The 56,007-nt window shown below is 41.5% G+C and overlaps 3 protein-coding genes and 1 long non-coding RNA gene across 5 annotated transcripts; 3 read left to right on the top strand and 1 right to left on the bottom strand.

The window, feature by feature from the left end:
* The first annotated feature begins 13,975 nt into the window (after positions 1-13,975).
* On the top strand, positions 13,976-16,918 carry LOC146571579 (uncharacterized). Its single transcript, XR_014893249.1, has 2 exons — positions 13,976-14,164; positions 14,262-16,918. It is a non-coding gene; the product is annotated as an uncharacterized LOC146571579 (long non-coding RNA).
* A 3,417-nt stretch (positions 16,919-20,335) lies between these two features.
* Positions 20,336-28,039, top strand: LOC146571580 (uncharacterized). The gene is made up of 2 exons (XM_085280830.1): positions 20,336-20,942; positions 25,244-28,039. The coding sequence occupies exon 2, from the start codon at positions 25,536-25,538 to the stop codon at positions 27,096-27,098; it is 1,563 nt and encodes a 520-aa protein (XP_085136956.1). The 5' UTR covers positions 20,336-20,942; positions 25,244-25,535; the 3' UTR covers positions 27,099-28,039.
* Positions 28,040-31,707: 3,668 nt separating this feature from the next.
* Positions 31,708-34,129, top strand: myod1 (myogenic differentiation 1). Its single transcript, XM_085280831.1, has 3 exons — positions 31,708-32,424; positions 33,099-33,180; positions 33,876-34,129. The coding sequence occupies exons 1-3, from the start codon at positions 31,837-31,839 to the stop codon at positions 34,103-34,105; spliced, it is 900 nt and encodes a 299-aa protein (XP_085136957.1). The 5' UTR covers positions 31,708-31,836; the 3' UTR covers positions 34,106-34,129.
* Positions 34,130-39,953: 5,824 nt separating this feature from the next.
* Positions 39,954-49,325, bottom strand: LOC146571582 (troponin T, fast skeletal muscle isoforms-like). 2 transcript variants are annotated; one of them, XM_085280834.1, is made up of 10 exons: positions 49,247-49,325; positions 46,092-46,110; positions 45,911-45,956; positions 45,703-45,819; positions 45,164-45,241; positions 44,721-44,834; positions 44,538-44,650; positions 44,250-44,340; positions 41,964-42,004; positions 39,954-40,194 (listed from the first exon to the last, which is right to left on the bottom strand). In XM_085280834.1, the coding sequence occupies exons 1-10, from the start codon at positions 49,308-49,310 to the stop codon at positions 40,161-40,163; spliced, it is 717 nt and encodes a 238-aa protein (XP_085136960.1). In that variant the 5' UTR covers positions 49,311-49,325; the 3' UTR covers positions 39,954-40,160. The 2 variants fall into 2 exon arrangements, with proteins under 2 accessions (XP_085136960.1, XP_085136958.1); XM_085280832.1 differs by lacking the exon at positions 41,964-42,004 and adding an exon at positions 43,218-43,258.
* Between the last annotated feature and the right edge of the window lie 6,682 nt (positions 49,326-56,007).

Below are 56,007 nucleotides of genomic sequence, written 5' to 3' on the forward strand. Positions count from 1 at the left end.
CTACAGGTGGAGGAATCCGTTACATGAGGGTTAACAATGAGGAAGAGTGAAAAAAAGGTGACCTAATGGTCATAAGACAAGTGGCGCCACCATGTGGCGATACACTGTATTGCAACAGCAACAGTAGCAACTGTTACAATATGTATTCGTTGATCTGGGGGCAGGGATAGCTCAGTAGGTAGAGTGGTGGCCCCATGATTGAAAGGTCGGGGGTTCAACTCCACTGAATGGCTACCCCGAGGTACCCCTGAGCAAGGTACCGTCCCTACACACTGCTCCCTGGGCGCTGCATTGGTGGCTGCCCACTGCTTCACTGGGTGAATGGGTTAAATGCAGAAGAACTATTTCCCTATGGGGACTAACACATACACATTATTATTATCTGTCCAATTCAATTTTATTTGTTGATAATATTTTACTACAGCCTTTAGAGCATGTCATAGGCATTAACGATACTGCGCTGCAGTGGTTTGAATCATATCCATCTTATAACTCCAGTTTGTTCATGTAAACGGAGACTCCCCGGAGCATAGATCAAGCTAATTATGGAGTTAATAATAAATAATAATAATGGATTGCATTTATATAGCGTTTTTCGAGACCCTCAAAGCACTTTACAATTCCACTATTCATTCACTCTCACAAGTTCGAGTTCTACAGGGTTCCATGCTAAGAACAATCGTGTTTACATTACGCATACCTCCCCTAGCCAGAATCATTAGAAGAAACATACATACAAAGCACATTTTCAATGCTATGCAGATGATACCCAGCTTTACCTATCCTTTATCTGTAAATGTATCTATAAAGCTCTCTATAACACTGCAGGTATGTCTTAAAGACATAAAGACCTGGATGACCTCTAACTTTCTTTTTTTTTTTTTAAACAAAAAAAACTTTTTTTTAAAATTACAATCAGTTTTCATTTCATTATTGGTTTATTTCAAGTTTCAGTACTCTAACTTTCTGCTTCTTGTAAAACTGAATTTCCAGTCTTACCTTCACCCTCCACATCTTCTCGAGCTCTTCTCGGAGCCCTTGGTATTTCTCCAGCTTCTCGTGTTCCTTCTTCCTGATGTTGCTGACTGCTACATTGATCACTATGGACATTTTCTTCTGTTTGTCTACCACCACTGTATCCGGTTGGTTAGCCACCACCATTTTGTCTGTCTGTATTTGGAAGTCCCACAGGATCTTAGCTCGGTCATTCTCCACCACCATTGGGGGCATCTCCCATTTTGACCTCTGGACTTCCAGGTTATACTTAGCACAGTTGTTCCTGTACACTATGCTGGCCACTTGGTTATGGCTATCCCATGTATGCCTTGCCTGCTAGCATCTAGCACCCTGCTGTTATGTGCTGGATTGTCTCTGGAGCTAGTCTCTGTGATAGACCCAGCCTCTATGGATCGTGCACACAGAGCTTGTTCCTGTGCTGCCATGATTAGTTCCTCCGTGCTGTCTTTCAGTCCAGCTTTGTCGAGCCACTGGTAGGATTTCTGGGTATCAGCCACCTCCGCTATATGCCATCTGCAGGGGCCTGTCCTTCCATGATGGTTCCTCGCCTTCCTCCTCTTTCTTGGGTTTCTGCTGCCTGAGGTATTCACTGAGCACGCTGTCAGTTGGGGCCATCTTCGTGATTCATGGATGTTCGTTGTCTCATCCCGGACTGTGGTGCTGACATTCACCAGTCCCGGCCTCCTTCCTTCCGCTTAGCGTACAGCCTCAGGGTGCTGGACTTGGGGTGAAACCTTCAATACATGGTCAGGAGCTTTCTTGTCTTGATGTCAGTGGCTTCTATCTTGTCCTTTGGCCAGCTTTTATATATATATATATATATATATATATATATATATATATATATATATATATATATATATATATATATATATATATAAAACATTTTTATTACAAACTGTTTAGATATCAAATGGGGGAAAAAAGCAAACAAGTCATGTCATTTGCCTCGGATCACGGCTCGTTGCCGTTGACACAATTTGTCTTCTAGTTAAAATCCATTGGCTGAACAAATCTCGCTAAGTCTAACTTGATAAGAGTAATCTCTGTAGCCCTTTTCAAGTTTAAGAAGTGTAGTCGGATGGTAACAAAGAGAGGGAAGGTAGTCAGAACTGAGGGGATTGAACTACCAGAAGGCAACATTGCAGACATAGAGGACAGTTACAAGTACCTGGGGATCCCGCAGGCAAATGGGAACCATGAAGAGGCCGCTAGAAAGGCTGCAACCACCAAGTACCTGCAGAGGGTCAGGCAAGTCCTGAGGAGTCAGCTGAATGGTAAGAACAAGATCCGGGCCATCAACACGTACGCCCTGCCCGTGATCAGGTACCCTGCTGGGGTAATAGGCTGGCCAAAGGAGGAGATAGAAGCCACTGACATAAAGACAAGAAAGCTCCTTACCATGCATGGAGGATTTCACCCCAAGTCCAGCACCCTGAGGCTGTACGCTAAGCGGAAGGAAGGGGGCCGGGGACTGGTGAGTGTCAGCACCACAGTCCAGGATGAGACAACGAACATCCAAGAATACATTGGGAAGATGGCCCCAACTGACCGAGTGCTCAGTGAATACCTCAGGCAGCAGAAACCCAAGAAAGAGGAGGGAGACGAGGAACCATCATGGAAGGACAGGCCCCTGCACGGTATGTACCACCGGCAGATTGAGGAGGTGGCTGATATCCAGAAATCCTACCAGTGGCTGGACAAAGCTGGACTGAAAGACAGCACAGAGGCACTAATCATGGCAGCACAAGAACAAGCTCTGAGTACAAGATCCATAGAGGCTGGGGTCTATCACACCAGGCAAGACCCCAGGTGCAGGCTGTGTAAAGATGCCCCAGAGACAATCCAGCACATAACAGCAGGGTGCAAGATGCTAGCAGGCAAGGCATACATGGAACGCCATAACCAAGTGGCCGGCATAGTGTACAGGAACATCTGTGCCGAGTATAACCTGGAAGTCCCGAGGTCAAAATGGGAGACGCCCCCAAGGGTGGTGGAGAATGACCGAGCTAAGATCCTGTGGGACTTCCAGATACAGACGGACAAAATGGTGGTGGCTAACCAACCGGACATAGTGGTGGTAGACAAACAGAAGAAGACGGCCGTAGTGATCGATGTAGCGGTTCCGAATGACAGCAATATCAGGAAGAAGGAACACGAGAAGCTGGAGAAATACCAAGGGCTCAGAGAAGAGCTCGAGAGGATGTGGAGGGTGAAGGTAACGGTGGTCCCCGTGGTAATCGGAGCACTAGGTGCGGTGACTCCCAAGCTAGGCGAGTGGCTCCAGCATATCCCGGGAACAACATCGGAGATCTCTGTCCAGAAGAGCGCAGTCCTGGGAACAGCTAAGATACTGCGCAGGACCCTCAAGCTCCCAGGCCTCTGGTAGAGGACCCGAGCTTGAAGGATAAACCGCCCACAGGGGCGTGCTGGGTGTTTATATATATGTACTAGTAATTAATGGATGGATAAAACTTCATTGGCTCCACGTTCCACGTTGGCCTGTCGATATCAATTACTCTCCTTGTCAGGACACATCAGGACACATCAGGACACATGCCAATTTTGGTAGCAATAACATGGATTCCCTGATTAGTAACATGCTTGTTTTGGACTGACACATTATTAGTCAGCTGGATTTAATACTCTGGTGCATTGCTCTATAGTTATACAACTTCTCCTTTTGAATTTGTGAGTCATTTTTTCTCTCTTTGTCGTCAGTTTTTGGTTGTCACATTGTGTCCCAGAGGCCATGCTGTCTCTCTTTGTGGTTATTTTGAATCTCTTAATGCTAATTTTCTTACTTTTATTGGTCATTTTGGACCTTAGTTATCATTTTGTCTTTTATAGTGTTTTTTTTGTTTCTTTGTGGTTTTCTTGCATCTTTTGAGCTCCATGATCTTTTAAAATAAAAAGTAAAGGTTTGATACAGAGGTTCTGACTCGCCCTCAACATTTAGTTTAAAGCACAACTATATTCTCACAAAGCTGCAGTTTTCTGACTGAGTTCTAAATAAAGGCAGTCACATACACCACATACAGGAATACGCACTACATTTATAGAGATGCTACACACACATGTGACATTTCCTGTGTGAAGCATCTTGCAGTAGCTTAAGCGAAGATATTTGCAGTGTCTGCATCCCCGAAGGGACTCAAACCCTCCACCACAGCCGTGCCTTGCTCTCCTCGTGGAGCTGCACAGGACACTTGATCCGAGTCATATCAGAGGGTTTAAATGGCTTTAAATGAGGGCTCTGGGGAGTGGTGAAGGGGTAAGGAGGTGTGTGTGTGTGTGTGTGTGTGTGTGTGTGTGTGTGTGTGTGTGTGTGTGTGTGTGTGTGTGAGGGGGTGGAGGGTGGCTGGCGAGGGGGCATTCTGGGAACTGGTCATGCTGAGGCCTTCCTTATGGCTCTCTATGAGAAATGGAGAGAGTGTGACAAGAGCCAAATGGAAATGACAGCCAACTGGTTTGACTTCCTCTGCCATTCACACACACACACACACACACACACACACACACACACACACACACACACACACACACACACACACACACACACACACACAAACTTCCATCCTCTATTTTTTTGTTTTTGTGTTTTTTTGTCTCTTCCATAATTTTGTTTTGGAAATACACCAGCTCGTGTTTCGTCTCGCTGAGAGCCACCAGCTCTCTCCAGCTTTCATGTGTCCATCCTGCTCCAGCCCTCTGCTACTTAAGGACCTTTGTTTAGCCGCGGCAGAGCTGAGGGCAGATTTTGGCAGACAGGCAAGTGCTGATAGGGACAAACTCCATAATGCAGAGAGAACCGCGTGCCAAGAGGCTAATAGCAGCTTTAAAAAAGTAGAAGCTGGAGGAACAAAGCGTCAGCTTTGGTGGGTCTGCCAGCGGAAAATATCTTCTGCATGCTGTTGTTCTTCAGAAGAGTGATGAGCTCATTATATGTGTACTGAGGGGCGGCTCAATCTCTTAGGACAGGTCACAGTTTAAAACCAGAATCATTACCTTTGATATTACCATCACAGTATTCAGTTCAATTCAATTCAATTTTATTTATATAGTGCAAAATCTCAACAACAGTTGCCTCAAGGTGGTTTATGTTCTAAAATAAAGACCCGACAATAATACAGAGGAACCCCAACAATCTAATGACCCCTTTTGTGCAAGCATTTGGAGAAAGTGGGAAGAAAAAACCTTTTTTAACAGGAAGAAACCTCTGGCAGAACCAGGCCCTGTCTTGATCAGTTGGGGGTGATGGACAGAAAACAGGACAAGAGATAGCACTTCTGTTCTTTCTAGAACAGAACTGTGGCTGTATTAGATTAATCACAACATAATGAAAATCCAGACCTCCTTGGGTTAAACAGATGTGAAGGAGAACATTTTCTACTCATTTGTCAAAATTAAGAATGAACTGAGATGATCCAAACTGCTCAAACTTCAGAGAAGGTACTTTAAATTCACCTGACTAGCTTAACCTGCCTGCTTTAAAGAGAGACATTAAATCTATTCCTTCAAGATACCAAATGCTGACACTGGGCACAGAGTACCAGAAAAGGTTCACTGCACAAGCTGTTCTTGCAGAATAGAATAGAATACCTTTTATTGTCACTATACACATGTACAATGAGATACAGAGCATCTCCTAGGCCAGACCATCCCAAAGTGTGTGTGTGTGTGTGTGTGTGGGGGGGGGGGGGGGGCAGAGCCATTGCAAAGGGGGGGGGGGGGGGGTTGGACACTGCTAGCACGGGGCGCCCACACAAACGCAAAGCAGGAGATGAAGCATCACTGAATAATATATCTGCCCTTTGGTTTCACCTGCACGAGTGCCGAGGTAGGTCTTCCCTGCAGGGTTGGTTTTCCCTTCGTCGGGAGCAGCGCTGGGCTGTTCAGGTCACGGACAAACAGGATCCTATATTCTTGATCTTTAGTTCACAAACACTTCTTGTAATGACTAACTACTCCTGACATTTTGGAGATGTTAGCTCTTTATAAGGAGGTGTGTGTGTAAAGTTACACCGTTCAAATCACAGACAAACAGGATCCCACAGCTGTTTATGTTTTTGAACCCATTTTGCACAGAGAGACATTTTTTGAAAAATGTATTGATAGCAATGTTGAATATTATTACACAGGAAAAAAACATCTACACATAAAATAATCACACCGTGACGCCTCTGCCTTTCTAAATGGAGGGACAGTAACTGCGTGTAAATGTAAGCATGTAAAACCTGCAGACAGTCAGTATTTTGTCTCTATCTGCCATTCTGCAATTCATCTCATGCAAACAATAACGTGGCGCACAGCATGACGTGAAAAAAGGCACATACCTTTGACATTGCGTGACGAACTCTGTATTCCTCGTCCACACGTAAACGCAAAAAAAGGAGTTTTGAAAAATCTCGGTGACTCGAAACGGCGTTTACGTGTGGACGAAACAGCTTCAAAAATACCCGTGTAGGTGTAGACGTAGCGTAAAAGAGTTAGTAGTTTATTTTATTACTACCTGTAACTTATTGCAGATTACTTGTATTTGAGGTGTGAAATAAACCACAATGGAACAAAATAGGGGTGTGCGCGCGGAGGGGGGGGCAACATTTTTCTTGTAAAGCAAAGGGGGGCCTAGCAAAAAACGCTTGGGAACCACTATCCTAGGCAGTTGTGTAGTCTCTGTTCTTGTCCTTGGATTGGGGGGATGGAATGTGTTGTCAGTGCATGTGCGAGTTCAGGGTGGTTATGGCTTTTAGTAAAGACCTTCCTCACTATGTCCTGGAGACACAGTGAGGAAGGTCTGAGGAAGTCACTGGAGGACTGCGGGAGAATCGATAAGCTGGCATTAAGTGCTGAGTACTTGGAGTGTGATAAGCTGCCATTGGCATGTCGGGCTGGAAAATCAAAGCCACAAAGTGAGAGTAAAGTTAGAGCTAACCATAGCACCAAAACAAAAGGAAAAGTTGCCCTTGAGGTTTAATAGCAGAGAGAAAAAAGGAAGGGGAAAAAGACACCAGGCAGTACTTGTATCATACAGATGTTGGAAATTGGAAATGATGTCATTCCAGCCACCTTTTCTCCTTCTGTGCGACCCCGCCTGCGGAGTCCTTGCGTAGCTTGGAGATCATTTGGGGTGTGTGGGTAGTGTAGCTGGTCAGTGCAATGGTAACACATATTTGGAATGATAGCTTGGAGTTTGAAGTTAAGCACACATAAGAACAAGGCATACACAGAGAGGCGTTATATGTAACACATGTAGGAACTATGGGTGGATTAGATCATTATTCAACAGTGAAAGGTGATGCTACAACTTTTCAGCAAGAAAATGATCTTTGTGCCTCCCTAGTCACACTGGGAAGAGAAAAAGCACCGGTGAACAGGAGGTAAGTGGCACTGGACTGATGTTTTGCTGATGGGAAAGTTTCATTAATGCTACTGAAATGCAGACAGCGGTATAATATTAGACAAAGCAGTGCTTAGTGACGTAGGAAGGACCTCTTCCCAGCAAGCGAACACGTGTCTCTGCTATCCAAAACTTACAGCACATATTGGTCAACAGTATATCGTTGTGCTGTCTTGGGAGGGAGACAGGACAAAAGCCACACTGTGTCTCTGAATGCATTCCAAGCAAGAAAAAACAGGAGGTGTTTTGATCCTTAGCAAGGTGGACCAGTACATGCATCATGTTTCTTAGTGTGCATGAAGGAGATTTTTAAAATGCAGCTTCAATCTTAAGCTTAAAATTTGATGTTCTGTATCCCTGCCTGTTCCTTCTGCTGCTGGTTTATTTGCTGTTAACAGCAGGTTGTGTCTCCCTCTCAGACCTCAGGATGTAGAATTCATCATGGTGCACATGCTGAAACCAGATCCCCATTGGTTCCTGGGGCCTCCCTTGTCCTCGCACCGGGCGTTTATGGCAAGCGTGCTACAGTTACAGCACTGCAGTTGAGGCTAGACGGCCTTTTACTGCCAAAGGATGGAGCATTCCTCCATTTTTGTCACAGCTATTTGCTCCTCGCTGCCCCTCTGTCCCAAAGGAGAAACCAGAAGAAAAAGAAGAAGGAGGAGGTAGGAAATTGAGATGATGCAAAGAGCTGGATCACACTCGCTTTGCTTTCCAGGACGAGGGAATTCCGCATCCATGTAAAAGAAACATATGAGCAGCTCTGCTGACTGGCATGTACACAGCACTGCATCATGAGAGAACCACACTGGCATGCAAATGACTCCATTTTACATTTCAGGCTTTACATTTAACCAAGCAGATGCAAGATTATTCCCATCAAACATGCAAATTCTGTGCAGGATGTTAAAAAGTGTATAAAACTAAAAAACTGTCAGAACAACTCACACAGTCTCCACAGGCCTCAGACAGCATGTTAAATATTAAAGTTCATGACAGTAAAGTTATAAAAAGACTGAAAAAGTGTGGCTTTGCTGCAAGTTATTGCTGCTAAAGGTGTTTCTACAAGTAACTGACTGATGATTCAATGATGTATTTAGTTTTTCACTGTAGTGCAGAGAGTCCTCTGAAAGCGTGCTTTTACCTATCACACTTCAACTGAAGTGATGTCAGAGACTCAAACTGTGTCCAACTGTCAAACAGGAAAGAGGTTTGGAGGTGTGATGAGTCCTGATTGCAGCAATTCAGAGGAAGTTAGTTTGTTAGCCACTCAACAGATGAAACAATACTTAACTACTTATTTCCTACCCTTAACCTTTGGATAACAAATGAGAGAAAAGAAAAAAATGGAAAATGATGTAAATGACAAGATAGAGCTCGCTCTGTTTGAGATATGAGGAATGCAGGAAAGAGAGAAACATGATCAAATATAACAAAAGAGCTTTTTTTCTGTCTTTTGTGGAACATTTGAGTCATAAACCTCAGTATGTCTCTTTTTATTGCCTATCTATAACAGCCTGTTTGTAAAAAAAATTAACGTTTTTCTATTCGAGTGTGTAAGCTGATGAAAGAGTGCTGGAAAACTTTGAGTACTGACAATAATTCTTGTTGGTTTTCTCTTTAATTACCAGCTTCATTATTAACAGTCAGGGATTGCGTGTGTTTGGTTATACTGCAGTCCTGTTTTTTATGATAATGTTAAAATAAGAGTCAGTGATAGGGTTAGGATTGTTCCTAAAATAACTCTGCTTATTGACTCTGGTGACACTTGGTGTACAATAAGTTTTTCTAACCATCGAAAGAATGTTTGGATCCAAACTGCCGACTCTCAGCTCATCAGATGATCAAATGGTCCTGGAAGGGTGTTGATGTTTGATGGATACTTCACCATTTGTACAGAACAAGAATGTAACAAAGTGTGTGGACCACCAGGACAGAGATTACAGGACACCTTTGAGCCATCGTTAGGCTCTGACATCCAGAGGACGGTCATTCTTGGCTTGGATCTGTGTCCGTGTTTGGAGTCCCATCAGATCTGTTGGAGACCTCCTCTTGCTGTGAGTCCCCTCTGGCAGCTCAGCTGGAAGTCTGAGAAGACGCAGGGACTCAAACGGTCAGTAAACACAGGTTTCTGTGATCTTAGCTGCAGGTCTGCTGAGCCCCCACAGTGCCAAGCATCCAGGGGAACACCCTGTCTGCAGGGACCAGACCAACTCCAGTAGCACACAGGTCACCTCTGAAACTGCCTGCACATGTTGTGTTTCTTCTTCATTCACCTCTTTCACTCATCATGTTTACACACCTCTCTGCATTTAAATATGAGTTATTATTATTCTTTCTCCCAACCAGTCACGGCAGATGGCCACCCCTCCCTGAGCCTGGTTCTGCTCGAGTTTTCTTCCTTTTAAACTGGAGTTTTTCCTTCCCACTGTTGCCAAGTGTTTTTTCATAGCAGGTCATGTACTTGTATTATTGTAAGATATCTACCTCTACTGTTGTTGTCATTTGGCGCTATATAAATAAAGTTGAACTAAACTAAATTCTCTTGAATTGAATAAAGACTCAAAGTTTCCTCACTTTGAGGAGAAAGGGCAATTTGCACCTACGTCACATATCCATCAGGTCACCCCACCATCATATTCTCCATTCTGGACACATTAGCATACATGAGTGCCCCTTGCTGTAGTATAATCTTCAAGTTATGGTTGTAGCTTTTCCCTAATAAAACCACTATTCTTGCATGATTTCATTGTATAAAGTGGCCCAGAAGGAACACACAGAGATGATGTCAGTCACATAGAAGAAAAGTCACTCTGACATCTGAATCTCCACTCTGCTGCTTTCTGTTGTAAGTGGAAGCTCAAAGGTGAACACGGTTTGGTGTGCTTAAAGTGTGAAGCGAGGCTCTCAGTGTGTTGACTCAAACTGTGGAGCCTCCTCATGCCTGGAGGTTAAAGGGTGACAGACCACACAGACGGAGCCACTTCATGACCCCCCCCCCCCCCCCCCCCACACACACACACACACACTGCAAAACCTCCAAACACTCGGTGTAATCTGAGTCTCATCTGTGATTTGCTCTCTGCTCATCACAACAATAAATGCTGTGTCACACAACAAGACAACAAAGTGTATTTACTGCTACTGGTGTGTTAAACATGCCCAAACACACATAGACAACACACTGACACTGTGAGCTGTAACAGGTGGAGAATTTCGGTGGAGATTTCCAAAGACCTCAAACCATCATGAGAAAAACTGAGTCCTCCTTTACGGTTCTAATAAGAATTAAGAAGGAGGTATCAGCCAGGTGCTGCTTATCAAATGCACTTAATTACCTGATCATCAGGAAACAGATGTTTTAGAGGTTTGCTGGTCTGGAGAATTCATGTGTGCTCCAGTCTTTATCCCAGCCCATTCACCTCAAGGTCAAGGCTTCGCAAAGCTACAGCTGATATAGATACAAGATTCCCACAACAAGTCTGTGCACACAAATGTTTCCCCCACAAATCTGTGATTTATCAATATTTTTGTCCCTGGATTTGTTCGTACTTCAGGAACAAATCAGAAGTCAGTCTGACCAGGCTTACAAACAAATACCAGCTTGGCATCCTTAAGAATTTAAACATGAATTCAACAAACATGTATTCATTTTAAATTTATCAATTTAAAATGAACACTACTTTTAATATTGCAATAATTATTGTTGTTATTTTTATCATTGCCTTTTATTGGTTGTAGGTCATTGTTAATAGTTTTCCAAAACAGTCGCAAAATTCTCAGAATTAAAATTTTTGAAAAGCATGTGAATAAAAAAACCACTAAAGGCCAAAGGTTTATGGTTTAACACTTGAATTTAAACATTTTATTATTTCTTGTCTTAACTTATTGTCAATGTTCTTAAATGTTCTTATTGCTTATTAAAAATGACTTTCATCATTGCTGGACGTCGTCGCTCACAGTACCATTTCTTGGCATTATGTCATCAATGCTGGAGAATCTGGATTTTTTTCTCACTTCTGGCTGACAAACCACCTTTACTCTCTTTTCTTCTTTTTCTTTGAAGTCTGTTTGTCTTTTTCACAACTACTTTGATTGCAGATCTTTTTTTTTTTTACACTAACCAGAGTGAGTGTTTCAGGGGAAATAATTGCCGTTGTTTCAGCTCGTCACTTTTTATTTATTTGCTTTAAATTTCCATCACTCCTGTAGAAACACTTTGGAAAGCTACGCCTCTTCTGGCTTCCTCCTTGGATCTCAGACACAATCCTTCCTGTTTTCTACAATCACAGTATCCAAACTCTATAGAGATTGCACAAGAATGCTGGTTCTAAATGATTCTGATCAAAACAGGCCAGTATGCATTTTTCATACATCAGATGGTATTTTTATGCTTTTGGTTTATTTTTTTTCTTCTAGGCAGGAATGCTTTAATGCAAATATTAACCAATAGAAAGGCTGACTGAAATGCTGTGGTGTGTATATAAAAGAATGCTTGTGAAAGTAAAACTGATCCAGAAGATGCCCAAACTACCAACATAGTCACAATGTCTCCTTCAGTTCAGTAAGTTGACTAAGCAGAGAAGAACTCTTGTAGATAATGATAATAATAATGATCTGCAGCTGCTTTTATCAGCACAACTCTCAATCATCCCTAACTTTAAGCCTTCACTTTAAGCACCAACCAGTAGTAGATAGATATCTATAAGATAACTAATCCTCTGCAAGGTTTTAAAAGGAATAAATTAGCTGAAACCAAAATGGGGTTTTTTGTAGCAGGATTAAACATGTTTACTTCTGCTGTAAAGTTGGGACATTTTAACATGCGTGTCTATGGGGACTGACAAGCTTCTATTCAATTCAATTTTATTCAATTTTATTTCTATAGCGCCAAATCACAACAAAAGTCGCCTCAAGGCGCTTCATAGATACAGAGAAAAACCCAACAATCATATGACCCCCTATGAGCAAGCACTTTGGCGACAGCGGGAAGGAAAAACTCCCTTTTAACAGGAAGAAACCTCCCGCAGAACCAGGCTCAGGGAGGGGCGGGGCCATCTGCTGTGACCAGTTGGAGAGAGAAGGAAGACAGGATAAAGACATGCTGTGGAAGAGAGACAGAGGTTAATAACAGATATAATTCAATGCAGAGAGGTCTGTTAACACATAGTGGGTGAGAAAGGTGACTGGAAAGGGAAAAACTCAATGCATCATGGGAATCCCCCGGCAGCCTACGTCTATTGCAGCATAACTAATGCTGGGCTTACACTGTGCGATTTTTGGCCCATTTTGAGCCGATTTTTGAGTCGTGCGACCGTTTTGGCGATCGGCCCGATTTTGGCCTTCATCGTGCGTCGTGCATCGTGTAGTATACGTGGGGTAACGAGAAGCGATTAACACCTCACGACCAGCTCCCGATCATCAATCGCTTGGTCGTGAGGATTTCAAACCTGTTTGAAATCCTCCCGACCGTCGTGAGGGTGGCACCGCAGTTTGTCACACTGCGCACGCGCAAACACAAATGTCAGTGAAAAAGACGGCGCAGCGCGGCTGTGCAGCGTGTGATCTGGACACAAGCGATGGAGGCACAACTTGTAGAACTTTGGAAAGCTCATCCGAGCCTTTTCGATGTGGCCTCACAAAATTATCACGACCACAACAACCGTGAAAATAGTTGGATCTACACTGCTGCTCAATCACAGCTGCTTGATCAATGTTTTTCATTAGCAATTTGGCAAAGTTGATGGTGGTGGTGGCGTGTCTGTGTGAGTGAAAGACAGAGAGAGAGAGCGAGCGACAGAATTTCTGTTATAACCTTCATTTTATGGACGCACAGTGTGAGCACTCAGGTCGCATCAGAGCATCGGGTCGTATAGTGTGAGACCTGCATCGTGACCTATGAACTTCTAACCCCTGCGAGTCAATCGTACAGTTTGAGCAGGAGCTGAATCGCGCGACTGAAGAAATCGCACAGTGTAAGCCCAGCATTAGGGAGGATTCAGGGTCACCTGGTCCAGCCCTAACTATATGCTTTAGCAAAAAGGAAAGTTTTAAGCCTAATCTTAAAAGTAGAGATAGTGTCTGTCTCCTGAATCCAAACTGGAAGCTGGTTCCACAGAAGAGGGGCCTGAAAACTTCTGCATTCACCTTCAAATGGACATAAAAGTAACTGCAGCTTTTGGCTTTTGGTGGCTCCACTTGGTTCCACTTTGCAGCACTTAATACAAATGTCTGTGAATCTTCTTTTGCGATTTTGAATTTGAGTCAGAAACCTGAAAGCTGAATTTTCCTTCATCATGGTGGTCTAATTTCCCACAGACACCTCACATACGTAACAATGTGTTTCTGCCATCTCTTGAAATAGTTCTGGTTTTAACCTGTCCCTCCTCTGAGCATCATCATTCATCATTGTCTAATTTCTGCTACATAACACCACAGCATCCATTTACCCTCCATCCCTTGCTGGAACACACCACGCTATATTTGTCTCTTCAATGAGGAAGGGGGCATTCCACAGGCTTTCTGGGTAATCACAGCGTCTGGCTCAAAAGGCATTCGAGGAGTCTCGCTGGACCTCAGTGCCAACCTTGGATTTACTTTCCTCCTATTTCAGAGGGCAACAACATCTTTTAAATGGTGGGGTTTATTCATCCACAACAACAACAAACCGAACCAAAGGCTCGTGAAATCAGGGCCAGCACTGAGACGGGGTTACGGTCCCTGTAACGAGGCAGAGTCTGGTGTCAGGTACCAGCAGTGAAACGGGGCACCACTGTGGGCTCGGCTGTCCCTGCTCTCTGATCAGTAATTGTATTTACCTTGTCTCTCTCTTCCCTCCATTAAGGGCAGTAATGAGAGGAGTTGTGAGTTGAGGAGTTTGCTGCTGATGACGGTCCTGAGGATTCTTAACAGACAGCTGCTGGCTCGGTGTCAGGAGAAGTCCTGCTGATCGGTTTGACAGCTGTGACCCGCTGCAGGCTGGGCCAGCACCGGCGCTGCTCGCTGATTTCCAAAACAAGAAACTAAAATTTCTGCAGCTGGCTAACACAACTAATATTGATATTAACTGTACCTAAATATTCTCATTCCATCTCTATATTGTATTATTACTTCTGTCTTCTTGTTATGTGGGACTATTCCCTGTCTGTGCATCCTTGATGAGAGATTTCTCCTTACGTTAATCTTTTGTTATATGTTGTAAAACGAGTCTATGACTCTGTGCTTGATACATAAACTGCACCTAGAATTGAATTGCTATTTTTTAAAACCAATATTGGACTTGTAATATTTCTCCCTGTAATCTACTGATTGATAATGTAACTATAACTACAATTTGCTATGCCTATATGATGGAAAGAGTTTGGGGAAAAATCCAAAATTTAGCCCATCTGCATGTCAAGGTCTTCTGCTCGGGCATGTCCGGACAGCTTCCAGCGCGACTGCGTCGTGTGGATCGCAAACTGGAAACTCAGTTTTCACCACCTGTGTGCACTTCACAGATTCTTTCAAACTGACCTAAATTCACTGTGGACTGTCACTGTTGATGATTAGAGTTGAGTCACTGGTTACATCCAAGCATTTTTCCCCAAGGAAGAGACCAGAGTGTCAGGTTTTGCACCATGTTTTTGTTCCCTGGGGTGAGGCTGTCAGTATAGACTTCTACTGTAATGTCCTGACCAAACCATTTAAACTAAACAGTGGCACTGGCTCAGTGTCATTTGAAAACTTAGCATAATCCTCAGTCACCATCTGGATCCTTCACCAGATCTGCCATCCTGTGACATTGTTAACACGTATAACAGAACTTCTGAGAAATCTGAAAATAGCAGCCATGTTGAAAATAGTACAGAGACGCACACGAGAATGAATGTGAAATTTAATATTTTTTTTGATTTTCTTGGATATGTTCTCAGAACATTTTGATCATATCTCATACATCTTTGATAAAAACGATGGAGATTTTGCCAACATTCAGCAGGAAACTTACAGATTTACTTCAGAAACAGCCCCCTGGGACAGAGTCCTGTAAGATTATCAGCATGTTTCCAGCTCAAAAATTGAGCTTATTGAATCAAAATCTTGCTCAGCCTCAGCAACAGCTCATAAAAAGTTATTGAAAGCAGAGGATTTCTGGTGGTTTGCTGTTATTCTTTGCTGTGGTTTGCTGTTAACACAACAGTTTCAGTTTCACTACTGTCTTCCTTTGCTGTAGTCTCCTGCATTGCTGCCACCTACTACACTGGAGTGGAGCAACCTGTTGCATCGTGCATGTATAACTAAAGTGTAAAAAACAGTTGCTAATTTTTCAGATGTAAACAGACTCTGATGTCTCGCCTTCTAGAGTCTTTAGACTGTGATAGGAAAAGTTAAGTGTCAGAGTGTTTAGATGAGGTCAAAGATGTGCCATCACATCTGGTTTCTCTGGTTTCTTCTTTTAATATATTACAGGAGCTTGCTGTCATAGATGGGCTTTGTTCAGAATGAGATGTTCAGAATCTTTCAGTAATTCAGCCCCAAAGGGTTGCTTGATGCAACCGTAAAGAAAACTGATGGCATTTCAAGGTCAGACTTGTTCCAGGAGACTGAATCCTCTTCATGACTTTTGTTGTGTTGGGTGAACATTGAACACAAATGTTCACCCAACACAGCAAAAGTCAGAATGTAGTTTGGGGGAGTTTTTGTTTCCCTGCAGGAGTCAGATGATCTGTTTTTGTTGTGTTTAGTGGCCCAGCTGTTCGGTCTAAAGCATGAAAACATGATGCCTGACATGAGTCCAGAGCTGGGACGTATTTATAAGCTGGGTCATGTGATGAGAGACAGGAATTCAAAGTGAGGGCCGGCGTTCCTACACAGCCACGAGTCCACTGGGATCCTCTGAACAAAGCTGGATCCCAGATTTCTAAGGAAGCTGCGGGAATCCGGAGAGGCCGGCATTAATAATCTGCCATGGTCAACATGATAAAACTACAGAACAAGTTGATCTGCAGAGGTTAAGTGAAAGAAAGAAGTATGCTTTCTTTATCACACCCACAGGATTGATATCACTTTCAGTCTTTGGCTGGAAAACGTGCTGAGCCAACCAGAGCTTTGTTAGCAGCATTAGCAACAAAGCTCCGGCTCCCCACACTAAGGTGTCTGTTGGCTTTATATTTAACTCCAAAGATTGTGCAGAGTGTGTGAAAACAAAAACAGCGGTTTAATTGCATATATAACACAATATAAAGCACGGCGCTGGTATGTCAATGCTTTGAGTGGTCAGTAAGACCAGAGAAGCAGTATGAAATTACTACCGATGTTTGCGACTAGGCGTCGCTATTTTTACTAGTCGGGAGCAGAAGTACTAGTCCTTTAATCTAATTGTTTTACATTTAATTGATTCCCAATGATGGTAAATTGCTGTGTCCTAATGTTATACAACCATTCATTAATGAAGAATGTGATTAATGGTTAAAAATGCCTTTGTTTAATGACTATTTGACATTAAACAGTTCTCAAATATAACTTGATATCTGTTTCTTAGTTTTAGACTTTTTTCCCTCATTTAGCTGACTAAGAAATTAGTCACCAGGAACATCTCTAGTAAAAACCATCTTATTTAGTATTTAGACTCCTCCCTGTGGCAGAGACAGAACACAGTGACAGGAAAAGGCATCACAAATGTCTCGATGCATGGATAGGTTCATCGTGAGCTGTTGTAAGTAGAAAAGTACAAATAAAATCTCTCATCTGTACAGTTCAGACTTTCCCCAACCTGATCTGTTACCACGTATTATGGCTATTCAAGCTCCATCATACTAACTCTGCATTTTCCACCTTTGCCACAGAGATTCAGGAACTATAACTATAAAAATAGCTTCCACAAAACTTGATTTTTACACAAATCAATTTCTTTTCTCGAGTCTGCCTTCATCCTTTGAGTCCCCTCTTCTGTCTAATGTAGTTCCCTCTCTGTGAACTCCAGTTGCAGGAAAGTCAATCATATTTCGAAGGTGCTGGTGCCACCCCATGTACCCCCTTTGGACATGTCCCTGCTGTCTTCACAAAAGAAACTTTATACATAATGTAAACTATGTAACTATATGAAATAAACCAAACTTGCATTTCAATATATGTCAACTGAATAAATAAATTGTGCTCTTCCTAAATGTTCTTCATAAACGTCTGGACAAACTGAGTGTATGTTTATGTTTTTCACATCATGTTTCAGGCTAGACCATAATGACTCACATTCTGAAGTATAATTAATGCAGTGTCATTTTAGGAAATAAATACAATGCTTAAAATACAACGAAACAGCAATAAAACCATTGGTGGGCGTGTCTAATATGAAACGCATAACTCAGAAAAACTCTCCAGACATACCTGTTTATTTTATTGTGTCTCGTGACGTCTTTTTCTCGGCTATTATGGCATGTACTTTTTTATTTACTTCACTCTTTTGTGTTGAACAACATTTTGTGACAGTTTTTCTGTTAAAAGCGCTCAATAAATAAACGTTACATGAAGTCAACCTGGGCTTTAGAGTAGAAAAGGACGTTCAGTCTAAAGTCTCAGGCTTCAGTCCACAAACACAACAAACCCAACAACTGTAGAGCAGTAAATCTGTAGCTCCGACCTAATCCTGCTCTGTGTGTGTGTGTGTGTGTGTGTGTGTGTGTGTGTGTAAAGCAATCTGCCAGCAGTGGGGGACAATGCAGTAGTTGTAGTGTTGGTGGTTTACAGCAGGCAGCAGGTGTGGAGGCTGACACCTCTGCTGTCAGTCTGCAGGTCTGGCCCTTTTTATTTTTGTTAGAATTAGAAGTCCATTATTGTCATTAATAAAAATATAAAGTAGAATTTGGTAAGACAAAGCAGTACTTGTTCATTTTTTTATTTGTCGTGTTTAAGACTTTGAAAATGAAATAAAAGATCCTCTGCCAGACCTCCTTTAGCACAGCATCACCTGGTGGAAGCTGAGCGGCCTCCTGCAGTGTGTCTGTTGCAGTGGGGTCCAGCTCAGGTGATAACTGATGTGTCTGAGGGTCAGGGGCAGCTATATCGGTGGTGTGAGTCCTGTTGACCTCGGTCCCAGGCTGACAATCAGCCTTTATTTCCTCCTGGAGACCAACCAGCCCCTCCTGTCACTCATCCTGCCGAAGTGAAACAACAGAGGAGGATGAACGGAGGGTGCTCAGCTCTGAGCCAGTGAGAGGACACAGACACAAGATGAAAAAGATGCAGAAAATTCAGAAATATGGCTGTAGGACCCATCGTCTACTCATACTTAGTTATGGCAAGTCTTGAGCCGTCTCTTTCCGAAGGTCGTTCCAAGTTTTCCTTTGGGAATTGGCTGCTTTTTCTCTCATTTTCAGTCCAATCCTTAAGTTACTTAACACCACAAAAGGACACTTAAATGAATAGATGAACCAGTGGTGTGTCTACACACACAACTTAGCAAAGTATGCTTTCATATCATGTTGATATGATAAAATGTTTATCGAATTTGAATTTTTGACTACATTTCAATCACTTCGGTTGTTACAAAAAGCTAGAACTCTATTTATGAGACAGGATGTTTAGTTAATTAAAAACATGGGTGTTCCCATCATTATATTGATTGGTACTCTAATAAATTTATATTATAGGAATTTATATTAAACCTGAATGAAAAATATTAAATCTGACTATTATTTAGTTTCCTGTCATGTAAAAATCTAACTTGAAATCAGAGCTACAAACACGTCTTCTAAGTCTTTTGCAGATCTACACTCGCTCCACCTGATTCAATAAGTCAGGGACATAAGTTAACTGTTACTGTCCGTCATATTAGTGTTTCACAATACTTTCATTGCTCAGCTATATGAGTAGTTTATAGGATTATTTAACACATCCTTGACATGTTTCTGATGAATTGCTTTAATAAGAATCTTCTTTTATGTGACACAAACTTGTGTAGTCTCATTTTAGTGTTTTGGTGACAGGACAGCCTGTAATGTTAAGTTGTCTTTTAAAAAACTACTATTTATCATGATGCATTAAATGAATCACTTCAGTAAAGTATTGCAGAAAAACCTGTCACATGTGGAGTGTCATACCTTGATTTTTAAGACTTGTCCTCGTATGAAGTGATTTGCTCATCAAACATCACTTTTTATCACAGTTAGTCATTAGTGGACAAGCCAGGCTCTGGTTGTGTCGATCACCCTCCGTATTTCCGACCTGCCATCTGTCGACCAGCAGCCTCCTTTGCTCCTAGCCGTAGCTTCAATACTTCACTTCAAATTTGCCAGCTGGGTACACATCACTGTCTCTTATTTCACGTATTGTTGCTACACTAACTGCTGGTCTCTTCTGTAGTTTGGGCATTTCTTCCACAGCAGCTCAAAAGTTTTTCATTTTATATAGAAACAGGTCTGAACTCATAGTCAGAGCCTCTGAGCAGGAGGATCCACATCCATGGATTTATCTATCACGCTTTTTCTACATTTTGCAATAATGCGTCTTACTGTCTATTCCACGTTTAACGTCAAACATACAGTATTTAGCAGTACTTGAGTTAATGTACTTTCTCACTTTAAGCCATGGAAAAAACAGACATTACCCGGAGGTCAGGGTCAAGAGCATTTGCTGCCCAGGGACACCTCAGTAGGCACGAGATGCCGTGATGAGCACTGCTGCTGTGGTAGAAGCCTCGTGGGTCCTGATGGCCATTTAAATTATCCAGTATGAGGAGCTGACTTGTGGATCCATTTTGAAACAATATTTACGATCTGAACTTTATCTGTGAGACAGAGAAGCTTCAGTCTGCAACTGCCTTCTCGTTTTACTCCGACAGCAACCTCACGTTCATCCCGGAACGTCTCAGCACGAGGATTTATTTCCCCCCCGCTATCCGTCATTTTGTCAGAGCAGGTGTTTCTATCTCTGCGTTTCTGTTACAGGAAAAATGATTCTATGTTTCTTTACCTTCTTTTAAATGTACAAAGATGCCTTTTGTCTGCCCTTTGCCTATGGTTAGATTAGTTTAGAATGATCTTTTTAGACTTTCCCAGCAAAGACATCTTGTTTCTGGGACATATTGTTTTAGATTGTTTTATCTCTCACAGCCTTCTCCCAGCTCTCTGCTGACGAGACTAGCGCCACATATGGAGTTGTTTATTTTATTTGTTTTGTATTTTCTTATCCTGTTCTCACTGTCTTTCCTATAAAAATTACCAAGCCACTGTGCATGGTGTGAGTTGTTCTTAGCAGCTCACCCGTGTACACGTTTGATAAAGAAAGTAACTTTGTCTCATTGTGTCTTTATTTCTCCTGGGTTTTTTACAGAGTTTTCCCCCAACATTTCTTGGTCCTTCGACAGCCGGATCACCTCCATCGTGTCCCATCTCCGTGACCAGTCCACGTTGTTCGCCTGTCGACAGCCCACACACCAGGTGTGTGGAAAAAGACCAAGAGCGTTAAATTCGGGTCTTGGCCAACGTCTTAGAAAGCGACCCACGGTGGTGGGACCCGATCGAGGTGGACCAGACCCGGCGACACCGACCAGGTAGATACAGACACACTGACACAATCTTGCGTAAAAGCGCATTTTGAATTCAGGGAATTTAAAATAGCGGAAGTAGCTCGTCGACTGGTAGCTCTGGGAGCTCGTCGACTGGTAGCATAGCTCGTCGACTGGAAGCTTTGGAAGCTCGTCGACTGGTAGCTTTGGAGCTCTGGGTAGCTCCCCCAGCTGGGTCTAGACTGGGTCTAGGGAGTAAGTAGCTCTGGGAGCTCCCCTTATTATAAGGGTTCCGGTCGCGCGCGTCGAAGCTGTGAATGTGAATGTGTGTGTGTGTATTGTTTTAATTAATGGAGCAAGCTGAATTTTCACGGTCCAATAAGAGACTGAGCTGCTCCTACTGTGTTTTTCTTTTACTGCTATTCACTGACGTGCTGGTGAGTTGAGAGAACGGTCGAGTTCCGTCTCGTAAAGTTCACACCGCTTTTGGAAATAGTCCGAAAGTAGAAGGGCGTGTGAGCAACCACTCTCGTCTCTAATACCAGCGAAGGTGATAGCAGCTGTATTGTGTATATATTACTTAAACAAAAATAAATACATAAATAAGATGGGTAATCAAGCAAGTGAAATTAAAACTCACTCCTGCTGACGAGCAGTGGTGAGAAAAGAAAAGTCCAGACGCCGGACAAAAACAGTGTCTGTAAACTGAGAGATTTAAGAAAACAAAATATAAACAGTCAGAAGAACAGAACTCAACTGCCAGTTTAGTAAAACCAGAAGACGAGACACTGTGCAGTTCCCACAACCCTTTTAGAAAGCCATCACTCATTCCTGCAGCCGCATCTGCAGCAACACCCATATCAGGAAGAACTTAATAATCCCTTATTAAGTGAAAACTAGAGATCAAAGTAGTTTGAAGTAGTTTAAAAGGGTTGAAAACAGACCCCACTGAGTAGATATAAATATAAAAAGTACGAAATAAAGATGAACAAAGGGAAAGTTACAGTAGAAATTATCTTTAGAATATTTGAAATTAATAATAGCAAGGATAACAACCTGTAAAGTGATATTAACAATGAAACACAGTTGGCATGATGACCATGCCCACAATGTATAAAATGAATATAAAGCAGATAATTCACACGAAAATATTTTAATAACATAAATAAAGTATATTAAGGCTGTGTCACTGTTCAGCCAAGGACAGTGTGTGAAAAGGTAACTGTCTCCACCCTGGGAAAAGGATGATTCTGCAGGTCATCTGAAGCCCTTGATGGATACAAAATAAAATATAAATATTATAATAGAACTGCCTGGTCCGCCATGCAACAGAGAGAACAAATGTGACCGCAGATTGGATGAATTCAAAATTATCTGTTTACTGAATAAGATGATCCTAACTATCAAATTGGCTCAGTAGTAGTATAGTGGTACACACTGATAAAATATTATAATATGCTATTACTGTTATATAAGACAAAGAGGATAATATTAACAATGACATAATATTAATATGAAGAGGCACCTTAATCGGTTATGATGTGAGGTGAATAATTGTTAAGCAGTAGTCTGCATCAAGCTTAAGGTTTGCTGAAACTCAGTGTAATGACATGTGAGATGAAGACAATACAGAGAATAACTAAACTAATGAAGTGCATAGAGGCACTTGACCAGCTTGAAACCTATCATCCTAGAATGACACATTGCTGAGATATAGAGCACACCTATAATAACAACCAATAAGCAAAACCCTGTAGACAACAGCTAAAACTACAGGATTGAGAAGCTGAATTAAATATGTAGACACTGCTAAGCTGATGAGCATGTTCCACATTTTCTTTTCTTTTTATTTATTTGTTTCTTTTAGAGCAGAAGCTGCTGTAACACACCCAAAGAAAGACTCTAGGTCTGACCAACCGTCTCAGTCGTGGGCAAAAAGATGTCAGTCAATAAAATTCTAAAAGATAATTTATTGACAAAAACTATATCAAGAGATAAAAGATAAAACAGTCCAGTGTCCCACTTAAGAATTGTATAAAAACACACAGTCCCAAGGCCAGAGCCAGCTATGCCACACAGCCAAGTTGCACTCCACATGTTGCCTTTAACGGGGTTAGAAGTCGTCCTTGGAGACCCACCACCCTGCAAGCATATAGTCAGTGGTCACTCAAGCCTCTGCAACCCTGCTGCCTTTAGGCTGTGGCATATAATAGGCCCTGGACTGCACAGAGAGACAAAACGACACACTTAATATAAAATTCATAGGGCAAAACCCGTCCATCCCAAACATATCTGATTTCATCACATTACATACCTGCACAGAGAGACAAAACAACACAGCAGTGTTTGTAGTGTGGGCTATATGTAGACCAGTGTATCAGTGCAATCAAGTACACCTGCCTCTAATTAGTCCAACCCCATTCCAGCCATTGGCTCACCAAAAATGTGACACACACAAAACCACTCCCAACCCAGTGCAACTTCACACAATAATATGGAGCAGAATTAACACAGGCACATTAGTCTACCATGTTACAAGCTGCATGCTATTACAAGCCAACATATGCAGACTTCTGCCTTGTTCGGGTGGCAGCATTTTTCTTTTTTCTTTTGTGTCCTGACACGTTTATGTTTTTTGTTTTTGTTTGATTATTTTGTTGGTTTTGGAAACGAATTTAAACGAACTTGTGACAATACTTGAGAGTCACAGTGACACATAGTGATAGGCATATGATTGAAAAATGCCTAGGTTTAGAGCTGTGAGCTATGCAAAGTTAAATATATATATACATATATATATATGTATAAATGGGAAACAACCCTAACTTGAAAGTTTGAAATGTGTGAGATCCATGAATTGTTTGAAAAACTAGAAATTATTTAAAACTGCCTTAAGTGAAAATGTAGAGTTGCATCTATTCTCCCAAACCAAGACAAACAAAAAAGAAGAAGCTTTCTGTAACTTCAAAATAAGGCTGACTGTTGACAATAGACTAAAACACTAATCCACAGGTGGCTATCAGGAACAGAGAGGCGAGCAAAGTCACAAACACTAAGGCTGCAGACAGCCACGCAGAAACAGCAGATAACATAGAGACAACGCCTGCTAGAACCGTGGAGAGGAAGGTCACTTCCCACGAGATTGTAGGAGTAGAGGACAAATTAGTTGCAAAGTCAGCTTCAGGCCACACAACTGTACAACAATTAACTGCCCTTTTAGAACTAGTACACACAGCAAGTGGCCGCAGGTGCTTTATTAAATGCATATATGACCCGTCATGCCATTCTTTTCTGGTATTACACCTGAGTGCCAGAAACCGACCGAGTATCACAACATTCTGAGATTTAAACAAACTCCAGGCCCAGATCCACCTTATGATCAGCAAGTGTGGAAGCTAGGAGAACAGCATTTGACCTTACAGCACAGGCCGAAATCGTGTAGGTTACGCAGTAACCACAGATAGTAAAATAATAGAAGCAAAACCACTTTCTTCTTCATGTCCTGCACAGAGCGCTGAGCTGATAGCTGTGATACGCGAAAGCTAAATACACAAAGACAAACTAATAAACATACATACAGACAGCCAGTATGTTTTCTCTGCTGTGCATCATTTTGCAAAAAATTTGGCATAACAGAGGAATGATTACACCAACTGGCAAACCAGCATGCCAACCTCTTACAACGCCTACTGACTCTTTCATTACTACAGGCAACAATTTTGCTGACAGAGCAGCAAAATAGGCGGCACAACAGGCAAACATCACATTGATGGCAGTAAACACACATCAGATTCCACTGGATGTGTTGAAAAATGAACAAAAAGCAGCAAGCACAGCAGAGCAGGCAAAATGGCTAAAACACGGTGCAGTTCTGACAAACGACTTAATGATGTGTTATGGCAAGCCAGTGTTGCCAAAATTCCTCCACAAAGTGGCGGCATTAGTGACTCATGGCTGTACGCATTTGTCAACGGGGGGACTGACCAGTATTGTCAACTCTCATTTCTACACTGTAAATTCTACACAATACTCTCATTTCTACACTGTAAATTCTACACTGTAAATTTTGAAACCTCAGCAAAACAATTTGTCAGAACATGCATGACGTGTCAAAAATATAATGCTCAGGGAAACCTGAGACCACACAATCCATATGGACTTTATTGAGCTAAATGAATGCCAAGGGTAAAAATACACCCTAGTGGTTATAGATGTATTCTCAAAGTGGCCAGAAATCTACCCAGTGAAAAAGGCAGATACAATTTCAGTAGCAAAATGTATGTCTAAGTTGTAGGAAAATAAAGAGATGATTGTAAATGACGAAGAATGTAATGATGTCTATCAAGTGTCTTGCAGACTAAAGCCCGGTGACTGGGTTCTGATCAAGGTGCTCCAAAGGAAAAACTGGAGCACACCCAGGTGGGAGGGGCCATACCAAGTCCTCCTCACTACACCGACCGCTTGCAAAATTGCGGGACGACCATCCTGGATCCATCAGAGTCACTGCAGGCGAGTCAGTGAAGCCATCTAAACACAGCTGACGGCAGGCTTGCCCGCTTGTTGTGATCTCGCCCGGTGGAGGGGTCAGCTTTCCTGGCCGGGGGGTCTACTCGCGACAGGAGGGTGTGTTCCGTCGTCATGAGGTGGTGGCTCTTATCAACTGCAGCGGCCCTGACCATGGCCGGGCTCCTCACCTTTGCTTCCATGAGGGACAACAAGTCACGCTATATGGAGAAAAGGCAGACACTGTATGACAAAGGAAAGTACACCAAGTTTCCCCATGGCTACGCCACTAACTTCTGGTGGCAGTTTATGAACACTACAGCTCACTTGAATAACAAAACTGACTGCTATGCATGTACCCATATGCCCCTATCCTCGCAGACGTCTGGCCTGTGGCCGTACAGCATACCTGAAGATCGCAGTTGGTGCCTGTTGGGCCTGGCAACACATCCAGGCTACGGTACTCTTTGGTCCAAAGCCAACTACAGCATCCCAGCGAAAGCAACCTGGAGGTCATCATCACTCACAAATGTGAACTGTTCCGGACAGACCTACCTACTGACCTGGCCCCAAGTCTCAGACCCGCTGCCTGATGTAATTCTACTGAACAAACTGAACGCATCACAACTGCCAGTATGTGTGATGAACAATGGCTCGCGGGCAGTGGGGGAGCTGCCTACTCACCTATGTAAGCACATATACACTTTCTGCCCACCAAGGAACGAGAGGAAGTGTATGGCCTGTTCAATCAACGCCACCTGTGCCAGTAACGCGACGCTGATGGGCCTAAACTGTCGCTCCGACTACAGCTACCGAATGCCACTACAAACAAAGACTCAGTACCAGACAGGATGTGCACGGACGGCACCCAGCAGCAGAGGAACCAGAGTTTTGGCTGACTGGTACTTCCTATGTGGCAACAAGGCTTATCTGTCACTCCCTGAAGGTTGGGGAGGTCTGTGCGCCCTGGTGGAATTATCAGATCACGTTTTCTTCATGCAACGTGTTGCACATCACCCAAGCCGCCGACAGAGACGTGAAGTGGACTTCACCTCACCCAATTCTTTCGGCATTACTGTGGACACTGGAGTGCCGGGAGAGTTTCGCATCTGGGGAGGTGGAGTGAAATTCTTACAGAGCTTGATCCCCGGCATTGGAGTTGCCGAGGTGCGGGATCATGTGGAAATCAACCGATATGCTCTGCTACGACACATCAACTTGACTAAGACCCTGGGAACCGCCTTAGCAGGAGAACAGCAGGCCATCAGAACGATGGTGCTGCAGAACAGACTGACACTAGACCTGCTAACAGCATCACAAGGAGGAGTTTGCAAGCTGATCGGGGAAACATGTTGCACTTTTATCCCTGATGGATACGAAACTGGAGGAGACATTTATGAAGCTTTGCAGAATTTGACCGCTCTGCAAAAATATGTCACTGAACACACACCTGGAGCAGCTACAGCACAAAGCTGGCTGGACTGGCTGTTCAGCGGTTCATGGCTGGCTGCTGTAGCAAAGCCATTTTTCCTTCTAGGTCTCATCATGATAGCACTGCTCATATTAGTGTTGTGTGTGTTGCCATGCCTAAGAGTAATGATTTCAAAGATGATAACAACTACAATGACTGCTTATGTTGCCGTGCCTCAAGAAGAACAACATCCCGTTGCAATTCTGTTAGAGGAGAACTTGTACTAGCTGCTAATAAATGACGTGGTGATTAAAAATGACTTGTCAAGTGATCATGCACTGATTAAAACATTAGTAGGTTATGCAAGTTTTCATGCTTTTATTTTTTTTTGAAGTCTTGACTTTTAAACATAAAGTTTTTCATTTTTATAACGTTTTCATACTTTTATTTTTTGTAAGTTTTCATTTTAAATATAAGGTTTTCATCCTTGTATTTTTTGAAGTTTTCATTTTACATATTAGGTTTTCATCATTTTTTTTAAATACAAAGTTTTCATTTTAGTTTTCATCCTTTTATTTTTTGTAGTTTTAGTTTTATTATTTTTTCTTGTTTATTCCACTTGTTATTTCATTTACTATGATTTTCATTTACTATGTTTTTCTTTTATTATTTTCTTTGTTTTATTCTTTAGACCAAATGACTGCCATTTCTGCTATGCTGACATTTTGAAAATTTTGGAAATTAAAAAAATTGCCTAAGATACTTAATAAATAACCTTCATAGACAATTGTTGTATACATTTAAAATAAGTTAAAACAGGAGGGAATGTTACAGGAAAAATGATTCTATGTTTCTTTACCTTCTTTTAAATGTACAAAGATGCCTTTTGTCTGCCCTTTGCCTATGGTTAGATTAGTTTAGAATGATCTTTTTAGACTTTCCCAGCAAAGACATCTTGTTTCTGGGACATATTGTTTTAGATTGTTTTATCTCTCACAGCCTTCTCCCAGCTCTCTGCTGACGAGACTAGCGCCACATATGGAGTTGTTTATTTTATTTGTTTTGTATTTTCTTATCCTGTTCTCACTGTCTTTCCTATAAAAATTACCAAGCCACTGTGCATGGTGTGAGTTGTTCTTAGCAGCTCACCCGTGTACACGTTTGATAAAGAAAGTAACTTTGTCTCATTGTGTCTTTATTTCTCCTGGGTTTTTTACAGAGTTTTCCCCCAACAGTTTCTTTTCTTTTTTCAAACGGCAGATATCTCATTTTAGAATGAAGCTCTTCATTTGGGGCAGGCGTTAGTGATCGGACGGAGTGAGGCGGTGGAGGAAAGGGTGAGGGTAGGTTAAACCCCCGGAGACCTGCCCCTGACTCTGGCCATAAGCCAGTCAGGGTGTACATTTCCCCCCCCCCCTGAGTTCCGGAAAATTGGCGAGATTAATGCTGTGGCAGAGGGATGGTGGTGCTGATGGCGTTTCCAGATGGCCAGTGGATTCGGCGGTGGTGGCGTTGGCGCGTCACAGCGTGGCCTCCGACCGCAGCCCCGGCTTTATGAGTCGTGTAAAATTGCTTCAGGCCTGAGGCCCGGGCCCAGTCAGCAGCAGTTTGGGACACCTTGTTATCTGTCTCTCAAATACTGTGTCCCTCCACAGGACAGCATTTCCCATTAGTTTGGTTTTTATGTTTCATTTCATTCAGTTAAAGTGCAAAGACTTCTGCTGAGGATCATTTTGCTTTGAAGTGACATAAATAACATCCCCAGACTGCTTTAAATACAGCAAGGATGCTTAAATAACAGGAACATATCATGGAGAAAGACTCAGTTACAAACACTGCAACAAAAGTGGGTCAACTTAGTTGGAGTGTCAAGTGTAAAGAAGGTCTGCCAATCTTTGATACCATATGAAAGTTTTCAGTGAAAAACAAAGTTTATGAGTCTACTGGCCTGCCTCAGAACCTTGAGCAATATGTATCGGTGAGAGAACCATGTTTTTGGAGCCTTGTTATGAAAAGAGTGAAAAATGTAAAGGTCTCTATGAGAGTGGATTAGCACAACACCAGAAGTTCAGCCTCTGGGAGCAGGAATGTGGAAATCTGCACATTAGATTCAAAAGTAGAAGTTCAGATTAGCAGAGGTGAAGCTTAGCCAATAGCTCGAGCTACACCCACCTGTATTTCCACCCACCTGTCATTCCATGTGGCCATGCACCTCATAAACAGAACTGTTTTTGCAGCAGCTTGGAAACATGTTTATTTCTGCTTCAACATTAGACATTTTAATTTCTTCATCTTTTGGCTATAGGGAGTCGCCACCATGGATCATTTGCTTCTATCCCTAGCATCTTCCTCTGTTACACCAACCCCCTGCATGTCCACTGCATCCATGATGGATGATCCAACCGCAATTCAGTTAAATTCAATTCAATGAAAATCAATTGTATTATCCAAGCACAGTTACCGACAATCAGACAAGCACTTAGCGACAGTGGGAAGGAAAAACTTCCTTTTAGCAGCAAGAAACCTCTGGCAGAAGCTCAGGGAGGGGAAAACATCGTCCATAACCAGCTGGGGATGAGGGAAGGAAGACAGGACAAAGACATGCTGTGGAAGAGATCCAGAGATTAATCATAACTAATAATTAAACACAGAGTGACAATCCCCCAGGAGGGCTCAGTGTCACCTGTTCCAGCACTAACTCTATGCTTTATCAAAAATGAACATTTTGAAGGCTAATCTTAAAAGTAGAGCTAGTGTCTGTCTCTTAGATCCACATTGGGAGCTGGTTCTACAGAAGAGGGGCCTGAGTGCTGAAGGTTTTGCCTCCCATTCTACTTTCAATATTCTAGGTACCACGAATAAACCAGCAGTCTGAGAATGAAGTGCTCTGCAGGAACACAATCCAACATATTTGTTGAATATTTGCACTGAAAGACACATCCTGGTCAAAAATGCCTCCAAGATTCCTCACAGTGTTCATGTTCTTGAAGCAAACTTCATGTGTATAAGGATCTTTCTCGGCATGAAGCTGTGCTGCTGCTCACTGATCAACGCCTCTTCGCTTGTTAGTACATGTCCATCTCTATTTTCAGTCACTCTAACCTGTTCTCTAAGCAGTGTTTCTGCCTGGCCAAACAATACAAAAACACGGGAATTAGTCAATTAACTCATATTTGAAGCCTCAGATGAACATTGGAGGAACTGCAGGTTCTGGTTTTAATTTCATTTCCTTCATTATTATTTTTTTCACCCTAGAGATTGAAGCTTGGATTAAAAAAGAAAATAACGTGGAGTTTCAGGGGTCTTTGTGATTCATTTTAACTGGTGCATTGTGTATGTCACAGAACTGGAAAAAAAATGTGATAAAAAATAAAAAGTATTCTTTGCATTTTCCCCATTTTATCGCGTACTTATAGGAAAACCTACTTCAAGCATCATCTCAGCAAACAGCCTCTAACAACTGTTACCTCTGGATGAGTTCATAGCCTGCAAATTTCACCTCACGAGTAAAGAAGAGCGCGATATTCATCCTGCACACTGATGGCTGCTTCTTCGGCGCCCTCCAGCTGCTGCAGTTGTGCACTGCAGCTGCACAGCTGCCGGCGTGTTTTGGGAAAAGGGATAATGCGCATTTTGCAGTTTGTGGATGCAGCGGGTGCAGCGGTGACAGCTGAGAGGAGGAGGTCAGTCCTGGGTGCAGACAGTCGCAGGGGAAACACTGCATCTAAAAATAAACTCGGTGACATTTAAGTTGATTGCTCGGTTCACACTTTCATGCAGTATTTACACTTGAAAAGCGGCGCAGCAAAGACACGAAGCCTGATCGCTGTATGGAGACTTTCTATACAGTTGCATGAGTGATGCATCACTTATTGTGTTTTAATATAAATATATATTTGTTAATACTATTAATTGTTTTTTTTTGTGTGTGTGTTTTAAGCTGTATTTTCCCTTTTTCTTGGAGGAATAACTCTGCTCTGATAGGACGGTACAGAGGAGGTCAGAGGTTACAATTATATCTACATGCATATCTACATTCGACATATTTGTCGAATTAAATGAATAAACAAACAAATAAATACACAGATAAAATAATGAATAATGAAATATGAAATAATAATGAAATAATAAACCCATACCACATTATGACAATAATAATAATAATTATTATTATTATTAATATTAATTGTGATTTTTTTTCCTACATCAGTTATATTTAGCCTTTAATTTGTGTTTTTTTTTTGTCAACAGTTTTAACCTCCTACCACCAAGTTTAAATCTTCATTTTTTAATAATTAATTTTCAAAAATTGTTCTAATTTCCGTTCTTTGTTATTATTATAATTGTAAACGCCAGTGCATAGACACGTTTTTTACTTTGGTTTACAAAGGCGTTTTATAACTGAACTGTATATATTTTCATTTTTTATATGTTTTGTTATTAATTAACTCGAACATGTCGTCAGTCCATCTTGCAAATTAAATGCATTATAACGCCGTGAATAAAACTATTTAATTAATGACGTCATGATTCCTTAGAGGTCATTAATATTCATTCAAATTATACAAATAAAGCATGACAATGAACCAATACACAGAAAAGTATACCACATGGAATAATGACAGCTATTTAACAGATGCATATTTACTTTGCTGATATCGATACGCATTTTTTACATGTATGTATTAAACTTACATTTCCCACACGCCCCCCGCCGTGTGCAGCAGTACATTACTGCCCTGTGAGGGGTAATCGGACACTAATTACCGTGAAGCTGTAAACCCCTCCTGCCAGCAGCTGATTGGACAGACCTCGGTGGACTCCATTATCTTGAACCCGCCCCCCACTGTCCCAGGTATAAGGGGATCCAGGTCAACGGCTGGAGGGCAGATCAGTTTGTGACAGGACTGTACATTCCCTCAAAAGCCCCGAATCCTGCTTCACATTTCAGTTCTTCCCTAAAAAAGAGAGAAAAGTTTGGTCATCACTGGATTTTCTTCTTCCTGCTGTGTTCTGGACTGAACCATGGAGTTGTCGGATATCTCTTTCCCCATCCCCACCGCTGATGATTTCTATGACGACCCCTGCTTTAACACCAGTGACATGCACTTCTTCGAGGACCTGGACCCGCGGCTGGTCCATGTGGGGCTGTTGAAGCCTGACGACTCCTCCTCTTCATCCTCATCCTCCCCTTCCTCCTCTTCCTCCTCCCCGTCCTCCCTCCTGCACCTCCACCACCATGCCGAGGTGGAGGACGACGAGCACGTCCGCGCCCCCAGCGGGCACCACCAGGCGGGCCGCTGCCTGCTCTGGGCCTGCAAGGCCTGCAAGAGGAAGACGACCAACGCGGACCGGCGGAAGGCGGCCACACTGCGGGAGCGCCGGCGGCTCAGCAAGGTCAACGACGCCTTCGAGACCCTAAAGCGCTGCACGACGGCCAACCCCAACCAGAGGCTGCCAAAGGTGGAGATCCTGCGCAACGCCATCAGCTACATCGAGTCCCTGCAGGCGCTGCTGCGCGGTGGCCAGGAAGACGGCTTCTACCCGGTGCTGGAGCACTACAGCGGGGACTCGGACGCATCCAGCCCCCGCTCCAACTGCTCCGACGGCATGGTGAGTTCAAGGAGCGACAGGTGTGAGAGCCGACCATCTTTTGAATTTAGCCAAAGGAATTGGGGATATTTTACTGTCTGCTCCAACTCTTATTTTAACTGATGTTTAATATTAATTTAATTCTTTTATTATGATGAATCGAGACAAATCAAGCAATTCGTTTTTTCTCTTATTCATGACGTTTAAATTTCATGTAAAATAGTGATTTAAAATAGAATCATTTAGCTGCCTGTGTGTAACTTTTTCATTACTGGCCATTTTGTGTCAGAATCGGAACGAAGCAAATTTAGTTTCAAAGTGTCTTTAAAACATTTTCTTTCGTCTCGACTCACCAAACACACAGGAAACAGATTTAAACCGTTTTTAGACCCCAGATGTAACAAACGGAGAGACGTGGATGAAAAAAAAATAATATCTGAGTTCAGGGACTTTATTAACGTGGTATGACACAAACAGCTACCGTGACTCAACCATTACCACACACACACACACACACACACACACACACACACACACACACACACACACACACACACACACACACACACACACACACACACACACACACACACACACACACTTATTTAGATTTATTTTCTAATCACTCTGCGGGGTTTCTCTGGTGGATTCTTTAGTGTCTCTGTCAATATTTAATTTTCTCTTTTCTTCTTCAGACGGATTTTAACGGCCCCACCTGTCAGACAACCAGAAGAGGAAGTTATGACAGCAGCTCTTATTTCTCCGAGACTCCAAACGGTAAGAAATGATTTTAATACGTGTTTAAAATAAACCACGCAGTAAAGTGACGGCAGTTAGCGGGGAAAGACAAATAGAAGACGCAATAAAAGCAGCAGGCCAATAAAACAGTTGATGCTGTGCTTTCTTTGAACTGATTCTTTATTTAATTGTTTAAAACGTAAAAGTTCAATGTTAATGGTAATTTTAATGTTAGGAGCAACGTATAAAAGTAAGATTATAAACCATACGCTGAATTAAAAGCTCATTTTTAATTTCAGCTGATGTAAAAAGAGAGCGTTTCTTCGTTTTTCTGTTTTTTTTTAGATCTTTTCGACAGTAAATGATTAATATATAATACAGAAGCTGAAATAGTGAGACAATATTCTGAGTTAAATTAAGCTCTGTAAAGCAGCCTAAATACAAAACAAGCGTGAAAACAATTAAACTAGATCTGTGATTAATGCAAACAACTAATTCGAAATAATTTGAAAATAAAGCTAGATTATTATTATTATCATTATTATTATTATTATTGGTTTGGGGTTTGTTTTGATGATGATGATGATTTGATTATGTTTTTTGTGTTTCCATAACAACAGTTTTGTCACCTTTGTCCCCCAATATGAATGATAGAAATAATTTTTTTCTTCAAAAACTCATAGTAGCCTAATGATTTTTTTTTTATTTACTATGATGTCTTGTTTTTTGTGCAGGCGGTCTGAAAAGCGAACGCAGTTCAGTGGTGTCCAGTCTGGACTGCCTGTCCAGCATTGTGGAGCGGATCTCCACCGATAACAGCAGCCTGCTGCCGCCTGCTGACGGCCCAGGATCCCCACCGACGACAACTGTGCCGGTGGGTGAAGCAGGCACTGCCCCGGCGACCACTCAGGTCTCGTCTCCGACTGCCAGTCAGGACCCCAGCCTGATTTACCAAGTCCTATAGACCCTCACACATAGATATTCAACTCGGAAATTACAATAAATTAAAAAAATCCCCAAATCTTGTCAAGCCATCCAGCCATAAGAACACACACACACACACACTGAAAATGATTATTTACACCAGCTGAACTGTGAAACCACCACTATGGTTGATCAGCTGCTTCTTATGTATTTATTCTCTTTAGATCAATGTATGGAAGCTCATTCCTGCCAGAAAAAAAGATCAGCAGTAAAAATCATTTTAAGTGTTTTCAATTGAGTTGCCAAGAAAAAAATCCCGTGGCTGTGAGGTCTAATTAAAAGTACACATACCTAAGATTTATTTTCAGTTATTAGATATATGTTTAACAAAGGAATGATAAAATCTAGAATTACTGATTTCAAACTTATATGTAAAGAAAGATTTTTTTTAAGCGTCCAAACTAAACATCTCAATGTTTCATGATCAGATGCGGTTTGTTGATTCTACACGGAGACGCTAATAAAAGGAGGAGCCTGAAAAAAATGATTTTAAAAAGTCATAGTCAGGAGCTGAAGTCTTAATTTTGACCTTGTATGTCATACAAATGAAAAGTTGCTTTTATCATTCCAAAGTTACCTACATTAGTTAATTTTCCAAACAGGAATGAGCTTCCACAGCCACCCCAGATTCCTTTTCTTGTTTCTGAAATAAGTCGAGATCAGACCACTTAATTCTATAGTTACGTTTTAAATAGAAACCAGTTCGGTTCTTGCTGTATTTTTATTTAATTTTAAGTTATGAAAAATATTTTAAGCCTCAGCTTAGTCTTTCAGATGGATCCCCCACCTTCCCCACTCCAGCCTTCTGTGTATAGTCTAGCTGATGAAGGACGGAGGCCAAAAACCACCTATTAACATTCCTCCACTTTCGTCTATCTGAAGTCCGAAAGGCCCCAGCTGTTCGATTCCCTCAGGAGGAAAAAGGAACTACAGTAACTGTTTGACATTTTAGAAGGAAACTTGATGTAAAAGCACAAATTTCTGCAGTAAAAGCTTAACAGAATCCGGCCTGCGGGTACAGAAGTATTGTAGTGACTTTTTTTCCTCCCGTCAGTTTTGAAGTAGGTTCAGACCTCCTTCCTGTCCAAAACGGATTTTTAATTTCTTTCATTTGTCATTTCACTCACTGCAGCGGAGGACCACTTTTCTGTTTCTGTAAATATTCTGTAAATAAGAGCTGATTTGTTCCTACTGAAAGTATTAATTATGTATTTAATGTTTCTGTCTGTACGTGCTTTTGTTTGTTGTGAAAAATGTTAAACTTTATATTTATACATCTGAAAATGAGTGACAGTCTAAAGACAAATAAATGCTTATTTATACAAAATATATACATATGACTCTGACTTATGATGTCTTGTTTTTTTTTTAATGTCCAGAATTTATTTAGAAAATTTTATAATTTTTTGTGGGAAAATTTTCAAGAAAACGTTTTCATTGCCTTGATATTTAAAATAATTGAACACATAAATTTCAAAGCAGCTGGTGGTTTTTGTCCATAAAACTACTCATCTAAGATTACCACAAAGTAAAAGATCTCTCAGCAAAATTAGCAACATTTTAGGCACTATTGCTCCTATCAAGTCAGTGAGCTGGGATTTTTTATTCTAAACATGAACTACAGTTACAGCAACAGACATGGACGACTGGTTCCCCACACAACAACTCAATGTCCACTATGTGAAGCAGCCAAACACATGCCTGCTCCTCTCGTTAACTGAGATAAACTGCTGGCATATTTGTTTTACATCTATACTGTCCAGTCTCTCCTGGTGGACATGGCAACACGTTATTCACGGTTACATACAATTTTAGACTGATGTGGGCCAAAGCCTCGCACATACTTGCACATACTTTTCAAAAGGGCTGGGGGGAGTGGTATACGTACAAAAAACTTCAATTTTACAATGTTTATTTATTGGATGAAAAAGTTAAATGTCACCGTTATTATTGTCCGGCCGGAAACAAGCTGGGGATGTCCAAATTCAGAGGCTGCGTCCACCTGAGGACCCGGTGTTGTGCCAAAAAGTGATTGTCTGCCAAAAACTGATTGCCTGTATTTAAACTGCTATAAATAACTTGTTGGTCTATAATATGTGAAACATATGTCAAGTGTATCCCAAATGTATCAAGTCATCCTGAGCAACAAACAACATTCCTGTAACAAGGTAGAAGCCGCAATCACTTTTTGGCAGTGACTTTTATGTATCCTTTATTTATGCAGTTAAAAAAAAAATATTGTTGGCTTTTAAAATGTCTCTTTCAAGAGTAATCTGGCCAAGAGGACAAATGCAAAAATAGTTCTGTAAATATATTTTAAGTGGACAAACGGGAGCTGATTGATTATAATGTAAGTACAATAACACAGTTACAAAGATACTTGACAAACAGGTAAATTTTTAATTTGATATATAACCCCTTTGTAATACCTGTTCACCAAAGTCTATTTAGCAACATACATAACGATATTACACATAAAAAACACACGGAAACATTGGAAATCAGTTTTTGGCACAACACCGGCTCAGATATTTGAAGTTTACTCAGCTACTTTCTCCCTGGAAAATATGTTAAAAGTTTATTTTACGACCCAGAAAGAGTAATAAGAGCAATATTAAAACTAAGTAGATGCAGTAGTAGCCATTGTTGGAAACTGGAATTGGCTTGGCCGATATGGGATATGGTTTTTCAATTTTGTTGTCCGGGTGGAAAATCGGGAGAAATTCGGTAGAATGGTGGCTCCTGAAATTCGTGATTCTCCCGGAAAAATCGGGAGGGTTGGCATGTGGGCCTAGCATAGCCTGTAACGTTATTGTGACGGACACATTTTATGAGTGAACTTGACTTTAAGTGACTTACAGGTTTCTTTGAAAAATACTTTATTATATCCAGGGTCTTCCTTTTTGCTGCCGTCCTCCTCTCCTCCTCGCAGGTCCAGGCAGCGCAGGCTTGCTGCTGCTAAAACTAAACAGAGCTCCCTGAAAGGCTCAGCCAATCACATTGGATATGTTTGTCAAATGAGGAAGGACTCCAGCAGAGAACGTAATTGAACTCTTTCTGCACCACAAGGTGAATGAGACGTTGACAGATCGGTTTTTATCTTTGTATCGGGTAAGTACTTTAGTTAAGAGTGATGGTGACTGTCACAATAACTCTGTTAACAATTATAATATTCAAGTTATTTAAATCCCTAAATGACTAATGAAGGTTTGAGCTTTAAAACGCTTCTGAACAAACACAAACATTGTCCGATGCTGTTCCTGTGACCTTGACTTACATGCTGAGGCTCTGCTCCGTGGTACACAGACCAACATCGCCATCATGTGATTCTACAGAAGAACTGCAGCAATTGGCACCTCCAGGTTTTGGTGTGTTTAGTCCTTTGCACTGCTGCCAACATCAGCACACGTGCATTTGTGTCATCACTGGTATTTGTGACTCCTCATACTTGTTTGTGTTTTTCCTTTTTGGTGAATAAAATAATGTTTAGCAATTTAGCTTGTCTTGTCTCCCGCCATTGTCACTGGCTGTGTGGCAGCTTGTGACAAAATAACAGTGAAAGTGATCTTTTTCTTTTTTCCACAAATAAATCATTTTTTCCTAATTTTTTTCTGTTCAGGAATGCAGGTAAATATCAGTAATATGAAAAAATGTAATGTGCTTTCTAAACTTTTTTCAGCTTTTCTTCTAAAACTAATAAAAATGAATAGATAATGTGGAGCAGGGAAATTATTTTACTGCTATTGTTAAATAATTGTCATCATTACCATTGCATTAATAATATAATCTGGAGTTTATATTGCATTTAGAGGTTTAAACAGTGTGTCTTTCAGAAAGGCTAAAAGTAACAGGACAGGAAACAGGCTTGGAGAGTTTTGCAGAAGTGAAAGTTATTATGAGCAGCAGGCTAAGACGAGGCTTTAACAATGTAACAGATAGCTTTAAGAAGGCCTTAAGATGTTATGCATACAGTTATTATGTTGACCTTGTATTTCAGGTGCAGTTATGACTATTTTATACACAATGCATATCTGTGCTTATTAAAGAGTTGGAGCTCGGTCAATTAATTGGGGGTTGGAAGCTTTGTTCGGCGCGATGTCCGGACAATCTATTGTGCAAGTGACTTGGAGCCATAGAAGGAATTGCAATACATGCTTACAAAACACTTATATATCAGGTCATTTTATATTAAGGTTTTAGTAGAGGTTCTTGGTTAAAACATTTATTTAGTAGAAGACATACACATAGTCTCAGTGAGCCTCTGTCCTGGTGAAAGGTCAGAAGTGCAACAGGTGAATTGAGAAAGAGCATTTGAGGACGAGACACAGACAGTTAGTAGGTGAAGAGGTGACACAAAGAGCATGTGGGGTCAACACACACACACACATGAGTTAGATTTATTTAGAGGAGAGATTAGTCGTGTCTCGGCAAGAAAGAGGAACAATTCACTTTAAGACAAGAACGGAAAGTACCAGCCATGAAAATAGAAGATGATCTTCTGGGTTAAAAGCCATTGTGGTGTTGATCTGATCTATGTATAAAATGTATCTGTGACGCATGAAGGGGCGTCAGTAAATCAAACCCTGATGCTATAAAATATCTGTTCATGCTTTGATTAAGTTGAAGCTCAATTGCTGTCTGCGTACAGAGTTGTCTTCCCACACGTGTGTATTCATTAAAAATCATTGTTTGACCAAGAGCTTCTGGACCATGGGTGGTTTGTACTCTCCCTCCTCAATTGTGAACCTTAACAATAATAACAATAATGATATTTAAATATAATTTTTAGTAAAGTTACAGTAAGTTTTGTGAGGTTATTTAGTAGAAAAAAAGAATATTTTACTCCTAAATATATATTGATTAGTGTGTAATTATGTCTTTCACCAAACTGATGCATTCTCATAAACAGCAGCTGGCACCTGTTTGTGAAAGCTGCCATGTTGCCATGTCAGTGGCCGAGCTGGACATCGCCGTTCCATCTTATCATGCTTTATGTATCTGACTAGATTTCAGACACATATGTAGAAAACCAAAGGCAGAGGAGACAAGAACCTGTGGGGATTTTGAATCCTGGAGTCAAATATTATTTTATAGCTGCACCTTCAGCCTCATGATATGAAGCATCATACCCGTGTTTCATTGTCATCAAAGAAGCGGAAAAGCAAAGGAAAGAGACAGTGTGACAGGCCTCTGAATAAGATGTTATCCTCTTCTGTCTTACCTCAAGCCTCATCTCCTGAACTGATGTCAGCAGCTAACAGCAGCTAACAGAGGCTAAATAGCAGCGGTTACCGACAGAAAAGTAGAGGAAATCCTCAACAACTCCCCTCAGCAGCACTGTCATTGGACAGAAGTGAGCTTCACTGACTCATTGACTCATATCAGACTCATGTCACAACATTTACAGCCTCCTCCAGAGTAGCTGGACAGATTGACTGCGGTAAATAACGGAATGTTCCTTGCATTAAATTCAACATTTAATATGCTTTCATAAGCTCCTATCTTAGATTAAAAATAAATTTTTTTTTTATATAAGTAGTATTATATATAAACTAGTTTCCCTCCCTCAGTTACAAATGATAATGTGCATACTGATCACTTGCAAAACCTAAAATATTTGGAGACTCTGATAAAAGCAGGGCCTCTGTTTCCTGCCGGGTCATTTAACAGTGTTGAAGAAACGACTTTAAAATTACACATCTAAAAATACTGAACTTTATTGATTTACTAAAGAACAACAGATCTACAGACATGGCTTGAAGTGTCACACTTTATTTACAAAAATACTGAGAACCAAACAGTCGAGGGTGAGGAAGCGTGACGGCAACAAAGTTTAATGGTTTTTATTCCTACTGAAGAGCAGCTAAAGGCTCCTGGTTGCATGTTTCATAGTGTGGTTGGTTGGCTGCAGGGTAAACCTCAGCATTACAGGCTTCTTCTGAGCTAAGACCTTTGCCACAGCGTGCATTGCTTCATCAGGCATGTGTCCGAGATTTTCCTGGTTTGGTTTCTGAGCACTGGCGGGCCGAGTTGATCTACTTTCTGCGGCGGGCGGCTCCCTTCTTGCTGCTGTAATGCGAAACGCAAAGAAATTGGACATATTTCAGAACTTTGAGCTGTTCTCACATTGTGCGATGCCGTCGATGCTGATTTGCAAATTTATACTCAAACTCAAACTTCAGAGAACAGCAGTGAACAGCTCAAAGACTCCTTGGTAGAAGTCAAGCACGAGGAGAGTGCAAAAACATGTTTTGCATCATCACATATGAAGCTGAGAGCATTTCACTAGCTGCAAGCATGTTTGTCCAAAATCTCTTGAGGAAACTGGCTGCTTAAAATAAAAATCTCTTCTCAGTTAAAGAAACGGATGGGTGTGTTTTTATCCAACCGTACAGATTTAGATTTTTGTTAAAATTTTGTGCAGCAATCATTCAAAAAAGTAACTGAAAATATTAAAATTATCTTTTTGAGATATGAAAAATATCTTAATTCAGAAAAAAACATGAAAATCCTCATAAATTGTTTAGGGTCTGTTTAGTGTATGTTTTGAGTGGGATTTTGGAAGCAGAAAAAACAACCCATTCAGCTCGCATGCACAACTCATGCTGTACTTACCTGCATGGGCTTAATTAATCCAAAGGCACTACCTCAAATCCATCCCCTTTATTTTCGATCGTGTATGCACCGTTACAGTCGTGTTTGCTCTAATTAAGACCTGTGAGTCTGTGAGAAGCTCAGGCCTTAGACTGCTCGAAACGTCCAGACAGTTTTTTTTCTATACTTAATAAAGAGCATATTTCCCAAATATGGTCAACGTAGGCACGCAGCTCAGTCTGTAAGCACCAAAGCTCCGCCCACCTGCTGCCAGAAAGAAAGCGAATGCAACTGACATATCGTGAAAGGTTTCATGTGTCATGTTTGATGTCTTAGGGTGAGTACTTAATGTTCAGGGTAGAAGCGTGATGATGCAGCTGCACCCTTCTATTAAACACCTCTGCATTAAGTACTTGTGCTCGTTAGTCTGGCTGACCAACAGAGTCCAAACAACATGACAGCTGAGATGTTTTTGGCCTGTGTCTGGACCGGGATTGGAACTGAACCATCTGTGGCATGTTACTGAGGTGTTCTTTTGTTTACTGTATGATTATTACTGTTTGAGGGATAAAACTAGTAGTCTTCTATCTAAAATTCATCATAAGATGCATGCTTGATTTTCTAAGACCTTTTCATGTCATTTTATAATGTTAATGATAAATTAAATGGTTAGGGTCAAGGCTAGGGTGTTATCACTGAAGGGTCTAAATCAGGGGTAGGCAACTCCAGGCCTCGAGTGCCGGTGTCCTGGAGGTTTTAGATGTGTCCATGATCCACCACAGCTGATTTAAAGGGCTAAATGACTCCTCAGCATTTCTTGAGGTTCTCCAGAGGTCTGGCAATGAACTAATCATTTGATTCAGGTGTGTTAACCCAGGGTGGGATCTAAAACCTGCAGGACACCGGCACTCGAGGCCTGGAGTTGCCTACCCCTGGTCTAAATTGACACGGAAAACAAATAATGCACTGTGATAACTCAGCTGTTATTCCTGCACACACAATAAAAGGCTGCTCTCTTAGACACTAAAATTTCCCTGCAGGGTGTCTAGTGTTTCATAGCTTGATGTACTCTGTCCCTATTAGTTTTCAGCCTTAAACCAACATGAACTGTCTCAGTGTGATGACAGTTATGTCTTTCTGAGGGGAGAGTTATCACATTATCACGTTATCATGTGGAATTAAATTAAGTTATACTTTGGGGGGGATTATTGGGTGCTGGCGAAGTCAGCAATGACAATACTCACTGCTTCTGCAACTCATCAATGCGAATCCTGTACGTGAGAACCTGGAAATGACACAGCAGCAGCTTTAACTTGCAGCAGGATACCTTTACCTCGGAGAACGACTCTTTCAGCTGAACGGGCTCAGTGGGCTGAAAGCTGCGGGTCAAAGCATCATGGGAAACCAAGGCAGCGCCGTGCATAAGAATCTTTTTGTTACCCAGAGTTTCTTCTGTCCTGTGATGTCACCAAATTAAGCACGTCTGCTGTGGTTTCCCACAAAGGAGCACAAACATTTAATTCCCCTTTAGCTCAGCTGTGAAACCTCACCAAACCCTGACTTACCTTTATGCTCGCTCAAACACATAGCTGAGGCTGTGTGATGTAAAACTGAGCATCACAGTCACTCAGCACCACCTTTACAGACACTTCAGATTATTCATCTGCTTGCAAACAGAGAGTTTGAGTCCAAAACTGGCACCGTGTTCATCCAGTTTCTCTTTGTTTCACCAACGTACAAGCAACTGTGGCTTACGACAAATATTGGAGTTTTACTAATTTAAAAGTGCGGTTGCAGTTCTCTGCAATGCATCCATTTAACATTAAATGCATGACATTAGATGTATATTTTACTATAATGCACAAATACTTCTACACGATCTGGAGTTGAACAACCAAACTTGGTATAGAGGCGCTTCTTGGGCCTATAAAGACTCTTGCCAAGCGTCTAAACGACATCTACCACCCCTACCTTTTTCTTTATTTTTCTCAGTAAAATATCTTATTTTTCTTTGCAGTTGTCACCTGCAAAACAGGTCAAACAGTACAGTAGCATAGTCATGTAGTAGTTATAATAATATAAACAGAGAGCTCTTGTGCTAATATAGAGGCTATAAATAGATTTATATATAGATATTATATACAGGTAAGCCCATTTTTTAAAGTATATGCAGGCAGGACCTCTGTCCACATTTAAACTCACTGAATATTAAATCAGTTCCAGTCATTTTAAGACTGGTTCTCTGAGATCCTTGTTTTAAAAAAAACAATCCTGGCAAAAAGTTAAAACCCCCACTCTTATTCATAAGAGGTTCCTGGAATCCCATGAGCACGTGTCACCTTTTGGAAACAAACTCCTCCGTCCTCTTTTGTCTTTCTCGCTTTTTAATCAGGTGGTGTGTTGTTTCCTATGTCAGCCAGCGGGGGCGCTCTGCTCTGACTTTCCCCGTGCTAACATGCAGGGAGCCGGCATGACTGCTGCTCAGCTGCACTACTTACAATTTACTGAGCTCCTCGATTCTCTTACGCAGGGTAGTAACCTGGAGGAAATCAAGAGTATATCGAGGGTTCAAATCCCGAGGTGACCTTGGGTTGCCAACCTCATCAACCAAAACCAAACTACAACAAACCTGGCACGTCTGAAGCACCGAGTCATTTGTGCTCTTAACTTTAGACTATTTATGACTATTTATCTATATTATTAAATGGTCAAATTTAATTTCATCAAGATAATTTGAGGTAAAGTAAAAGTCTGTAAATAAACATAATGTTTAACAACAATCAAGTAGATAAAAGTTCAACAAAAGCAAATTTGTGTCCTCTGTAGCTGAATGTTTATTATATACTAATTATTAATTTGCATGTAACCAATGATTAATTATTGTATGTAAAAAATTAATAATTCATTATATACAATAATTGATAATATAATTTGTTGCATAAATGATTACTTACATATATGATTTCTTAAGTCATAAAAAATATTAGGTGTCCCACAAATCTTTGGATTTAGTGAACTATAAAAAAATCAAGAGAATCAAGTAAATAAGAACAAACTAGTAGTGAAAGAAATCCCACCTTCTGGTTTTTATGAAATTGTAATGAAATATTTTCAATGTAAAATGTCCTAAAAACCTTAAATTTTTTAAAAACATAATCATATTTTAGCATTCAGTTCAAAACATGTTTAGATTAATGTCAGGATAAACTCATCAACTAATTATGGGAATAAACCAAAAAAATGTGATAAAATATATGGAAAGATAACTTTTTGTCTCATATAAAAGGGAAAACCCAGAAAATGAAATAACACATTTTAAACTGAAATCAAAGAAAAGCAGGAAAATAGTTTTATGGTATTTAAATAAGTATTAAATAATTCAAATGAAAGAAATGTAAAATATTATGCTTTTCTCATCCCACTGACCTCTCTCAAACCCGTCTTATTGTTCTTGTCTAAATGCATGAAATTGGCTGAGAAGTTCTCAGTCAGAGACGCCATCGTGGGCGCTCACGAGGACGCCGTCTCACCTCGTACTTCTGCCTCTTCAGTCTCTCCGTGTGGTCGAACTTCTCAGACTCCAGCTGGGTCATCCAGTCATGCAGCTCTTTGATCTTTTCCCTGCAGCAAACACAAGAACACAAATAAACCAAGCAGTTCTTCTGACAGGTGGATTTTGCTTCTGGCACATTCAGTTCCTTGTCTTTACTTTGTTGAGGTTTTTCACCATTTTCTAGGACATTTCTAAGACGTTCAAACTATTTTACACAGGCGTAAAAGTCTAAGGTTATAGTTTTAGTTTCACAGCCGAGTCGTACTTCAGCTTATCCTCGTTCAGATGGTCGATGTTCAGCTGCTTGCGCCTGGCGGCCAGGATCTTCTTCTTCTTCTCCCTCTCAGTCTCTTTCTTTCCTCCTCTCTTCTGGTCAGCCTGTTTGGACAGATGCAGGTCAACAGCTGATCCCATAGACACGTGTGTGTCTGTCTGCATGTATACTGACTCTCTGCAGGTGACTGCTGTACTGGGAGCCCATGCTGGACAGAGCTGACTTCTTCTTGGCATCATCAGCTGACTTCTTCTTGGCATCAGCCTCCTCTCTGATCCGCCTCTCCTCCTGATTTGACAAAAAATACCTCAGAGTGAGACCTCTGCATCCACCACCCGCTCTCTGATCGTCCCTGGTAACCACCAATTTGAACAGAGTACTTACAACATCGGGTCCCAGGACTAACATTAGCTGCACTTATTCATCCTGAACCTGGAAAAACTGGCTTTAAATACTTTGCTGCCTACAAATGGAAGTCACAAGAAACTCCAACTACGTTCGCTCTTTTCAAGGGAACATTTTAAAAGGTTATGTTTATATATCTGCACCAAGACATTTTGTCTTTGCTCCATATATTCATATAGCAGTCACATTTTCATAGTTTGAAAATAACACACCTCACGTCTGGCCTGGCGCTCCTTTTCCTTCTCAGCGCGGACCCTCTGCTGCTCGGCCCTCTCGGCACGACGCTTCTCCTGTGGGACAGGAGCAAACGTTGGGTTAGAAAACAAAGATAACTCACACACCACACAGTGAGTGTCCTTGTTTTTGCTTTGTATCTCTACTAAGATAATTGAAAGATTTTTTTAATTACAAAAATGTAAAAATTAAAAATATAGTGTTTTATTGTTCCCATGATATTTTTTAGTGTTTTTATTGTTGATGTTTTGTCTTTTCTCCATTTGATTTGTGTCATTATCAGCTTGTCTGTGAGCCAAATTTTATTTAATAAAATGAATCACATTGAGAAGACATGCAGAGCCAGCAGAGCTCAGCCTTTAGAAGCCATTCCTTGGCCAGAAATGAGAGCCAGTCACCAACTGCAAAAGGCAGGAAGTATTTCCTGTGTGGATGAATTATTGTGGAAGGCTTTTTGCAATTTTCCAGTTCCATGGAAATATGAACAGATAAAACTACCCATTAGCTAAATACTTACAATCCTCTCCTTGAGGGCGATCAGCTCCTCCTCCTCCTTCTTCCTGTGCTCAAAGTGAGCATCGATCAGGGCCTGCAGCTCAATCAGATCCTTGTTCTGACGTTTCTTCTGGATGTCCTGTGGGGCGGATCAACAGAAGCAGTATTCAGCTGTGCAAAGAAACACCCGGAAATGAACAAAATCTCTTCTACACTGCAGGCGGACTTACATCAAAGTCCACTTTCTCACCGTCTGGGATTTTTGGGGCGGTGGGCCTGCAAGAGAGCGTGGGGGTTTTGAGTGTACTGGCACACTAATTGGAACCTTTCTTTGTCTTTTTTGCCCAAATAACTCCGATTTAAATGTCTACAGGAATCATTTCAAGTCAGACTACATAAGAAGGAACTTACTTGAACTTTGGCTTCTCCTCTGCAGGTTAAGAAGTGAAGAGGGGATGAGTGAATTTCACCAGATTAGAAAGAAAACAGATTATTTCACTAAACCCAAGCATTACTCAGTGTGGCTTTGGATCAAGGTGACAGATTAGACAGTTTAAAAGGATAGGCTATTCACTTTTTAAGTTAGGGTTAGAACAACAGTCAAATAAGAGCAAACATGTATTGCAAACAGTTTAAACAGGTGTGCAGTTAAAGTAAACCTGAATTGTTAACGTTGGTCTTTGGTTTCACACTGATACAGAGAATATGTCTTTTTTTGTTTTTGGCTTGACCCCAAGCAAAACATTTCCCTGTTTCCTTCATTTATCTGAACCCAGATTCTGGCGGCTTCATGCCATGCAGATGACAAGTGGCATAGCAAGAGTGTGGGGTTGCTGTGCAGTGAAGCACGTGTTAGCATTTCATATTCATTCACCCTTCCTTCTCCACTAGTGGTTCCAAATTTTTCACCTTCATATTTGGATGCCAATTAGGGCCAGCGCTCCTGGATTCACACAGACAGGTAAAATTTGGACAGACAGCAGGCGTTCCCTGAGTACAGATGTCAGACCTGGACACTGTAGTCCTTCCCAAAACCAGAATGACAGATTTAAGATTGAAGTTTTTAAATCTACATACCTTCCTCTTCAGTGGGGTCTGCATGCAGCAGGCATCCAAAACAAAAAGCAGAACAGAACAGCATTAGCGGGAAGCCTGGGAGCTGCAAACTGTACAGAGTCTAACTAAGGCACACAGCTGATCTACTCAAGCTTAGCATGTTTAAAAAAAATAAAGAAACTGGTTACCACAATCAACTGATTAAGAAAGCCAGCTGCTTATAAGGGCAAAGTTTTACCTTTACTTCGATAACTAAGATGGTAAAACAGTAGTTCAATTTGTACGGAATCACATTTATGTATAATATTTTTCATGTTAGCTTTAAATTACAAAAGAAAACAAACAAACTGTTTACTAAAGTTATAGAAGGGAATAAGCTGTCAAAAAATCCAAACTTATTCATATTTCTACTGAAGGGGTTGAGATAAATACATCCCTTAAATATTAATTGATCATTTATGATTGGCTGCACCAAGTCCTTGTTTTTATCGAGGTCTCAGCTACACCTTACCCTGCATTCACCCTTTTCACCATAGAGGCTGGACTGAGAAGATATAGGGATATGTACGTAGTTTTAAAACAAATTAGCATGTTTTATTTTTGGCATGTTTTGGCATATTTTTTGCATGTTACATGATTGAGCAGAATACAAGATTAAGAGGAAGATGAAAAATGAGTCTATTTTTTAAAATCTTTTTTTCCTCCTATTAGCACTAAGGGTTGTCTTCCCACAGGGAGCAATCAGATGTAGCCTATCCTGCAGGTATGGTACCAATTTTATCCAATTTTTAAATCCTATCAAAGAGAGTAATTGGTTGCATGTTGTGCAGTAGTAAACACAGGGTTGAAATAAAAAAAAATCTATTTTCTATTTTTCTATTGGTTGTCTTAGATTTTTCAACTCTCAAATGATTTTGTGGTAATATTTTAGCATACAGTGAGCTAGGCTAGTGGAAAAGCCACCTAGCAAGAACTGTAAAATTATTTGTTACTAAAGAAGCAGATGCAAATTTAATGGTGTTTAGAAAGATAACTCCAAAAACATGTCCCAGCTTCTCAAAGATAACATTTTTAGAATGGAGAGCTAATGGAAAGTTAAAGTATTAGCACAACTCTATTAGCTATAGCTGAAGGAGTGAGCTTATTAGCATGTTTTCACTTTCTGACCATAGTAGTTCAAACATAGCATTTTCAGCTTCTGCATGAACTCATGAACTCATTCTCTGAATTCATGTGGAGGTAAAAGAAAGGTAGTGTTAGCTTAACATTAGCAGACATGGAGAAGGTATAGACCAATCTCACAGCAAAATGTTCAGTGCTAAGTGTTCAGGATACAAACATATTGTGTGTTTACAATACAGGGTGTATAACTGTGGACATTTTTTGTGGGAAAAGAAGTTGGGAAAAGGCTAAGTCTGTCTAAAATTAACCAAATGCTTTTAGTTTGCAAACATTGAAAGAGCATAGAAAAAAGTGCGGGTGTGAATGGGTGAAGAGGCAAGTTGTGTAAAGTGCTTTGAGTGCTCAGATAGAGCTATATAAGAAGCAGACCATTTACCTTTTACCATAACCAAAGGGTGATTGAACATAAACTAGAAATGACAGTAAAGTCAAATATAAATAAACTCAAGAGGTTGAATGTCATGTCAACTTTCACTGAAAGACTTTAGGGGCTTTTCAACAATCATGTCTTGTGGAGTTACATGTATACGAACATAATTACATGTTTAAAGCCTTTATTGTGACACTCATGGGGACCAGCATTGCTCCTGCTCATTTTGCAGTGAGACTGGGCTGCACATCAGGGTTAGTTATATCGAACTAACTGGCTGTAGCTGCCGGAGCGCATGTGACGCCTGGGAAAGGATCCAATACCCTCTTCCCCCCTTCATGCCACATACCTTCAGGCTCAGGCTCAGGCTCAGGTTCTGGTTCTGGTTCTGGTTCTACCACTGGTTCTGGTTCTGGCTCTGGCTGTGGTTCTGGCTCTGGCTCAGGGGCCACCTCAGGGGCCACCTCTACCTCCACTACTACCTCCTCTTCTACAGCTACACAACATGCAGCGAGTCAAAAGGGGAGAGGAAGGGCAGTGAGAGGGTTAATGGAAGCAGGAGAAATGGAAGAGGGGAGGAGGCGGTCAGTGGATGAAAGGAGGAGATGTGAGATATGAGATATGAGGAGGTTCGTGGTGAGGCAGTTCAAACGAACTGTCACCGGATGATGCTAAAGCAGGTGAGACCGCAAGCAGTTACAGGAAAGAAAAGGTCAGTCACTCATTGATGAAATGTGATCGATTCCTGGAAATACCTGCACTGCAATTGGATGCAGTCAAAGACAAAAGAGAGATTCTAACCTGTCGCCAACCAACTTTGTTTACAACCTGTGTCTTCACTTATCTCAGGTTATGTTAGAGTTAACTAGCATGCCACAAAAACCTGTTCAGGGACGACTAACAAATTAGTATCAGTGACGTGAGACTTATCATCCGGAGTCTGGAGGTTGTGTCTTACCATCGTATTCTTCACGTCCGTCCGAGAAAGAGAGGAGCAGAAGAACATTATCAAAAGATCCCATATGTACCCATTTTTGACAGAATACAAAAGCAAAATGTGGGTACACTGGGGATCCATGCTAAGCATACACAAAACAGTCCTCATGAGCTGATTGGAGCAAAACTTCCAAGTTGTTTTCAAAGTGTGTTCAGCTCAGGAGGACTGCACATTTGCATATTGTCATGCAGAGCTGCAGGACTCTCTGCCAACAGGACTGCGCCGCTTTATGCGATTTATGTTTCTAAAAGTTTATATTTTAATCTCACAAAGCATAAAAGGCACTGTCCTGTTGTCAGTGCTGGTGTGGTCATTTGCTTGAAGGAGAGAGAGCATTATTGCACAACTTGAATCTGGAGGAGTCAAGCCAAACCTGCAATTTGTCCAGTTCAAATAACTCTCTACAGGGGATGGAAAGTCAGTTAGACAAGATTCAGAAGTAATCCTGGGCCTTTAGCATGGAACTCCCGACTGTACCTGGACCTAATTTTAGGAGTGGATCATTTTTTTAGATATATAATCAGGAGTGGTGGTGCTACTTACCCTCGACCCCACTGCAAGACAGAACACAAAGGAATGCTTAGAATTGTTGCAGCTCATCAAAATCAAACATGAAAATTTGTGGTTTACAGTGAAAACGGCTATTTGACTAAATCATCTTAGCTCAGGATCTTCTTTATTAGTGTTGTCCAGCAATTTAAGATTCTAGCTCACAAAAAGGCCTTAAGTCAAACGTTTTTTGGCCAATCTACTGCTAGAAGATTAAAATCTTAGAATTTGTGAATAAAAATGTGGGTTGACTTACACTTCCTCTGTGTCGGACATGATGACAGTGGACTTTGCAACCTGAAATCAGAAGAGAAAACAGAAACTTTAAGTGTGTGTAAGAAGCGACTGCCCAGCCTGCATGTATTTATAACTCAGGATTAAGTTGCAGATGTCTTAAATATGTCTCAGTGGCTCCACCCAGACCATACCTCACCCTGCCTGCCTGCACAGTTTTCTCCAACACCTCCACAAAATAATAATATAGAAATCTTTGAGTAGAATTATTTAGAAATGATTGTCAATAAAATTTATCTTGCATGTTGCATTAAAGGCATTCCTAAGATCGGTCGCTTCCAAATCTTCTTCAGTTTATAATTAGACTGTCGACTGAAATTTGAGCCTCAGGGCTGAATTTGCTTCTCTCATGATAAGTGAGAAGGAAGCCAAACATAGATTTATGCAAATAGTCTTTTTTCCAGCTGCTCAGAGGATAGATGTTGGGCTGCTGTCGGGTGAAAAAAAGAAACCTTAAAGAAACTTAAATCTTTTCCATCACCATGTGTCAAAGAATAAAGGATGCTGCCACTCTACAGTCATCAACAGTATCCTGATCCTGCTGGAAAATCCCGGTTTGGATCTAAGATCTAATCAAAAGCCTGCAATGATAAACACACATGACCTGGATTTATGCATGATTTAATTTCCCAGTGATTAGATTTCGGATTAGTTGCCCATTGGCCTCACTAGCGTGAGACCACCATGAAGGCGTCCGACATCACAGCTATTTCCAAGAGACAGCTGCACAGGTCCCACAGATCCAGTTTCAGTGCACCCACTGTTAAAGATTGGGTTCCTTCTCCTGGACCACAACCCATCATTCCACCTTCATTTCCTTATCAGGCTCTCCTCTCACATGGTTCCTTCAATCATCCTTCTGAGGATCCCTATCACCTGGGGGAACTTTGCTCAAGAATTAAAATAAACCCAGGAAGGCCGCCTTGAAGGTCTAATTCCCAAATGTCATAAATTCCAAGCTCGGTGTAATGACAAAATGACGATTCCTTTACATCCACTCGTGAGCCCCTCGGCTCCTGTTCGAGATGATAAACTGTTTATCCTCAAGCTATGTGAGGTTCAGTTTGAGAACATGCCACGCCCTTTCACAGCTTCACCAAAATGTAACGTAAATAAGAGAAAACCTGCAATCCAGAAAAGATCTGAGGTCAAATACCAAAAACAACAACGGGATTAGTCGCCGCAGTTCTCGTGGTGTTATATAACTCGTTAGTGTCACCTTCTGTCTCCTGAAGCGGAAAGCTGCTTCAGAGGCTTTAAGCCAACTGTAAATCCCAAAGGCATGAACCCCCACTGGGTCACTGGACTCAAACCAAACAGCAACAGGAACAACAACAAAGTCCAGCTGCTTGTCTGGTGAGAACCTAGAGAACTTTCAAACGTCTGAAACATCAGCTGAGGATTTTAGATAGATTACAAACTTGCTAAAAAGTAATCCAAAGGCTGAGCTTCTTTTGGGTGCTCACAGATACAGAAAGGCACTAAACACAAGTTGTTTACCAAGGTTTCAGGCACTCAGCACCGTCAAACACTGGACTTCATTAACAGGGTTCAAACACAGAAGAGGGAGGCCTTTTTTACTCCGAGATCCACTATTAATTGTTTCCTTCTCACACCTGCCCTCAGCAGCAGCCTCTGCTACTCATGGCAGTGATTTTAGCACATGTGGACTCAACTGTCCTGAGGCTGGGTGATGTTTGGGGGACATTAGGCCTAAACCTGAGCTTCCTCGCTACCATTCACACTCTCATTCACTCCCCTTACTTCCTTACCTCAGAAAAGCTGAAAGAAACGAGCTCCCGCTGGCCAAGACAGGCTGTAAGGTTCTGCAAACTTACCGCGCTGATTATGTCCTTCTGTTATAGTGATACTCGATCCGCTCGGCCTCCCTATTGGCCAAAGAATGAGCTCAGAGGCGAGGCCGTCCACCGTGGCAGAACATGGTCCACGCCTTTGCTGCCCCCACCTCCTTCCTCTGGCACTCAATAAGGAGATGGATGGGTCGAGTGCTAAGGAGGGAGGCTCAAGTTTGGAGAAGGGGACAGCCAAAATGACCCCAGGATGCTATTCTGGGGCTGCTGCATTAGGCAAGCAAATTTCATCTGAGAGCGAGAGATGTTGGACGTCAGGGAAGCGAGGCAGGTGGTGTTTCTGATCCTCCCACAGAAGTCTGGGACACATAAACATAATGTACAGCATACTTGTGCGAGCATGAGAAGCTGAGAGATTTGTCAGTTCAAGCTGTAAATCCAACATGTTGAACCACCTCTTGTTTTGAGGCTTTGATTCGCTGGTTTAAAAGAATCAATCTGACGGACAAATATAGTCCTGCTAAACAGTGGCTCTGATTCAGATCGTTTTTCTGACTGCAGTAGCCCAGAATGCAAAAGCAAATACTAGATGGAAATGTTTTGCCATCACTAGTGCATGGAAGTATAGTTAAATTTAATGATATAAATATTTAAATTACTACTTAATTAAATGCGACTTATGTGCTGAACTTGTGTGTCTCGCTTAGTTATGTAATTTATTCTGGGTCAGGGCTTCTGTGTTTCTGTGGGACCTTTGAGTTAAGCGACATTAAATTATAGATGAGTGAGAGCTACATTCTTATATCCTCCAGAAATCATCTCCAGTCTGAACTGTGATGACTGTCTTTCCATTCAGCTGTGAAGTCTAAATAAGCTGCTGCAGGAACCCTTCAGTAAAGTCTCCACTAGTATATGGTCACACAGATACTGACAGAGCCTGCAATTTCCTCCAGGGGGTGCTACAGTAACAAAATTAAGGACACAGAGAGAAGTCTTGGTTACCTGTGTATGTGGGAGGTTCAAACCATCAGTATCACGAAAACACAAACAGATGAAACTTCATCAAGGATTTTATCTTTGATTTTGTTGATGCAGAGTTACAATTTACCTGACCTCCCTGCTGGGTAGAAACAAATGTAATTAATGACAAATATGATTAAATGCTTTTTTATATTAGCTTTAAAAACACACAATTACAAAATCCTTGTAGGATAAAATGTACATATTGCATACACATCCCAACCTTATGATGCATGACTGTAAAACAAGTAGAAGATGTAAAAGGTATTTATGTTAAATTTAACTAAAGCTCTTAACAGAAGAAAACTAACCACCCTGGCTTCATGTTGGAAACATTTATGTACTGTTTTTAAGTGATCTCAGCTGAAGTCATAAAACCAGGGCTGGGCTGTAATTTCATGTAATACAAATTTGTAACACAAGATGGCGAAACAAGTCAATCTAACATTTATTGCCCAGGTAAGTCACTGAGAATTCATTCATTCTTCCTAAAACAGCAGCAGCACACATCAGGAAACATTTCAACACACCAGTGTGGTAAAACAGTGCCCCCGTTGGTGACATGTTTAGAGTTATATTTGTGGAGGGCAGTTAAATTAAATACCTTTAAGAAAATGGCAGCTTATTAGAGAAACATTATTGATGAGTGTAGAAACAGAGATATTGATCTATCTATCCATATAAAAAAAAAAACACCCAGCACGCCCCTGCGGGCGGTTTATCCTTCAAGCTCGGGTCCTCTACCAGAGGCCTGGGAGCTTGAGGGTCCTGCGCAGTATCTTAGCTGTTCCTAGGACTGCGCTCTTCTGGACAGAGATCTCCGATGTTGTTCTCGGGATCTGCTGGAGCCACTCGCCTAGCTTTGGAGTCACTGCACCTAGTGCTCCGATTACCACTGGGACCACCGTCACCTTCACCCTCCACATCTTCTTGAGCTCTTCTCTGAGCCCTTGGTATTTCTCGAGCTTCTCGTGTTCCTTATTTCTAATGTTGCTGTCATTCGGAACTGCTACATCGATCACTGTGGCCGTCTTCTCAGGTTTGTCTACCACCACTATGTCCGATTGGTTAGCCACCACCATTTTGTCCGTCTGTATCTTCTTGCTAAACATTCCTCGACATTTTCAGTGCACATGTTGCTGACACTATAAGTGCAAGTAGTCTGACTGTAAAGGGCAATCATGGCAGTCCTCCTGGCAGCTCTGTGAGACCGGAGATTGACTGTTGGTTTCCATATTGTTCAGGTAAGGAGCTATCAGTCATATAGTATAAAACTCGTCATCCAAAGTTATCGGTTAGAAAAAACATGAATGGTTTTTGGTCACTGCCACATTCTCTACACAGCACTTAATATAGAAGAGGACAGACTGAGTGAAGGTCTCTAGGTCCTGCTGTTTAAAGATGGACCAGTCCAAGTAAATTCAGGAACTAATGAGAAAAAAATAAATTAAATCTCTCTCTCTCTGAAAAAGGTTATAAAGCCATTTCTAAAGCTGTGGGAGTCCAGTGAACCACAATGAGAGCCATTATCCACAAATGGCAAAAACAGAACAGAGCTTAAACTTACCAGGAGTGGCCGCCGAACCAAAATTACCTCAAGAGCATAGCGACGACTCATCTAAGAAGTCATTAAAAAAAAAAAAAAAACAGAACAGCATCCGAAGAACTGCAGGCCTCACTTGCCTCAGTCAAGGTCATTGTTCATGACTCCACCATAAGAAAGAGATTGGGTCAAAATGGCAGGAGCAGGAGTTCAGCGAGCTGGAGGGGCTCGTGCTGCCCGAGCAGGAGCCCAGCGAGCCGGAGGAGCTCAGTGAGCTGCAGGAGCCCAGTGAGCTGGAGGGGCCCGTGCTGCCTGCAGAGGAGCTTGGTGAGCCGGAGGAGCTCAGCGAGCTGAAGGAGCCCATGCTGCCCGTGGAGGAGCCCGTGCTGCCTGTGGAGGAGCTCATTGAGTGGGAGGGCCTCAGCACACCAGAGGGGCCCGCGCTGCCCAAGCAGGGGGTCAGCACACTGGAGGAACAAAGTCCATGTCCAGCACAGCCTGCACGGCCACGTCTACGTTCTGCTTGGCTGGCACGTCATGGATTTGTTGCAGTGCTACGCCGGTAGCCGCCGGAGCTGCCACGACTGTGGCCGCCGGAGCTGCCACCCATGCCGGGTGACATGACACGGGAGTCTAGAGAGCTAACGGGATTTATTGTGTTCTTGTTATTACATTTTTCTAGTTACAGAAATTTTAGAGGGATATCCCTCAATACTGTAAATGCACAAGAGTGTCTTGCTAATTTCATTTTTGACATACACTAATTCTTATATTATTGTGCACAATTTGCAAAAAACAGCATGTGCATTAAAATACACTATGTCCTAGGAGCCATACAGAAAGGCAAACATGAATTTCAATAGCAGCAGTGAACCTTCGATAGGTTCTATAAGGAAAAAAATACGACATCATTTTTGGTTTCTGCAGGTAATGGCGGCCATATGACAGTTCCTGTTGACAACATGATGATGTTTATTCCAATGTAGAAAGTGCTATGAACACCTGATGTTTTTGTTGCTGCGTGCACAAAGGAAACCACAACCAGAGACATGTTGAATGCATATGTAATTACATTTTCATATGCAATAAAGTTATTCCTCTAGCTTATTTGGTTGCAATTCTATCCGGATTTAAAATTACTTACCCAAGGGCACCATTTTTGCTCACTGCGTTGAGTCCAACCCGCAGCCCTTTACTGCCCAACTTTCCAGTCAAACATACAAAAAAATAGGAAATCTGGGAGGGGGCAAACACTTTTTCACATCATTGTACACATCAAAAGCACTAGCAGTGAAACCAAATAGAAACCAAAAACAAAAAGCAACACAAAACCCAGGACCAGAGAGTGGTGACGAGTGATAACAGCGCTGAGAGGATGCTTAAATAAAACCTGTTTGAAGGTTTTAAGGTTAGCCACTGGGAGACTTCTTTTTTCTGACTAGAAAATTAAAATGAGGTCTGATTTTTAGATTTAGTTTCACCATACACAGTTCAAAAATGTCAAA

Source organism: Mchenga conophoros, linkage group LG7 (genome assembly GCF_057382185.1).
Source record: "Mchenga conophoros isolate Kocher_MC1m ecotype Shallow Benthic linkage group LG7, M_conophoros_male_GT1.1, whole genome shotgun sequence".
NCBI lineage: Eukaryota > Metazoa > Chordata > Actinopteri > Cichliformes > Cichlidae > Mchenga > Mchenga conophoros.

Coding starts and splice junctions, on each gene's coding strand:
- LOC146571580 (XM_085280830.1), top strand. CDS start 25,536: ATGAGGTGGTGGCTCTTATCAACTGCAGCGGCCCTGACCATGGCCGGG.
- myod1 (XM_085280831.1), top strand. CDS start 31,837: ATGGAGTTGTCGGATATCTCTTTCCCCATCCCCACCGCTGATGATTTC. Junction 32,425..33,098: donor CCAACTGCTCCGACGGCATG/GTGAGTTCAAGG, acceptor TTTCTTCTTCAG/ACGGATTTTAACGGCCCCAC. Junction 33,181..33,875: donor TTTCTCCGAGACTCCAAACG/GTAAGAAATGAT, acceptor TTTTTTGTGCAG/GCGGTCTGAAAAGCGAACGC.
- LOC146571582 (XM_085280834.1), bottom strand. CDS start 49,310: ATGGGATCTTTTGATAATGTTCTTCTGCTCCTCTCTTTCTCGGACGGA. Junction 44,341..44,537: donor CTGAACGAGGATAAGCTGAA/GTACGACTCGGC, acceptor TGTTTGCTGCAG/GGAAAAGATCAAAGAGCTGC. Junction 42,005..44,249: donor TGAAGAGGCAGAAGTACGAG/GTGAGACGGCGT, acceptor TGTCATTTCCAG/GTTCTCACGTACAGGATTCG.